This window comes from Pleurodeles waltl, chromosome 7, assembly GCF_031143425.1.
Source record: "Pleurodeles waltl isolate 20211129_DDA chromosome 7, aPleWal1.hap1.20221129, whole genome shotgun sequence".
NCBI classification, from domain to species: Eukaryota; Metazoa; Chordata; class Amphibia; order Caudata; family Salamandridae; genus Pleurodeles; species Pleurodeles waltl.
The window spans coordinates 915,999,682-916,071,770 of record NC_090446.1 but is presented as its reverse complement, the minus strand read 5'-3'; the positions used below and the strand labels follow the sequence as shown (position 1 = coordinate 916,071,770).

The following is a 72,089-nucleotide window of genomic DNA, read 5'->3' as shown; positions in this document are numbered from 1 at the left end:
ATTGCAAAAATCAATTTCTAATGACAATTTTGGAATTTGTCGTGTGATCAGTGTAGGAAGTTGGCTCTGTATGTGCTATTTCAAAGTAAGGAATAGCATGCACAGAGTCCAAGGGTTCCCCTTAGAGGTAAGATAGTGGCAAAAAGAGATAATACTAATGCTCTATTTTGTGGTAGTGTGGTCGAGCAGTAGGCTTATCCAAGGAGTAGTGTTAAGCATTTGTTGTACATACACATAGACAATAAATGAGGTACACACACTCAGAGACAAATCCAGCCAATAGGTTTTGTTATAGAAAAATATCTTTTCTTAGTTTATTTTAAGAACCACCGGTTCAAATTCTACATGTAATATCTCATTTGAAAGGTATTGCAGGTAAGTACTTTAGGAACTTCAAATCATAAAAATTGCATGTATACTTTTCAAGTTATTGACAAATAGCTGTTTTAAAAGTGGACACAGTGCAATTTTCACAGTTCCTAGGGGAGGTAAGTTTTGATTAGTTTTACCAGGTAAGTAAGACACTTACAGGGTTCAGTTCTTGGTCCAAGGTAGCCCACCGTTGGGGGTTCAGAGCAACCCCAAAGTCACCACACCAGCAGCTCAGGGCCGGTCAGGTGCAGAGTTCAAAGTGGTGCCCAAAACACATAGGCTAGAATGGAGAGAAGGGGGTGCCCTGGTTCCGGTCTGCTTGCAGGTAAGTACCCGCGTCTTCGGAGGGCAGACCAGGGGGGTTTTGTAGGGCACCGGGGGGGACACAGGTCCACACAGAAATTTCACCCTCAGCGGCGCGGGGGAGGCCGGGTGCAGGGTAGAAACAAGCGTCGGGTTCGCAATGTTAGTCTATGAGAGATCTCGGGATCTCTTCAGCGCTGCAGGCAGGCCAGGGGGGGATTCCTCGGGGAAACCTCCACTTGGGCAAGGGAGAGGGACTCCTGGGGGTCACTTCTCCAGTGAAAGTCCGGTCCTTCAGGTCCTGGGGGCTGCGGGTGCAGGGTCTCTCCCAGGCGTCGGGACTTTAGGTTCAAAGAGTCGCGGTCAGGGGAAGCCTCGGGATTCCCTCTGCAGGCGGCGCTGTGGTGGCTCAGGGGGGACAGGTTTTGGTACTCACAGTATCAGAGTAGTCCTGGGGTCCCGCCTGAGGTGTCGGATCTCCACCAGCCGAGTCGGGGTCGCCGGGTGCAGTGTTGCAAGTCTCACGCTTCTTGCGGGGAGCTTGCAGGGTTCTTTAAAGCTGCTGGAAACAGAGTCGCAGCCTTTCTTGGAGCAGGTCCGCTGTCCTCGGGAGTTTCTTGTCTTTTCGAAGCAGGGGCAGTCCTCAGAGGATGTCGAGGTCGCTGGTCCCTTTGGAAGGCGTCGCTGGAGCAGGATCTTTGGAAGGCAGGAGACAGGCCGGTGAGTTTCTGGAGCCAAGGCAGTTGTCGTCTTCTGGTCTTCCGCTGCAGGGGTTTTCAGCTGGGCAGTCCTTCTTCTTGTAGTTGCAGGAATCCAATTTTCTAGGGTTCAGGGTAGCCCTTAAATACTAAATTTAAGGGCGTGTTTAGGTCTGGGGGGTTAGTAGCCAATGGCTACTAGCCCTGAGGGTGGGTACACCCTCTTTGTGCCTCCTCCCAAGGGGAGGGGGTCACAATCCTAACCCTATTGGGGGAATCCTCCATCTGCAAGATGGAGGATTTCTAAAAGTTAGAGTCACTTCAGCTCAGGACACCTTAGGGGCTGTCCTGACTGGCCAGTGACTCCTCCTTGTTTTTCTCATTATTTTCTCCGGCCTTGCCGCCAAAAGTGGGGCCTGGCCAGAGGGGGCGGGCAACTCCACTAGCTGGAGTGTCCTGCTGGGTTGGCACAAAGGAGGTGAGCCTTTGAGGCTCACCACCAGGTGTGACAATTCCTGCCTGGGGGAGGTGTTAGCATCTCCACCCAGTGCAGGCTTTGTTACTGGCCTCAGAGTGACAAAGGCACTCTCCCCATGGGGCCAGCAACATGTCTCGGTTTGTGGCAGGCTGCTAAAACTAGTCAGCCTACACAGATAGTCGGTTAAGTTTCAGGGGGCACCTCTAAGGTGCCCTCTGTGGTGTATTTTACAATAAAATGTACACTGGCATCAGTGTGCATTTATTGTGCTGAGAAGTTTGATACCAAACTTCACAGTTTTCAGTGTAGCCATTATGGTGCTGTGGAGTTCGTGTTTGACAGACTCCCAGACCATATACTCTTATGGCTACCCTGCACTTACAATGTCTAAGGTTTTGTTTAGACACTGTAGGGGTACCATGCTCATGCACTGGTACCCTCACCTATGGTATAGTGCACCCTGCCTTAGGGCTGTAAGGCCTGCTAGAGGGGTGTCTTACCTATACTGCATAGGCAGTGAGAGGCTGGCATGGCACCCTGAGGGGAGTGCCATGTCGACTTACTCGTTTTGTCCTCACTAGCACACACAAGTTGGCAAGCAGTGTGTCTGTGCTGAGTGAGAGGTCTCCAGGGTGGCATAAGACATGCTGCAGCCCTTAGAGACCTTCCTTGGCATCAGGGCCCTTGGTACTAGAAGTACCAGTTACAAGGGACTTATCTGAATGCCAGGGTGTGCCAATTGTGGATACAATGGTACATTTTAGGTGAAGGAACACTGGTGCTGGGGCCTGGTTAGCAGGGTCCCAGCACACTTCTCAGTCAAGTCAGCATCAGTATCAGGCAAAAAGTGGGGGGTAACTGCAACAGGGAGCCATTTCTTTACACAAGCCCCCCCCAGCCCACAGGCCAGGAGACTCAGCCCAAGCTGGGAGAGTCTTCCTAGTCTGTCAGGCGAGGAAGAGTAGGAGAAATAGGCTGGTTAGTTGCAGGGCCTACTCTGCCTTACATCCTTCTGTTCAGGTCATTCCCTTTGGGGAACTGACCTACTTCCACAGTGATAGGACCTAGTCTGAATTGCCTCTTGTCTGCCTCTTCAATGTCTCCACCCATTCTTTCTATTTTGGTCTTAGAGGTATCCACCTCTGCTGACCTTATCTTGGCCAGGGTTACCCCTAGCTTACCCAGAGAGGTTACCCAGAGCTGGAGTAACCCCACCATGACCAATAGGGTCAGGGGGCCTAACTTGCTATTTGGCATGGGGTCAGACCACCATGCTAAGGATAGTGCAGCCATAAAGGCTAACACCCAGCAGAGGCCACTGACAGCTGTCAGTGCCCAGAACCACACCTTTAGCTCTTCACCTAAAAGGGAAGGGGCTAAGTTACAGGCCTCTTTGGGTTCAGGTTGCCTGTCTGCTGTATTAGAGTGGGGGGTTACCACATCTTGTAGTAAACACCCTTCTTCCACTCTTTCTTCTGTTAGCTGAGGAGCCACCCACTCAGGTTTAACAGTTGCCTGTCTAGCCAGGACTTCTTGTGGGTCAGGTTGGACTTTATCAGGGCCATTTTTGGAGTTCTCCCCTACTGGAGCAGAATCTCCTTGGCTTGCTGTAACCTTGGCTAAAGGTTGTCCACCCTTCCTACTCTGTTTTCTTTTCTTCTTCTTCTGGGGCCTGCTTGCATTTACTGCAGAGGCAGGACTTCCAGAATCCTTGGGAGAGGACTGGCACTGGACCAGTTCCTCTCTTGGGCTCTGACTAACCTCTGGGTAGTCATTTCCAAGGAGACAATCAAGGGGGAGGTCTGTACTGACTACTACCCTTCTCCAGCTAAGAGTGCCACCCACTTCTATGGGCACTAAAGCCACAGGCCTCTTAGTGACCCTGTCTAGGCTAACTCTTACCCTGGCAGTCTCACCTGGGATGTACTGGTTTGAGAGCACCAGCCTGTCATGCACAATAGTGTGACTGGCACAAGTGTCTCTCAGGGCAGTGGTTGGGATTCCATTCACCAGTAGGTGGTGGAAGTGTCTACTTCCCTCTGGAATCTCCAACTCACCTGTTGGGCCCTGTTTCCAGTTGAAGGCTATGAAGACCTCCTCATCTGAGGAGTCATCTCCCATGGCTACACTGGTTACCCCTGGAATTTTGTTCTGGGGTTTGTTTTTGGGACAAGAAGTGTCCTTGGTGTGGTGCCCAGACTGTTTACAGTTGTGGCACCATGCCTTAGTGGCATCCCAGTTCTTACCCTGGTACCCACCTTTGTTTTGGGTTGTGTCTTGGGGCCCACCCACCTGTTCTGGTTTTTGGGGGCCTACAGAGGACTCTTTTTCTTTGTTTCTAGTGTCACCCACTTTCTCCTGGGGAGTTTTTGTAACCCCTTTCTTTTGGTCACCCCCAGTGGAAGTTTTGGTTACCCTAGTCTTGACCCAGTGGTCTGCCTTCTTTCCCAATTCTTGGGGAGAAATTGGACCTAGGTCTACCAGATACTGATGCAACTTTTCATTGAAGCAGTTACTTAAAATGTGTTCTTTCATAAACAAATTATAAAGCCCAACATAGTCACACACTTCATTTCCAGTTAACCAACCATCTAGTGTTTTTACTGAGTAGTCTACAAAATCAACCCAGGTCTGGCTCGAGGATTTTTGAGCCCCCCTGAATCTAATTCTATACTCCTCAGTGGAGAATCCAAAGCCCTCAATCAGGGTACCCTTCATGAGGTCATAAGATTCTGCATCTTTTCCAGAGAGTGTGAGGAGTCTATCCCTACACTTTCCAGTGAACATTTCCCAAAGGAGAGCACCCCAGTGAGATCTGTTTACTTTTCTGGTTACACAAGCCCTCTCAAAAGCTGTGAACCATTTGGTGATGTCATCACCATCTTCATATTTTGTTACAATCCCTTTGGGGATTTTTAGGATGTCAGGAGAATCTCTGACCCTATTTAAGTTGCTGCCACCATCGATGGGACCTAGGCCCATCTCTTTTCTTTCCCTTTCTATGGCTAGGAGCTGCTTTTCCAAAGCCAATCTTTTGACCATCCTGGCTAACAGGGGGTCATCTTCACTGAGAGCATCCTCAGTGATTTCAGAAATGCTGGACCCTCCTGTGAGGGAAGCAACATTTCTGACTATCATTTTTGGAGACAGGGCTTGAGAGGCCCTGGTCTCCCTATTTAGGACTGGAAGGGGGGAATTGCCCTCCAAGTCACTAATTTCTTCCTCTGTGAAGTCATCCTCAGAGGGGTTGGCTTTTTCAAACTCTGCCAACAGCTCCTGGAGCTGAATTTTGGTAGTTCTGGAGCCAATGGTTATTTTCTTTATATTACAGAGAGACCTTAGCTCCCTCATCTTAAGATGGAGGTAAGGTGTGGTGTCGAGTTCCACCACATTCATCTCTGTATCAGACATTATTTTGCTAAGAGTTGGAAGACTTTTTAAAGAATCTAAAACTGTTTCTAGAATCTAATTTCAAACTTTTAACAAACTTTTAAACTCTAAAAGACAATGCTAAACAGGGACTTAACACACAAGGCCCTAGCAGGACTTTTAAGAATTTAGAAAAATTTCAAATTGCAAAAATGAATTTCTAATGACAATTTTGGAATTTGTCGTGTGATCAGGTATTGGCTGAGTAGTCCAGCAAATGCAAAGTCTTGTACCCCACCGCTGATCCACCAATGTAGCAAGTTACCTTACTTTGAAATAGCACATATGCTCTGTATGTGCTATTTCAAAGTAAGGAATAGCATGCACAGAGTCCAAGGGTTCCCCTTAGAGGTAAGATAGTGGCAAAAAGAGATAATACTAATGCTCTATTTTGTGGTAGTGTGGTCGAGCAGTAGGCTTATCCAAGGAGTAGTGTTAAGCATTTGTTGTACATACACATAGACAATAAATGAGGTACACACACTCAGAGACAAATCCAGCCAATAGGTTTTGTTATAGAAAAATATCTTTTCTTAGTTTATTTTAAGAACCACCGGTTCAAATTCTACATGTAATATCTCATTTGAAAGGTATTGCAGGTAAGTACTTTAGGAACTTCAAATCATAAAAATTGCATGTATACTTTTCAAGTTATTGACAAATAGCTGTTTTAAAAGTGGACACAGTGCAATTTTCACAGTTCCTAGGGGAGGTAAGTTTTGATTAGTTTTACCAGGTAAGTAAGACACTTACAGGGTTCAGTTCTTGGTCCAAGGTAGCCCACCGTTGGGGGTTCAGAGCAACCCCAAAGTCACCACACCAGCAGCTCAGGGCCGGTCAGGTGCAGAGTTCAAAGTGGTGCCCAAAACACATAGGCTAGAATGGAGAGAAGGGGGTGCCCTGGTTCCGGTCTGCTTGCAGGTAAGTACCCGCGTCTTCGGAGGGCAGACCAGGGGGGTTTTGTAGGGCACCGGGGGGGACACAGGTCCACACAGAAATTTCACCCTCAGCGGCGCGGGGGCGGCCGGGTGCAGGGTAGAAACAAGCGTCGGGTTCGCAATGTTAGTCTATGAGAGATCTCGGGATCTCTTCAGCGCTGCAGGCAGGCCAGGGGGGGATTCCTCGGGGAAACCTCCACTTGGGCAAGGGAGAGGGACTCCTGGGGGTCACTTCTCCAGTGAAAGTCCGGTCCTTCAGGTCCTGGGGGCTGCGGGTGCAGGGTCTCTCCCAGGCGTCGGGACTTTAGGTTCAAAGAGTCGCGGTCAGGGGAAGCCTCGGGATTCCCTCTGCAGGCGGCGCTGTGGTGGCTCAGGGGGGACAGGTTTTGGTACTCACAGTATCAGAGTAGTCCTGGGGTCCCGCCTGAGGTGTCGGATCTCCACCAGCCGAGTCGGGGTCGCCGGGTGCAGTGTTGCAAGTCTCACGCTTCTTGCGGGGAGCTTGCAGGGTTCTTTAAAGCTGCTGGAAACAGAGTCGCAGCCTTTCTTGGAGCAGGTCCGCTGTCCTCAGGAGTTTCTTGTCTTTTCGAAGCAGGGGCAGTCCTCAGAGGATGTCGAGGTCGCTGGTCCCTTTGGAAGGCGTCGCTGGAGCAGGATCTTTGGAAGGCAGGAGACAGGCCGGTGAGTTTCTGGAGCCAAGGCAGTTGTCGTCTTCTGGTCTTCCGCTGCAGGGGTTTTCAGCTGGGCAGTCCTTCTTCTTGTAGTTGCAGGAATCCAATTTTCTAGGGTTCAGGGTAGCCCTTAAATACTAAATTTAAGGGCGTGTTTAGGTCTGGGGGGTTAGTAGCCAATGGCTACTAGCCCTGAGGGTGGGTACACCCTCTTTGTGCCTCCTCCCAAGGGGAGGGGGTCACAATCCTAACCCTATTGGGGGAATCCTCCATCTGCAAGATGGAGGATTTCTAAAAGTTAGAGTCACTTCAGCTCAGGACACCTTAGGGGCTGTCCTGACTGGCCAGTGACTCCTCCTTGTTTTTCTCATTATTTTCTCCGGCCTTGCCGCCAAAAGTGGGGCCTGGCCGGAGGGGGCGGGCAACTCCACTAGCTGGAGTGTCCTGCTGGGTTGGCACAAAGGAGGTGAGCCTTTGAGGCTCACCGCCAGGTGTGACAATTCCTGCCTGGGGGAGGTGTTAGCATCTCCACCCAGTGCAGGCTTTGTTACTGGCCTCAGAGTGACAAAGGCACTCTCCCCATGGGGCCAGCAACATGTCTCGGTTTGTGGCAGGCTGCTAAAACTAGTCAGCCTACACAGATAGTCGGTTAAGTTTCAGGGGGCACCTCTAAGGTGCCATCTGTGGTGTATTTTACAATAAAATGTACACTGGCATCAGTGTGCATTTATTGTGCTGAGAAGTTTGATACCAAACTTCACAGTTTTCAGTGTAGCCATTATGGTGCTGTGGAGTTCGTGTTTGACAGACTCCCAGACCATATACTCTTATGGCTACCCTGCACTTACAATGTCTAAGGTTTTGTTTAGACACTGTAGGGGTACCATGCTCATGCACTGGTACCCTCACCTATGGTATAGTGCACCCTGCCTTAGGGCTGTAAGGCCTGCTAGAGGGGTGTCTTACCTATACTGCATAGGCAGTGAGAGGCTGGCATGGCACCCTGAGGGGAGTGCCATGTCGACTTACTCGTTTTGTCCTCACTAGCACACACAAGCTGGCAAGCAGTGTGTCTGTGCTGAGTGAGAGGTCTCCAGGGTGGCATAAGACATGCTGCAGCCCTTAGAGACCTTCCTTGGCATCAGGGCCCTTGGTACTAGAAGTACCAGTTACAAGGGACTTATCTGAATGCCAGGGTGTGCCAATTGTGGATACAATGGTACATTTTAGGTGAAGGAACACTGGTGCTGGGGCCTGGTTAGCAGGGTCCCAGCACACTTCTCAGTCAAGTCAGCATCAGTATCAGGCAAAAAGTGGGGGGTAACTGCAACAGGGAGCCATTTCTTTACAATCAGGTATTGGCTGAGTAGTCCAGCAAATGCAAAGTCTTGTACCCCACCGCTGATCCACCAATGTAGGAAGTTGGCTCTGTATGTGCTATTTCAAAGTAAGGAATAGCATGCACAGAGTCCAAGGGTTCCCCTTAGAGGTAAAATAGTGGTAAAAAGAGATAATACTAATGCTCTATTTTGTGGTAGTGTGGTCGAGCAGTAGGCTTATCCAAGGAGTAGTGTTAAGCATTTGTTGTACATACACATAGACAATAAATGAGGTACACACACTCAGAGACAAATCCAGCCAATAGGTTTTGTTATAGAAAAATATCTTTTCTTAGTTTATTTTAAGAACCACAGGTTCAAATTTAACATGTAATATCTTGTTTGAAAGGTATTGCAGGTAAGTACATTAGGAACTTTGAATCATTTCAATTGCATGTATACTTTTCAAGTTATTCACAAATAGCTGTTTTAAAAGTGGACACAGTGCAATTTTCACAGTTCCTGGGGGAGGTAAGTTTTTGTTAGTTTTACCAGGTAAGTAAGACACTTACAGGGTTCAGTTCTTGGTCCAAGGTAGCCCACCGTTGGGGGTTCAGAGCAACCCCAAAGTCACCACACCAGCAGCTCAGGGCCGGTCAGGTGCAGAGTTCAAAGTGGTGCCCAAAACGCATAGGCTAGAATGGAGAGAAGGGGGTGCCCCGGTTCCGGTCTGCTTGCAGGTAAGTACCCGCGTCTTCGGAGGGCAGACCAGGGGGGTTTTGTAGGGCACCGGGGGGGACACAAGCCCACACAGAAATTTCACCCTCAGCAGCGCGGGGGCGGCCGGGTGCAGTGTAGAAACAAGCGTCGGGTTTTCAATGTTAGTCTATGAGAGATCAAGGGATCTCTTTAGCGCTGCAGGCAGGCAAGGGGGGGCTTCCTCGGGAAAACCTCCACTTGGGCAAGGGAGAGGGACTCCTGGGGGTCACTTCTCCAGTGAAAGTCCGGTCCTTCAGGTCCTGGGGGCTGCGGGTGCAGGGTCTTTTCCAGGCGTCGGGACTTAGGTTTCAGAGAGTCGCGGTCAGGGGAAGCCTCGGGATTCCCTCTGCAGGCGGCGCTGTGGGGGCTCAGGGGGGACAGGTTTTGGTACTCACAGTCGTAGAGTAGTCCGGGGGTCCTCCCTGAGGTGTTGGTTCTCCACCAGCCGAGTCGGGGTCGCCGGGTGCAGTGTTGCAAGTCTCACGCTTCTTGCGGGGAGTTGCAGGGTTCTTTAAAGCTGCTTCTTGAAACAAAGTTGCAGTCTTTTTGGAGCAGGTCTGCTGTCCTCGGGAGTTTCTTGTCGTCGTCGAAGCAGGGCAGTCCTCAGAGGATGCAGAGGTCGCTGGTCCCTTTGGAAAGCGTCGCTGGAGCAGAGTTCTTTGGAAGGCAGGAGACAGGCCGGTGAGTTTCTGGAGCCAAGGCAGTTGTCGTCTTCTGGTCTTCCTCTGCAGGGGTTTTCAGCTAGGCAGTCCTTCTTCTTGTTGTTGCAGGAATCAAATTTTCTAGGGTTCAGGGTAGCCCTTAAATACTAAATTTAAGGGCGTGTTTTAGGTCTGGGGGGTTAGTAGCCAATGGCTACTAGCCCTGAGGGTGGGTACACCCTCTTTGTGCCTCCTCCCAAGGGGAGGGGGTCACAATCCTAACCCTATTGGGGGAATCCTCCATCTGCAAGATGGAGGATTTCTAAAAGTTAGAGTCACCTCAGCTCAGGACACCTTAGGGGCTGTCCTGACTGGCCAGTGACTCCTCCTTGTTGCTTTCTTTGTTCCCTCCAGCCTTGCCGCCAAAAGTGGGGGCCGTGGCCGGAGGGGGCGGGCAACTCCACTAAGCTGGAGTGCCCTGCTGGGCTGTGACAAAGGGGTGAGCCTTTGAGGCTCACCGCCAGGTGTTACAGCTCCTGCCTGGGGGAGGTGTTAGCATCTCCACCCAGTGCAGGCTTTGTTACTGGCCTCAGAGTGACAAAGGCACTCTCCCCATGGGGCCAGCAACATGTCTCTAGTGTGGCAGGCTGCTGGAACTGGTCAGCCTACACAGACAGTCGGTTAAGTTTCAGGGGGCACCTCTAAGGTGCCCTCTGGGGTGTATTTTGCAATAAAATGTACACTGTCATCAGTGTGCATTTATTGTGCTGAGAAGTTTGATACCAAACTTCCCAGTTTTCAGTGTAGCCATTATGGTGCTGTGGAGTTCGTGTTTGACAAACTCCCAGACCATATACTCTTATGGCTACCCTGCACTTACAATGTCTAAGGTTTTGTTTAGACACTGTAGGGGTACCATGCTCATGCACTGGTACCCTCACCTATGGTATAGTGCACCCTGCCTTAGGGCTGTAAGGCCTGCTAGAGGGGTGACTGACCTATACTTGCATAGGCAGTGAGAGGCTGGCATGGCACCCTGAGGGGAGTGCCATGTCGACATACTCGTTTTGTTCTCACTAGCACACACAAGCTGGCAAGCAGTGTGTCTGTGCTGAGTGAGGGGTCTCCAGGGTGGCATAATACATGCTGCAGCCCTTAGAGACCTTCCTTGGCATCAGGGCCCTTGGTACTAGAAGTACCAGTTACAAGGGACTTATCTGGATGCCAGGGTCTGCCAATTGTGGATACAAAAGTACAGGTTAGGGAAAGAACACTGGTGCTGGGGCCTGGTTAGCAGGCCTCAGCACACTTTCAATTGTAAACATAGCATCAGCAAAGGCAAAAAGTCAGGGGGCAACCATGCCAAGGAGGCATTTCCTTACAACTACCTTGTAGATTTACCTTTTAAAGTATTGGTAGCACAAGGTTTTCCAGCTAGAGCCTTGTTCTGTTACAGCAGCTCTGATAAACACACAGGTTTTTATGAGTGAGATAAAGTCATATCTCTTCTAATGCACCTCCATCCTGACCTGCCCTCTGCTGTCTAGCTATTGAGAAGCCAAAGAAACCTCTGCCGATACAGAATGATACTGACCTTCATCCATCACTGCTGCTCTAGATCACACATTGCTATGAGTGAGGCTCTTAGTTCTGCCATACAGCATATCCTGCAAGCCCAGTACTAGGACCACACAGCTCTGTGTGGCCTTCATTCATTCCTTATCCCATCCCCGCTATTCCAGGCTCTATGGAGAACTCAGACAAAGGATTTCAGACCTGTACAATATCAGCTCTTACTTCTGAGACCCTACATTTCCAAAGCACCTCAGTCCTAACCTTTGTGCAGTAGTGAAGCTATTGTTCTTTACTGAGGCTTTGATCCTATCCCACTACACAATTCCACTCCTATGCCATAATTTAGTTTTGATTCTGCTCAGTAGACATGCCCAGACACTGCTTAGACTCTCTGGCTTCGAGCACATGGACTATCAGCCTTGGCACATAGCACTACACCCAGGGTAGGACCAATAACTCTACATCCAATACAGACCTTCTCTACAGCTGGCAGGTGGGATTGCAGGGCACCTGAGACTCGCAGGGGCTCTACCCCACCTAGCCAAGCTTAGCTCTACCGAGGTCTTCCTGGCCTAGTCCTGCCCATACTTTCATGACATTCTACCCTGCAGGTTCCCTTTCAGTACAACTGACAGGGGTCAGGGCCATTCCACGTTTTACCAGCAAATCTACTGATACCCAACCTTATTCCGCCTAATCCAGCTATGACCACAGCGCTTCCGCCATCCCACTGCTGTGGAAGCCTTCTGCAGAGCTGGCAGGAAGCTAGAGATGCCTACGACCAGTGAGGCCTCCCACTTCGAGTACTACCTGTTCTGCCCAGCCTGCTCCACCACCATCCAGTCCAACCCAACGTGGCCCAGCTCTGCCTTGCACGATCTACTCCAGCATAACCCAATGTTGCCCTGTGCGTCATAACCATCATACCAATGTCATGGGTGGCCTTTCCTACAGATGCCACTAAGATAGGAGGATTTTCGATAGGATCCTGTTTTGCCCGACGTCATTCAGTTCTTACAGGATTGGCCAAACAGCCCAGTTATCTGCATACCAGGTCGGCATATCAAACCTAAGATTACCCACTGTGGCCTGCTTGTGCCCGGGTGTGAGGGTCAGAGCCCATCGGAGGAAAGATCAGTGTCTCAACCTATCTAGCCTCTTTTGCACCAGTGTCGTCTGCTCTCACAAGGACAGTGGATGTCACACTTTCAATGGCCATTGTGTCACTGCAGTGGTGTTGCGAGGGTACCACATGCCCTAGTGTAAGCGAGGAAAACTGGAGCCCTGACTTCTGTTTGAGTAGTAAAATAAAACAACAATCAGTATTCAGAGTGCCCCTCGGATCAGTGGGCCTCGGCGTCACTGCATCTGATACATCCTTGACGACTACCCTTTATGTCATTACTACTCTCGTTACTCCATATTCTGGCTAGCTCCTAGCCGCCAGTGCTGCACCTGTTTGGCTGACTCCTGGCATCCAGGTCGCCACCCCAGCCCTTCAGACTTGGATAGATACCAACCCACAACGTTTGCCATCAAGCCACAGAGCCAAGCCTTCTGGGGTGGGGAGGTCTTGTATTTCTGCACTTTCGCATGACAACCTCGCTCTTTTTAGGGGCGGTAGCTTTCCTTCTGGGGTTGTCACTAGACTGGTAGACCCCAGCGCAGAGATGGCAGTCTCCGCAGATGCTCTGCACTCACTGTCATGCGCTTCTGGCTCACCAGACTGAGTGAGGAATCTCACTTTGCTTTCAGAAGGCCCCTCGCTGTTGCACGGCGTCGGAAACCTATGCAAGGGTTGGAGCTGAAGCACTACAGCGTGTATAATCTGACCCATGTTCTAGTGCACGTGGCAAGCCTGTTTTGATTTTATATGGTGAAAACATTTTGAATACCTAATACAGGATATTTAACAAAAATGAAAGAAGGACTACAATTTTACAACAAACCAGCATCAACCTTCAATCACAGGAGAGCCACTAAGAAAATAAATAAAATCCAGTTTTTTATAAATCAAGTAAGATATATTTTAATTAAATAGTTTTATTGTAACAGCTGCCAACTAACCCTGCTTTGTAAACACATAAAAAGCATGGCTCCCTCTCTTTTTCAGCCAGCTCTCTCCAAAATCTGGGACATGAGCCAAATTTGCCTACAAGTGCCGGGACAGCTGATGAAAAACCTGGTCTGTCCCGGCAATTCCGGGACGTCTGGTCACCCTAGATTGTCATAAAAAATGGCCACCTGGGCTTTGCAGTTAGGGACTGGTGACTGCTCAGATCCAAATTAATGGGACTAGTAGCACGAGTGCGGGTCCCTCGGTCCCCGTGCACTGCGATAAACACGTGCCTATATAGGGAAGTTTCTAGCTTCTCTCAATTTGCAATTTTTCATTTCAGTTGAATGGCGATAACTGGGGTTGCTTAAGGTAGAGATTCGATGTGTCGCCGGCGCTCTCGTTCTTGACTCTAAGCCCAGTGCTTGAACTAACTAGCAATACCGTTCCTGAGAAGGGCCTTCAGCTAAATGCACATAAAAAAAAGTGGCAGTGCCTTCCCACTACCCAATTAAGAAGAAATAGCTGGAGTTTCCAAGAGTGATGTCAAGGCAAGAGCAGTTTCTTCGTGGCCGCCACGTATGCAAGCCGCCGCCGTGGCTTCTATTATCCAACGCCGCCACGTTGCCTGCAGAGCGCATCTAAATGTGAAGCCTTTTTTTCATATTCTTGTTTTTCTTCCAACTGTTCCAGATGTTTTTTTTGTGTCGTGACTGGACAAGTCCCAGCAGTTGTTGCAGAAAAACTGGAGTTTGTGGCTTAAGGCGAACAGGCAAAAAAGTGCGCCTTCAACGGCTCCTCAGTATCCAGACCAGTGCTTTAAATGGGCCAGTACTGTCCGGTACGGAGTACCGGCCCTTTTTTATTTTTAGAGGGCGAGTACCTGCACTTCTCAATACAAACGTACTACTTTTAATTAGAGAGTACCGGCACTTCTCAGAAGTAAGCAGGTACTCTGATACAGACTTATAAGTCTCTAGAAGTAGGCACTTCTATTTTTCCATTTCAGGCACTGATCCAGACAGTGCTGGGTTCCGGCTGGACTCAGGGCTTGTCAGTACCCGTGCATAAGGTACTCCAGGCCCACGTTCTCGGTATGCCACCGCTCCTCGAAAATCAGCATGGCGCTCTCTGTGACAAAATGGATTTACGACGCTTCGTTGTGCTCGTCGCCCTCCCCAAAAGTAGTGCAGAGACAGACTAGCTCACAAAGGCTGGTGGGCCTGGTCAAAGTCAGTCATATGACAATCATGCCAGTTGATGAATACTCACTTCTACAAGCCAATGCTGTGGTCTCTAAGCGAAAAGAGAGATCCTTTCACAATCCTTTCATTTTAAAACTTTACTTTTTAATTAGCTTCTCCATCCGACGGCCCACACGTGAATAACTGCCTGATTATTGTATTGTTTTACGTCGCTGGCCTCCTAATCACCTACCAACCATGAGAAACTGGGTGTGCCTCACTCACTTGACCGACACCTCCGCTCCTTGGGCAATCGTTTCTGAATTTCGATAGATGTCATCAGACATCCGTGAGCGGTCAGTCTTCTCATACGAAGGGTCCAACGCAACCCTTTTGCAACAAGCTCATACTGCTGTTCCTTTGGCAATGTTTCACGATCTCATTAAGAAATGCTCCCCCGCGGGGATATATGCTGTTTGTTGTTTTAGGTAGATTGATACTTAGAATCCACTGTCAATCTGCACCCTAAAACATATCAAACTCTCTGGTTTTTATAAGAACACTTCCAACTTTTCTTCTCTATTAAATTGTCTTCCTATTTAGCGTCCTCGCACCTTGTTGCACGGTTCCGGTTTGGTATCAAGACAACATGTCCGCCCTATTCTGGCTATGGATTCTTTTCCAGCTGTGCCATATCAGCTTCTGACTCTGTGGGTATGCATGTGGTGAATTAAACTGCGTTTCCGGAAAAACTGAGATCCTTCAAGGTTTAATTGTAAAATGTCATGTTTTCAGCTGTCCCTCAATGTGCATTGTTATGTGTACAAGAATGTGTCTGTTTAAACTTCCCAGACCCTCTGCAAGAGCACACGAGGTGTGTTTGTTCAATGTCATACACTTCTGCCACCAATGATGCTTTGTAAAGAAATGCCTCTTTTTGCATGCTGATGGCCTTTCTACTCTGAGAGTGCAATGAGGCCTGCTAACCAGAGCTCAGTGCCAGTGTTCTAACTCATCACAAAATGTATGTTGAACACTGGCTACCCCCAAGTGGCATAGGCTAATTTACTTATAAGTCTCTAGTAAATGGTACCAAGGGTACCCAGGGCATGTAAGAGTGTCCACCTCAGGGCTACAGCACTGATTGTACCACCCTGTGTGTGACAAAATACAAAATGTCTCCTAGCCTTCCACTGTGGCCTGGAAGAGTTTTAACATTGCTAGTTCGACTCTGCCATTCCAACCAAAGGCAAAGCCCCCATTTCCCTTAACAATGTATGTAAGTCTCCCCTAACGAAGCAGGAAGGCCTATCAAGCCCTAAGGTAAGGAGCTATATATTATTAAGTAGGACATATACTTTAATATGTCCTAACAGCAAAAAACCCAAATTGCTGTTTTTGCTGTGAAATGTTAGTAGCCCCATTGGCTAGTATAAAGTTACAAGCTGACTTCTCCGCTCGGTTAAGTTCTCTGCTAAAATGGGTACTTCAAGGTGTCAGATTAATCTTGGCATTAAACCTGACTTGATGCACAAGTCGTACTGAATATCACTTTTTAGGAAAGGGAACTTTTAGAAAGGTGCTACTCTGTTGCCCAATTTATCCAATGGCCTATTGCAGTTGCTGGCCACCAGATCGACTTCCGCCCTCTTGGGGACTAGTGAGAATTTAGGGTTTGTATTGGCAATCCTTGTGCAACATTGATGATCTCATGTGTTTTAGGCATTGCTTCACCCATGCTTAGGAGAGCCATATGGTGCCATTTCTCCTGGAGATTTTTTTCTTAACTCCTACATTCTATGTCAATCCTGATAATTCCTTTTGTTCTAGGTTGCTACATCTGTCCGAAGGAAGACCCTGTTAGATTATCTCTTGGAGTCAAAACATTGACTATTATGTTTTAACCACTTTTTCATTAATGAAGGGACTTGCAGTGGAATATGCTTTGATTTGTTTTAGTTGATGGCTCCTCTATTCTAAATTATTGTCCTGTTGGTTAAGACTATCTTGTGTTATGTGTACTGTGTATCTTTTGAACTTCTTTGTCACTTACCTTCACTTTCACTGTCCTGTCACATATAGCACTTTATCACTGATTGGAATTCTCACCTGATGGATGTGATTTATCATTAAAATATAAATATTTTCATACTCTCTACTGTAATAGTAGGATTAATTGAACTATATTTCCTAATCAATCTCCCTAATCTCACCTGCATAATTGTCTTTGGTACATATGTTGTATTTATGATGTTTGTGCAGGTAGACGGGCTGGCCACAGGTCCAGATAGGGGAAACCTGTGGCCAAACCTGTTTTCCAGGTGGCTTGTAACCCACTGGTATCCTCGCTCGTAGGGTGGACTACCAAGCTCCTAACATCGAAGGAAGGATTCAGACAGCTTGAGAATGAGCAGAATAGAGCACACTGGAATTGCTAGATGCTGCACATACGTAGAAGTTGTCACAAGGTGGGAGGGAGCCTGGTAGTCCATTGGCTAGTAATGGCATTATTTCCCCCAGGACATCTTCTGGGCATAAATATGGCATCTCTGGCACCCTGACTCTCAGATCACGTCTGGACTGGAGAAAAGACCAAAAAAGGACTGCCCTGCAACCCCTGGACCTGGCAATAGAGGCTGCACCACCTGTTGGACTGCACCTGCTGCTCCTTTGGCTAGACAAAGAAGACCATGCTTGTAGTGCCTGGCTCAAGGAAAAGTCGCTCCTCAGCCACAGACTGAAGTTATGAAACCAAGGGCCAGCCTGTTGACCCCTATTCCAGCATCAAGGCCATAAAAGCGGAAGTAGTCCTTTAAAGCTAGTCAGTAGCCATTCAAAAGGAATGGCCACTGACATTCAGCCTAGAAGACCTCCAACCCAGATTCAAATGTTACAACAAAATCTGCCATACTCAGGAGACTCATCAGAGTGTGAATTGGTCACCAAAGATAGACACTACCCTTCAACAAATGATATCGCTGCACCTATTGTGTCTAGAGAAAGGTAGCCTAGCTGCAGCTGGACTTCTAATGGCTCAAAGAGGACTCCCAGGACCTCAACCCCTTCAACCCTGTATTCAGCATTCTGCATACCCAGCTTCAGGAGCACCTCACTGAGGTCTATGGCAGGCTTGATGCAAAGTGTGGAACTGGACATGAAACTACTTTGGTGACCCGTTAACTGTCCAAATACTTCTTATTGACACCACTACAGATACTTGTTTGTGCTTTGGACTAAAATGCTGAGATTGATGTTTTACATAAAAATCTATATCTTAGGAACCCTCTTGTGGATTTTGCTCATTTTTGGTATCCAAAATTCATAAAAATATAATATATTTAAATAAATTGGTGTTGGATTTCTTTTGTGTTGCGTGACTTTCTTATTTAGTTGTTTGGTGCTTCTAAATGCTTCTTAAGCCTTGCTGGTCAAAGCCACAGCAACCCAGGGTTGAGCTAAAGGTTTTACAAGCAAGCCTGGCTGGACCGAAGACGGTTTTGTGAGTGTAAAACAAGGTAAGGTTGCACCACCATACCATAATATACACCACAATCCTCACATGCCTTTAGAAGACACCAGACCTAAAAGCAATCAAACACATGCTAATAGTTAGATAGCTTGTGTGGGTCATTTCTATTTGACTACTCTTCCTCTTCTAGGCCAGAACGCTAAATTCTCATTCTGATTTTCCTTCATGCGTTTTTCTTGCAGACAGCTGTAAAGCAGCAGTGTCCCTATTCTCTTTTTCAAAGAAGGTGAATGCAGGAGTGTTTAGTCATACCGATGTCAGTATCCTCCTTTAAAGCCCATCAACCCATTGGTAGTTACCACTTGGACATCTATGTGCAAAGAGAACTCAACTGACTACACAATCAAAGAATGCTCGTTGAGCTGGACTGTCCCTTAGGCACATCTAATCTTACTTTATCCAAGTCCACAGCACTGTTCTTTGCTCACGTGCGTTTTAGAGAGAACATTAATAAACCCATTGAGGAGAATTTGTAGAATGTTCTGGCTCCTAAGACACTGAGCAATCAGAACTTGCTAGTAAGGTAAGATGTTTTTGATTTAGTGCCTGAGTATGTATCATATATGCCCAACTCAACCGCTGTTTCATAGACCCCAGATATAGATCTACTCGGGCAGTACATCAAGTACCTACCACTTCTGTCAGCTTCCACAGTGTACAAGAGGCTACCCTGTATCAGACCCTATTCAGGGGCACAAGACAGACAGGTGCATCTGGTCCCCAACTGTGGGGTTCGGGGTTTGTTTGATACTGATGTTTTGGAGCCCATCCTACAATGGTTCTACAAACAGGGCCAGGTAGTACCTCTAATGAGCTTGACTCTCAGGATAGTGATGGCAAGTAGTCACAGGTTTCTCGTGAAGGTAGGTAGTGAGAGGTGCTTTAGCTCAGAACAAAACAATCAACTAAGAGACAAAATACGTGCAATGTCCAGCCCATTGCTTATCTTTTAATCACACAGTTTTACTAAATACTACGCAATGCACGGAGTTAGACACCTTATTCTCTCTGGGTGTGACTCATGTTTGTGGTGCTACACTCTACCTGATTCCTCACAGCAACTTCATTCCGATCCATTGGTCTCCCTTTTCTAGGAAATCAGTGTATAGCGTGAAAGAAGTGCAGATGCAGCCTTTTCTTGTTGATAGTCAAATGGGAACTCAGTGTCTAATCTGACACCCTTACTGTACTGGAATGGCACCTTCACTTCCTCGAATGTCACTTGCAGGCTTGGACCGTTGTCCTACATGTCTACTGTGGGGGCAGTGGTGAGCAATAAATTCACTGGTCTGCAGGGAAAACTGGGTGCAGGCTATGTCTGTCTACGTGCCACCCAGCATGAGTCTTTTGAGTCCACAGCACTTGTGCGGGTGCATTCCCGGCTGTCGTGGTCTCTGATGGATGCGGTGATGTGGTCTTGTTTAGGCAAAGAACATTTCCATCTCAGATAGGGCTAACAGTTGTCACAGTAGTTGTGGTCGCAATTGGGCTAGAGGTAGGTGAGGCCCTGACTGGGTTTATGATGATCATGGTAGCTGCAACCCCTGTCAGCCTACAATGATCAGTGCAGTTGCAGCTTCTGTATGGGACCAGAATGATCACACAGCTGCTGCCCTTAATGATCTCTGATGATCACAGCAGTTATGGTTCCCACCAGGAACTGGGATGAGAGAACAGCAGCACCAACTTGACACGTGGGTCCTTCTAGCTCATTCTCATGCAGTCAGAACTCTTTAGTTGTCTGATAACCAACAGGGACATTCTGGGACTTTTTTTGTCCTGCTGAACCAGGCAGACTCCTTCACTCTCTCGGCAGGTAGGCAGTCTTCTATATGTTTCAGGGCAGATCCACACCTTGTCTAGGAGAAAGTGCAGACCTCAAAGATGTCCCTCACATCTGGGAGACAATGTTAGATAGACACCAGGCCTGGTTGCACAGTAGTCCTTTGAGTACTCTTTGGATCACTGACTTCCCTGGTCATGAATTACCTGGAAATGGAAAAAAAGTAGGGTGGTTTCAGGTCACACATTTATACACAGCTTCTAAATAGGTGATGTGAATCCACTGCCTCAGACTGTAGGAATGGCTTTGGCTTTTAGGTGTCTTCCTCAGGTTACTCTCCATGTACAGTCTTTGTGTAAAGTGATGTTTCTCATTGCAAGCATCACTGGGGCTGTCTCCAACCTGGATCATCCACAACAGAGGCACAAAGAAGTGTGTGGTGTCTGCACCCAGCGAACATCTGCCCAAATGAAGGGATAATCAGGGCAAAGAAAAGGATAGACTTCACCCGGAAACATCCTTGCCTCTCACAACAGTGATTGTTGTCCAACCCTTACCTCTATCACCAGTAAATGGCAGTTACCAGGACTACTGATCAACGGCTCCTTGTTAACAAAAGGCCTCATTGAAATTGTAAAGGTAGCCATATTTCCATCCTCCTCTCTTCAATGTTGGGATCTCCTCCCACCATCTATAGGAATACATGGTTAATACACTTACACGTGCTGACCAGAGGCATCTAAAATGGATCCAACTGGACTCCATCAATTAGCTCATTCGCATGAAAAATTCATGATCACACATGTTACATGCACTACACACGTGTATGCCCTTGGCATTCACACAGGATACCAGTTGAAGATTCTGGGCATACAAATATTAGCAGAACTTTACAGTTTAATTGGTCAGTAGGTCTCAGTCCCAGAGATAATACTGAACTTTTTAAAAAATATGGTATGCTGCCCCTACCACTCCATGTGTTATACTCCAGACAGAGATAGTAATCCACTACCCATAATTAGGACATGCTTGGTGTGCCCCTCCATGTCACAGGACAGGTCCTCACATAATCAGTGACATGTCTAGGCCTCTAAGCACAAACTAGATTAATGTGACGCCAATGCCAAAATAAACCTCAGGATAGCGGCTATATATTCAGTTGGGCACTCCAGGCAGGTGGACATGACCATACACAATGCCTAGGGAATGCCCTGTCCAACACCATGAATTGGGAGGTTAATAGATATTGTGTATAGAACATGCATTTAATCATTGACTGCTTTTTCCTTCACAGACCCTTACAAGGTTTTCAAACTTTGCCCTGAATTAAAAGAGTTGGAAGTCTTAGATTTCTGATATTGTAGCCATACAGGCAGATTTACCTTTTCCGGAGACCTTTTTATCACCTGAAGGTCACAAAATTGATCCCACTCAGTAAGCCTTTGCAAGGTTAATAGTATTTGTCTAATCCGCCCAGAATTATGTTGATCTAGGAACTTGCAGTGATCATCAGTAGGACTAGGTGAAGCTCAAAATGTCGTATGCTTACTACGTCACTCTTCCTGAAGGTTATTGTGAACGTTTTTTCAAGGTAATAGTTTACATTAGTAATGTGAGATTTTGAAACATTCCAATCACCTTTCAGCTATCGCTGCCATGCGGCTGCTCTCTTGTTTTTGCAGCTTAGCAATTTTCTATAGGGAACCCATACTCGTGTTCAAAGATGCGACCCACGTCCAAAGAATATCAGTGACATCGGATGCAAGAGATCTCAAGGGTGCTTCCTGTAGCTCAATATCTATTAACAGTTTTACAAAATGTGCAGCTTGTATTGGCGTGTGAGGTTATTTCATGTACTACCTTATTAAGAGAAAAGGCCTCTCTATTCAGGCCTTATCTGGAGTAGTTTAGCCATTCTTTAGTTAAACCTCTCCTAGAGTACTGCTTGAACTCCTTAGACAGACCTCATTTTCAGTATTTTCTCCACTTACTAGTGGGTCTGCTTCTGAAATACAGTTTTTAACTCATTTGACTTCCTTAAGATGATCACGACCGTTCAACAATGTGACCTTCCCTGAACAAATGTATCTAGAGTATAGTGATTTGTATGACCTTACCTGGGTGGCTTTATGCTTTTAAAAGCGAGACCTTGTTTGGATTTGTGTCCACACATTGCCAAACATCACCGCTAGCATTTTGCCACGCATTCATGTAAGGTGGTTGTCATGCGGCTTCTGAGGCATAAGTTTCAAAAGACAACGGTGATTTTCTGTCTTGAAATAAGTAGTTGTTTGCAGCGTGTAGCATATTGATAGAGGAATGGTATTGATGTCAAAGGAGACGATTGGTAATCTCCACGCGAGGGTACCCAAGGAGAAAGTATAATTTAGTACTTTCAGTATTTTCATTCTGGCTGAGGCTTCCTGGGTCTCATCCCATGTTGCATGAATTGGTGGTGTGAAGTTTTTTAGGTTTGTATATCTGTTGTTTATTCACATTACTATGTGTTTGGTCAGGGAAGGGACTGCTATTCCCCAGAGCCTGTATATTACATTCAGACATGTTGACGTGCTTACAAATGGAAACACTATACCTATTAAAACCTCTTTTAGGATATCAGATAAAAAAGGCAGAAGATGTCAGAGCTTTCACTTACCCTTGCATTACCGTTCGTCTGGAACCTGTGGAAGGCTAGGGTTCACATTGCTGATGTTTTGATTCCTGAAAATGCTTCCTTCATTAAATATGTTTCCCAAAATGCTGTCAAAATACTTTCTTCACATCGAAAGCATCCTTCTGTGTAAGGAACTCTTTAGGTGCACCAATTACCCTGGGCTGCCAGTATGTAGAGCCGTGACTACAAAGAACAACTCACTGTTACAAGTTTCTCCTTGCAACCACACAGATATTTTACCTGGTTGCAGCTTTGATTTGTCCCAAACGAATACTCACTAGTTGACGGAAGTTAGTAATCTTTGTGTTAGATAATTGCATCAAGATTTCCTTTGTAGATATGGATCCCAGTAATCCTAGGAGCAGACATTCCACCTAGTGTACACAAATCCTGAGGGTTCCTCCATGCAGTTTCTTGGCAATCCATTCGACCGTATGCCATGAGTTCTTTAAGATCTGCAAAATAACACATGCAGAGTGCAGCACAAATGATTTTTGTGAGAATGACAAAATTATCAATGTAGTGGCTTGAATGATTTAGAACAGAACCTTTCTGGATCCCAGTGGACTCTGTATCAGTGTAATGTAATCACTAGAATAGAACGTAATGAAAGCTTGGTTTAGAATGTTGGAGTTCACAGGTACACACAGAGTAATAAAGATGTGTGATTTACAGCTCTGAGTGTGGCCTAGTCATTGGTGGGTACCCAGGCTGTGGAAGATGCTACAACTGGTGACAAGATAGGGGATAAGTAGCCAGAAGAAGAAAGTGCTCTCCTGGAGAGTTTGCTGTGGTCTAAGCAAACTACTCATACATGCCATGTGTGCCTTCATTGAAGTGCTGAGTGGACGGCTGGCATATGTAGAGTCAAAGCGCAACGCCAGCCAGTGTGAAGCGTTTGAATGGAAAGAAAGCTTCACTAAGAAGTCTTCGTATCGTTGGTCAAGAATCTATGACCAAGATCATACAAAAAGTTACCACGCTAACAGGCAAAATAAAGTTATACAGTGCATGGAGCGTTAACGCTGAAGACGGATACAACCAGGCTCACAAAGTCAAGTTAGAGACAATCATAATTTACTAATATTATTACAAATAACAATGCTGGCTGACAGAACAAGTAAAAAGGAAGCATACTGCTATTACTCTTTCCTAAACCTTGATAATTGGAGCATCACAACCTCAGCATCAGATAGGGAGAACCAGGAAGAAGCACTGGGGTTATGCTTATTGAGCTGTCCTATAACTGAACGGCACATCATCAAAGCTGCGGGGTGGCGACTCAGAACAACTCCACAGGTCTCCATGAGTGACAGAGCTCCGATGGAGGCCAAGAAGAAGGTTAAAACTCCAAAGACTGCTCTGGATGACCCGGAGGCTGAAACATCGTTGGGCCTCAGTGATGATGTAGATTTACAAGGGCTGTCGAAAGCATTTGACAGAGATCCACCCACAAAGTCCGCCACTTCCATGAAAAGTTACAATGCTGTCACTTTCCTAAAACCACAATCACCTTTCTATATGCCAAAAAAGCAAATTATTGGTGATAGATCGGCTGTCTGGAAAGAGACATTTGAAGACTTCATAGATGCAATTGAGGAGACTGATAACAGGAATATTATCAAGTATCTCAGAAATCTTGCTATCAGATTAAAAATGCATTGTATCTCAAGTTCAAACCAGTACCAAATGTTGACTGGAGCGATGCATTTGTAGTCGTCAAGAACGTCAAAGACTTGGTGAAACAATCGATTAACTTGTGGAAAAACTCAACACACTCATCAAACACTGTAACTTGAATTAATTTAATGATGAGGAAGCCATGGGGCTTAGAGTTATCAATGGTTGCTTGTTTGGTTAATTCAGAAGATGAATGCTGAGAAAAACTCTTAGTCTAGAGCAAGTGTTGATGGCTGCCAGAGTTGAGAAATGTGTTAATGGACAAGCTGCTGACATGGAGTTGCTTTCTATTTACAAGAAGCTATTGAGAAAGAACTTGAATCATTACTTAAGGATGACATTGTTGGGTGTTCCAATGGCCCAATACCATGGGTTTCTCCCATAGTAGTGCCCAAAAAGGAACACGAAGGAGCTGTGCGCATATGTGTTGACATGCTCCAAGTGAACAAAGCAAGTGAATAAGAGTGACATTCAGGACGCATGTTGCTGACATGATAATGCAATTGAATGGTGTCAAAGTCTTTTCTCAACTCGATTTAAGGTTATCATCAGTTGGAACTTGAAGAAAGTTGCAGGTATATTTCAATCTTTTCAACACATGTTGGTTTGTTTAGATATAAAAGGCTTTGTTTTGGTGGGTCATCTGCAACAGAACTTTTCCCAGACATCATATGACGCATCGTACAACCTGTTGTGAATGCATTTAACTAGAGTGACGACATATTAGTTATCAGAGCTACACAGAAGGACCACAATAGAGCTTTCACACAAGTGTATCAATTACTCAGTGATGCAGGTTTGACCTTGAATGCAGAAAAGTGTGAGTTCAACCAGACAAAACTAAAATTCTTTGGCCACATCTTTTCCTAAGGGGGTATGTTGCCTGATCTAGCAAAAGTGTAAACTTTGTCAAATGCTGAACCCCAACAAGATGTGTCAATGGTATGTTCTTTCCTTGGCATAGACAGTTATTGTTCAAGGTACATTAAAGACTTTGCCACTGTTAGTGCTCCATTACAAGAGTTAACAAAGAAAAATTTTTCTTTTTAATGGTCGCAAGAATGCGAGAATAGTTTAAAGAGAATCGAACACACCATTGAAAATGCTATGGAAATGGCATACTTCAATCCAAAACTTCATACAGAGGCTGTAGTTGATGCCAGCCCTGTTGGGTTAGGTGCAAAATGGATGCCCGAATGCTATATGGCATATTGTGGCCTATGCTAATAGAAGTTTGTCTCAAAAAGAGTGTGCTTATTCAGAACCTGAGAAAGAAAGTTTGACTATGGTGTGGGCTTGTGAACATTTTCATGTATTCCTGTATGGAAAGCCTTTTACGCTGGTGACTGATCATCAAGCTTTGCTGAACAACTTTGGCAATCCAAAAGCCAAGATGCCTTCTCAAATTGAATGATGGGGACTACGATTTCAGGAATATGATTATGCAAATGTACATCAACCAGGAAAGGATCAGAATCCTGCTGATTAGTTTTCAAGAGTGCCTATACAAGGTCACAGTACTCGGTCCAAGACAGCTGAGGCCTACATCAATGTAATTGTCAAGTCAAGTACACTAGCTGCTGTTTCAATATCCCAGATTGTCACTACCACAAGTCATGATAGTGACCTGCTGAGGTTAAAAGACAAAATTACACATTAGTTGTGGAACAAACACATTCAACCTCTCAGTTATGATGGTGAATATCAAAAATACAAAAATGTCAAAGGTGAATTGTCCATAAGTCAGGAAGGAGTTATATTGTGAGGATCGAGGATCCTGATTCCAGATAGTCTGTGACAAAAAGTGATGAAAGTGGCTCACAAAGGACATTGTGGTATTGTTGCCACAAAGAGAGCTCTCTGAGACTGAGTTTGGTTTCCATACTTAAATGAAAGAGTTGAAAAGGTTGCCTGTCAACCAAAGTTACTCAATAGATTCTAAACATGTCAGAACTCCCTAAACATGCCTAGTGTCCTTGGGGCTCCAACTCTGCCACAGGAAATACAAAGACAACATAAACAACAGGTCAGTGCACTGAGCTTGTGGCTCCAATAAATGATGCTGCACAACAAACTACAACAGCAGTACTAAGCATAAAAACAACACCATAAGACTCATACATAGTGTTAAGGACAAAGACCAAACACTAGGTAGAACTTGGTGATTACGCAACATGGACTAATAACCTCGCCATACCAGGACTGTGACTATTCTTTTGATGAATCAGGACTATCATATTCAAGTGATAACAACTTGAATCTTGGAGACTTTGTCGTTATAAACTCTAATGTAGTGGATGAGTGTTTGACTGAGGGAGGGGATTAGGTGATTATTACATGTGGTTTATGGGTGTTGTTTCTTGTTATGCAGAAGCCTAATTGTGTCTCTGTGCTTTTTTCAGAGACAACCAGTCCAAAGGATATTGGGACTCCAGGATGAGGTGCGCGTTTGCTGTGATAATGAGCCTGAAGGTGTTGTCTACTCTTCTTCCCATCCTTACCTTCCCTTAACCCTCTGTTACCCTTGGGCAAAGTCGCCGGCACCCATACACATTCGCAAATCTTAGGCTTCAGGTGAATGTAATCTTGACAATGCACAAGTGGAGCAAACACAAGTCCAAGATTTGGAATGTTTATGATTAGCTAAAGCGACTATGTGATATACGCCAAGAAAGTGAGACTAGCACCAGAGTTCAACATGAGAACCAGGTGTAACTCATTACAAAGAATGTTTGCGTATCAATCAGTTTGTGTCCATTTTTTATTTTCATATTTTTTAAGAATGTTTAGTCATGCTAGGAGCCTTTTAGCTCAAAAGCAGCAAAAATTAACACCCTCAGCTTCTGCTTCTGCATTTACTGGACATCATTAAAGGTGTGACCGTAAAATCTGGAATTGGTGGCAACAATGCTGTAGCTTGTTAACTTGAGAAGTGATACTGTAATTGTTGTCCTTCATGGCTGAGCTGAAAGCCTGGTCTTAGAATTTAATTTTTCCCAGTGACAGAACCTTACATGCGTGGAACATCGACTTGGCCACACTGGTGGTGGGACTCCTGGACATGTGAAGCCTCTCCTTTTGTCCCTCCATCTTTATCTTCACTATGGGTATAGATTGGGGAGGAACATCGAGTACTGCATCTCTTCTGTCAAGCTGGAACCCCAAAACGAATGTGTCTTTCTGGTTCCAACCCATCATAGCTTTGCCATTTAAAATGAAAGGAATCTTAGTCTGCTTTGTGTTTTGCAGATAACTCGTTGGCTGTTTTTTTTAATTACAGCACATCCTCTGTGAAGTGGGAGTTGTGCGCTCTTCAGCCAGACGGGACCACTTTGAGAAACAGATCTTAGTAAGTATTGTCCTTTGTACTTTCCTGTTTTGTGAAAGGCTAGTTTGGCAAATGAGTTATGGTTCACCTTCTGAAACATCGTTCCCCTATTAAATGTTTCAAACATACATGAGAAGAATAAGAATGGGCTGAACCAGGGGGTACTTTCTTGTAAAAAGCTCATTGTCTCTGCTACCAATTTCTTGATTGAAAGGGGAAACGTACCTCTGACTAGGTCACTGCCAGTTATGTCTCTCTATACACTTCTTTATTTTCTAGAAGAGGTGAATTCAGTGACAGTTTCTTTATGTAATTAGTAGAGTGCCAGAAAGGAGCCTGTGAGAAAGACTTTATATCAGTAGGTTGTCCTTTCTGCGTGTATGAGAGCTTAGTAGTCACAGAGTTACAACCACCTCCCATTAATGACACCAGGCTGTCAAAAACAATAACCTAAATACACATTCAACACTGGCATTCAAAGGAATTGACAGGTCTTCAACAATATATCTCAGCTAAACTCATTCCCGCTGTGTCATCATGAAAACATTTGATCTGGCAACCTCAACCTAATCATCGCCCCAAATTCCCCTTTGCCACATCCAGATTCCAAACTTGCAATGTCCTAGAACTCCTCTACTGGACATCCTGACCCATGGCCTTCATCTTAATATTACAACATATCTTAAAAACCCACCTCAAGTAATTGCAACACCACAGTGACAGATTAAATGGAATCTATTTCCAAAAACCTTGGCATCGTGTAGAAATAGGCAGGGCTGGCAACAGCTACCTTGGGCTTGTCCTTTGGTAACCTCGGGTATGCTGTTTCTGCAAGTGGTTTCAGGGGCCATTTACTGGCAGAAACAGAAAGTAGACAGAGCTCCAAGATGCCTGTGCACTTTCAGTTGCATCCATTCTTTGCCAGTTCCATACCTTATCAGCATCGAATATGGGGCTACTGAGGAGCTAATGGAGACATAAAAAGCCGCTCCTGTGATGTCTCTGATGGTCAAATCACCTATGCTGTAATTTCTGCTACCACTGGGGACCATCATGATGGGCTTTGCTGGCGCACTATAGAACTTGCAATGTGTAAGATGAATTCATTTAACCGGACATTTCTGAGTTAGTGCTTTATTTACAGAAAGCACTGCTCGGAAACAGTGAGCAAGATTTACCTCTTTCAACTTCTGAGCTGTACTGTCTGAAAATAAAGTTCTCACTCAGAAATATCAGTGTAAATTGATTCACTTTGCACACCGTAGGTGCATAAAACAGGCGCTCGGCTCTGCACGGGGCCATCTAAGCCCATCATGACACTGCCCCTGAACTTTTAGAGAAACAGCATCTACAGACCTCCCCACCCATCTCTGACACGCCCTTGACCTTACATTTAAGTGAACATGTTTATGCTCTATGTTTGCTATGGAATTATCTTTGTCTCCACTCATCACTCACTAATCTTCATTTGCCAAACCCCTGAACGTAAATTGATGCAAAACAGATCATATCCTCCTGTACACTTTTTGTAACTATGGACAGTGTTTCTGTAGCATGGTGTACCAATAAATAAAACATACAAAGAAATACAAATATAAACCAGGTATGATGTAGATCTTATCTCATATTTACTGAACTTGGTATGTAGAAACACTTGGAGCCATGGCCCAGTGGATGGCGGTGGCTAAACCCTTCTTGGCATTATAAATTTGCTGAGATAAATATATGGGACATTTGAATAAGTAAACCCAAGTCGAATAAGGGGAATGCGGTATGGAGGGTGGAGCTCCTAGGTGAGAAGGGTTCCTTGAATTCCAAGGTCATGGAGTCTCTGGGGAAGACAGGGGTGGGGTACTGTACGTCGACAATGATCCACGGCCTGTAGTATTATGTCTTCTCTGTAGTACACTGGAATATGCTCCAGAATACCATCTGGTTCTAGACACTGACTTCAAGGAATATTTTGACTTGCACTTCTTTTGTTTGCATGTATTTCCCCTTCCAGTGGTACGATTTTGCACTGTTAGTAGACTAGAGGCATTTCAATTGGTTGAACTTCATGTAACACATAAACACTTATTCCAGCTCTCTCTAAGAAGAAACCGTGGAGACACAATAGCACTGTATAAAACTGCAAAATAACACTTCTATACAATGGCATGGTAAATCAGCTAAGCATTGCCAATAAATATATTGTCTACGTCTAGTGATACATAAAGATAATGTTTTATATTGCATTTCCAAGTTATTTCCTGGTCAGTGCCGTGTGTTAGGTTCTGTGTCTATTCTTACCACGTCTGTGGCAATCTTGGCAAGTTTTTAATTTCTTACCAAACACACGTGTACAAAGCCTAAATCACATGTTTCGGATTACTATCAAGCCATAGATACGAGTATATTTTCTTAGCTTGATGTAGGGCCCATAACACCGTTGCTACGCCAAAGCCGGGGCCCCGTGTTGGTTGTGACTGGGCCTGACGTCAGAATAGGTGCAAGCAGGGAGTGTGAGGTGAAGCAGGCTTTGATGGATGGGGCGAGGGAGTGCTGAGGACAGCCCACCAAGGAGAGAGCGCGGGGGCTGTGATTTGCACAGACGCTCGTAGCCCATCCCAGCCGTGCTTGCCATCCTCAAGCCGGCCCCCGCAGCTCTCAGATTCCTTCAGACCTTCACTGAGCCTGGAGCTGTCTCTACTGCCTGGATCCGCAGCCGAGGTATGTGCAGAGCCGCTGTGGAGCCCCGGTGGGCCGGGCACTGTTCCCGGCGCCCCTCACTGGCGCTGGTGTTGAGCTTCAACACCTGCCCCTTGCCTACTGCTTATCTGCGGGAACCCTACCTGGGTCTAGTCTTAGGAGTGAGCCCTAACTTCTGGTCCCTGGAGTAAGGCCTCTGTTCGCAGGACCACTGTCCGCCCCTTTACTCAGGGGCACCTGTCTGTTCCTGGTCTCAAGGACGCTGCGACCAGTCTCGCAGTGCCTGCGACCCCTGCCTGTCCCTGGTCTCGCGGTCCCTTCGATCCCTGCCAGGTCTTGATTCCCTATCTGACTCTGGTCTCGGGAGTCCTTCCAAACTAGTTTTCGCTCTCAAATATCTGTGCCTGGTCGTGGTAACCTCTGCCTGCCCCTGTTCGTGCAATTTTTGTCGACTCTTGATCCCAGAAGCTACTGCCTGTTCTGGTCTCAGGGCCCCTGTCTGTCCTACTCTAAGGGAGTCCTGCCGCCACTGGTCTGGGGGCCCCTGGTGGCGCTGGTCTGGGGGCCCCTGGTGGCGCTGGTCTAAGGGCTCCTGCTGTCGCTACTTTCAGGAAACCCTCCTGTCGCTGCTCGCAGGGTCCCCTGCTGCCGCTGCTCTCAAGGGTCCTTTTCTGGTTTGTGTATATCTCTCAAGCCCCTGGTGTTGTTTAGCTCAGCCTAAGTTACTTCATTGACTGCGTGTGCTCAGATATTCAGTTCTTGCCTTTTGGGTGAGGATCGGGGTATTTTAAAAGGAGCTGTGCGTTATTTGACTCTGTGAGCCGTGGGGGGCTAGGAGTGTGTGGGGTGAGGGTGGGAACGTCACCGTTTAACGAGGCAGCGCACCTGCCCCACCAAAGGCACATGAAAGGCTGCAGCGGGTATATACCATTCAGTCGTCTTCCGCCTGCAGCAGGGCTCTCTCATAGAAAGTTTTGTAGTGAACTTTTGTGTTTTCGTTGAAGCTCATACAATGAAACACAAAGGCTTTACAGCGCACGGTATCTTTCGACGTGTCCTGGATTCTTTTAAAGAATCCCAGGGTATAGCGCGGAGCCCTCTGAGGTTGGGGATACAGTGAGGGGCAGGAGGCTCTTGGAGAGATATGTAACTTTTAGGGACTCCGAAGTCTTGACAGGATTCGAACAACCGCATTCGACTTTATCGACGTTTGAATAAATCTGTGCATCTTAAGATGTGGTAGAGTTATCTTGTTCTGAGAGGATGGGCGCAAATTTGATGTGCTTCAAAAAGATGAGCGAGGTTCTGAGATTTTTGAGCGATGATGTTGATGTGTAATGCGTTTTATATTCCGAGTTGCCTCTGGTTTCGGGGTTTTTCGTCATGTGTGCACATTTGTTTAGGATTTTTTGAGGTGCCCGAGGCATTTGCCTGTGTTTTGCTCTTCATAGGTTCTCTTTGATGCTAAGGGTGTGAGAAGAGTGATCTGCGCGGCTCTCGGTCTGTGCATCTTTTGGCCACCGCCTCGATAGAAGGGGTGGGATTTGCCTTCGTGACTTAATTCAGTTTTGGACCACTTTTGTGAGGCTTTGCAGGGAAGCGTCTGTGGCCGTTTGAGTATGGGAAGAGTTGAAGTGGGGGAGGGGGGGGCATGAATGCCACTTTCCTGACCCTGAGGGCTCTGCATCTGTTTTGCTGAAGTGATAGAGAAGCTCCCAGACGCCCATGGAGATGTCTGGAATCAAGCCCAGTCCATTTCGTAGCAGAGCCCGGCACAGCGCGATGCTTTACTGTGGGATTAATGCCTGGCTTTCTGCTGGTGCTGATGTGGACACTTTGACTGTGATGACACTTGATAATGCTCTGCAGGAAGGGGCAGTACTGCGAGTGCGCGCCTGTGAAAGGGTTAATGATGCACGTATTGTTTGCCACATAGGCAGAAAGAGGGGGAGGGAAGGAGGCCGGGGGATCAGATTTTCCATCATCTCTGCTAGCCCCTCCCTGTGGCTCTGTGCAGAGGGATCTCCTCTTACACCCCACCCTCAGGAATGCTTTCTGCTGCCAGCCCTTTCAGCTCAGCCTGCCTCGATCTGCCAGTAGCTTTTGTCCTTGGTGTTTTCTCCCAGTATCCTTCCAATAGAGAGGTCAGCAGAGCCCCAGGCCTCTGCCCACTGGACTCGGCTCCTGTCAGTATTCAAAGACTGCGGGCCCATTTCGCACTGGGCTGCGTTCAGCACTACAGCCCCCCCCCCCCCCCTTGCCCGTTTGCTGAACTCTTTTCTTTCAGTCTGCACCGGTTTTTGCTTTTTCTTCTTTAATAATCCCAGTTGGTCACCATCACATTTTCATTGTCTCTCACCCCACTCTGAAACCTCAGCTCTTGTATCTGGATTATTAGCTAAGGTCGTTTCTTCTTTTAGATTTTACATCGTTTCGTCTTATTTGTTTTACATTCATTGTCATCTCTTCTTTCTTTCTTTCTTTCTTTCTTTCTTTCTTTCTTTCTTTCTTTCTTTCTTTCTTTCTTTCTTTCTTTCTTTCTTTCTTTCTTTCTTTTCCCCAAGTATTCTTTGTCTTTTAAACATTAAAAGATATCTTGAGCGCATTCTTTCACTAATAAAAGGGTCTGCTGCCCCCTTCACGGACACAGAACCATGTTGGGACCAGAAGCACGCCCCACTTGGGCTGATTCACTGAAGAAACCCAGACTTCGCGTTTCAGCTGCCAGACATGTTACACCGAGAATTCCCACCAGACTCGACATTGTGTTCCAGATGCTCGCAGTGCACAAAATCGGGCAATCTTCACAGCTGAGCACATACGGCCCGACATTCTATGTTCAGTGCTGAGTACACGAGGGCATACATTCCATGTTCAGTGCTGCTGAGCACATATGATCAGACAGTCCACGTTCTGTGCTGAGAGTACGCGACCAGACATTCCATGTTGTGTGCTGAGCACATATGATCAAACATTCCATGTTCAGTGCTAAGCACGTAACTCCATCCATTCCACGTGCAGTACTGAGCACAGGAGGTCAGACATTCCACGTTCAGTGCTTCTTAGCACATATGATTAGACAGTCCATGTTCAGTGCTGAGCGCACACGGTCAAACTTTCCATGTTGTGTGCTGAGCACGTATGGTCAGACATTCCATGTTGTGTGCTGAGCACAAACATTCCGTGTCCATTGCCTAGCACATAAAGTCAGACTTTCCACGTTCAGCGCTGAGAACACATAGTCAGACATTCCATGCTCACTGCTGAACCATAACTTCAGACATTCCACGTGCAGTACTGAACATAGGTGGTCGGACATTCCATTTTCAGTGCTGAGCACACATGGTCAGACATACCCTGTTCAGTGCTGAGCACAGATGGTCAAAGTCAGACATTCCTGGTCCAAGACTGAGCTCACATGGTCAGATATTCTATGTTGAGTGCTGAGCTCACATCGGCCACACACGGTCAGGCATTCGTACCCACTGTTCTAGTATCCCAGATGAGCCACCATGCTCAACGCCCCTGTACACAGATGGTGACGGACGTCCTGTGCTAGTGTCCCAACACCTCAGAGCATCGTTCTCATCATACAGGTCAGACATTCCGTGACCAACCTTCCAGACATCGATGAGGCAATGGACATGGAGGGAGAGCAGGGACCACCGGAGAGAGGGAGGGGAGGTAGGGAGAGAGAGAACGAAGGAGACAGGACAGTGAGAGAAGAAACCTCGATTGGAAGGCCAGTGAGAGACTAAAAGAGAGGAAGAGGCACTGAGGACCGCAGGGTGAAAATAGTTCATCACAGGAAAGAGGGAGCACGGAGGGCCGGATTAAGGAGGACGAGGTGCTTGTTAAAGGGAAACTTATAGAGTGGCAGCAGCTGAAACAACAAGCCAGAGCCAGGCAGCTGTTCGTGGAGAAGAGGGGCGGTGGTACAGGCAGGTATACGCCGCGTCCTCTCAGTCGCTGGAGGCCATGCTTGTGCTCTCGGGGGAGGGAGGCGGGAGGCGGGCTGCTCCCCGTGTCCAGACCTGCCGCTGAAGTTTGCGTGGCAGGGGATGCTCGCGGGCCATCCACGTCTCCCTCCCATCCACGGACTTTAGCCTGCACTGGGGCAGATATGCTCCGAAAAGAATGAGCCAGGAGATACTATTCCCTGGTGTACCAGGAAACGTTCCTGGCTTCTGATTGGATACGGGCGGAGGGTATGGGGTCAACAATGTATACAATGTTAGGAATGCGGGACTAAGGCAGCGCGAGTGAGTGGAGGGGGAATGGGGGATGGGGATGGGCCTACAACTCATTTTGAAATTTTAATTGAGGAGCAGTGGAGAACCTGGAACAAAATAAAGTGGATTATGTACCCGGGAATCAACGAACAAAGGCACACATTCGATTTGTAGCTGCTCCAACCATCAAGCCTCCACGTCTGCAAAGAGAGACGATTTCATGTCCGCCCTGACCCCGGGCAGTTAGTTACAGCTCGGGCCCTGCTGGCTGTGCTCACCGAGGGATCCGCGGCCCCAGAAAGAGCGACACGTCGCGCTACACCAGTGAAGATTCAGAGCCCCAGTTCCATCCCAAAACAATTTCGAGCACGGAACTAGAACATTGACGGCTAATAGGTGATTGATGTTTCGTTTGTACTCACGAAAAAGAGTAACACTGTAGTGTAAACGGAGAGTCAGGCGTGTGAAGCACTTGTGGTCACAGCATGAGCGCCTGCTCGCAGAACCCATTCAAGGCTCGGCAGCGCCTTGCCCCATTTGTGAAGTGGGTTTGGTATTGTGGACAGAGAGCACCATCCGTGCTGCCATACTAAGCACTTGTCTAAGACAAGAGCAAAACACCCTTCAAGAAATCGTCGTGCGTTCACTGTTGGAGCTTTCTCAGGATTCCAGCAGAGGCCAAACAAGGACAAGGCCTGAGATTAGCGCTTTTGGATTTGTGTATGGTGTTCATACTCCAGAACAACAAATTGTTTTCTATATTTACTTTAAGGAGCTTGGATTAGACTCCTTCGGCCATTGGCTTGTTTTGCCTCAGTGGCGGAAGACATTGCCATGCACTTCTTGGGCTAACCCCTACAGGAGTATTTGAGTCCTATCGTTTTTATTTAGGTGTGACAGTCTGCCCCCATTGGGATACATGAGGGATTATTTTACAACTGAAATGAGTTAGGTGGAGGTTTGATTGTACGAAGGAGCAATTGCTGACAAAGGCATTTGATTATAAATATGTCTGTCATCTAATAAAGCCAAGATAAATCTACTTCAGGACACCCTTGTGGGTGTGTTGTGCACTCTACAAATAACAAACACTTAGGGAGATCAAAGAGGTTATAAAATATCTATGACCAGCTCAGAATGATGTACATTGTTGGTATGGCTCATGTCTTCTTGTTTCAAGATGTGATGTAGCACACCCCTCAAACAGCCAATCCCCTACTCTGCCTCCCACATCATTTTGGACATTTCTGCATTCACCTCCCCAAAGATAGGTTCAATTTTGGGGATCAAGAATCCTGACTTCAGTGCGTTCTGGGTGTCATTTGAGCCCAGCATATGTATGAGTACCACCAGAATTAAGTGAGCAACCTTTGCGATCCATGAAGTGTTGACATGCCTACCCAGTCATTACCACCCAGGAGCAGAATGATTGCAATCACATTTGTATAGCTCTTCATGTTTTATAGTGAGGTGGTGATCCATATTATTGGACAGCTAACATGCCACACTAGGGCGAGGCGCTAAGTTGATTGGTGTTGTGCTTGCAAATGAGATCCATGTTTGAAGCATTTTAGTGTAGTGCATGAGGGATGACAGTGGTGGTGTTATGCTGTATTGGGTCACAATGCATAACAGTGAGATGGAGTAAGTGATGTAAGAGATAGAGTTCACATAGTTTACATTATTTGGCTGTTTTGAATATCTACAGGTCGCTCTAGTTTTCCGGTTCAGTACTGAGCTTTCAACACCACCACTATTCTGAGTAGAGCAATTTAAGACAACCGTTCTACAAATCTTGTACATTTTATGAACAAAAATGGAAGAAAAAGATTCTCCTCAATGGCCTTTATTTCAGTCATCCGTAGTGCATAATCATTGTTGCTCCAAAAAATGAATGATGCTTGTAGAGGGATGGGAGCAGGACCTGCAGACATGGACTGTGTTAGAGGCATCTAAGGTGCTGCAGTTATGTGGCAAATCCCTGCACAATCTCTGAATGTCCTTACCGAACTTGAAATACTCGGCTTAGGTGGCTTGGTGAGGACTGTCTGGATGAATACGTGTTCTATGGGTTCTCATTTACAGGCTGCATGGTATGATCGTTCTGCTGGTCCAAAACCTGGGTTGGAAGCATGCTCTGATCTATTTTGGTCACAGACAGCCGGGATACAATGTTGTAATGGAAGTGAAGAAACACTTACAGCCGGACAAGTCTGGCTGTTTTACACATTTTAAGCCTTTTTTAGAAGCACTCTCTGATCCGTTTCGGGTACAGGCAGTCAGATAGAAAGCTGCATTAGGAGCCAAGAGGATGTAATAGTTATCCATGGGCTGGACTGATCACAGCCAGCCATGGTCGTGTGGTAGTTGTGTGACTTTTCATTAGCACTCAAGTGTGGGTGTTCCCACCTGACTTTGAATGCTGCTCAGTTTAGTAATGCCACTGTGCTAGCATACTTCTGAGTTAATATCTTGGGAAGATCTAGACCTAAGGAACTTCCTTTTTGGACTTCTGATGGTTTTGTATTCCGTCTCTTAGTTGGCAAAAAATCCCAAAGTTTTGTTGACTGTACCTAGAATGGTGCTCCTCCAATCATGCTGCAATGCCTTTAAGCCCTGGTGTAAGTTCCAGTTGAGTTAAACAAAGGTCCTTAGTTCCACCCAGCTTGCTTTTGCTGACCCAAGAGCTCTGGTTTGTACAGACACCATACCCCAGACGTGTTTCAAGTTACCCATAGTGGCCTGAAGTGTGAAAAAGTAGGTATGATATCTGATATTGAGCTAATGGCATTGCCTGTCCTAACCAAGCCGTGCCCTACCAGGGAGCTGAGCTTCCTATGAGCTGTGCAAACACAGACCATGTGTGGGATGGGCTCTGAAGTAGCCTTATGGGTGTGTGACCCTAAACAAGCAACAAGTCATTGCACAACAAAGCAGCAGGCTTGTCAAAAGTTAGTGCGAGGTCTGAGGCCCAAAACTTAAGTCAGCCCTTAGTATACTTCTTCTGTTTTGGCCTGTTGTGATAAGCAGCACCTATTTCCAAGTACTTAAAAGAAGCATTGGCAGAGCCAGTAGGTCCTGCCTTTGAGACCTTTTGGCTTTGCCAAAGTTTTTTGCAATGCTCTACAGCTTCCCCAATGCTGTTCAGCATGGCTAACAAGCAAGCAGGTGCTATGATGCAGCTACTGTAGTCACACTATTTTGTAGGCAAGTGCTGTTTATGTATGTAAGCACGCATCTGCAGAATCACACAGGCACTCTTTTTTCTTTTCATGAATCGGTATTTAAAAAAATGGAACAAAAGTATTTTTTTCAAAAGCGGTTGGAAGAAGCAACAAAGAGGGCATTGTTGGGTGAAGCCACACGGAGGGCACGGAGACGGAAGCAACACGGAGGGTGGGGATAGAACATGGAGAGTGTGGATTGCAGGAAGCAACACAAAGGGCGGTGGGGGGCACAAGACACAGAGGGTATGGGAAGAAACATGGGGGTGGAGGGAGATGCACACATGTCACGGCGCACTGTGAAGTGTACAGGGAAGAAAACGCAGATGAGAGAGAGCAAGGTGGAGATGAAGGGAAGAAGCTTGGGGCAAGAGAGAGCAACATGGGGGAAAGAAGCACATGGACAAGAGAGAGCAACAGGAGTGCACACACAAGGGAGACAGCTAAAAACACATGCACTTTTGTGGAGTACTTAAGAAAAAAAAGTAGTTCCTCAAAAGTGAGTAGAAGGATATAAGTAAAGGGGACATGCTCCAGGGGAGGGGCAGACAGAAGATGGATAAGGCAAGCCATCGAATAAGAAGCAAGCAATAAGAAGCAAGCAAATAGAGTGACTATCATACCAACCATTAGCGCACATAGCAGTCTTGCTAGCAAAAAAATCTGCATATATAAGTAAATGCTGAAGGAGAGCGGGGCTCTGGAAAGCGAGGGGCCTGCTGCGTAATGCCCCTTTTGCCCTCCAGTACTTCTGTGCTCCACAGTCCTCTCCCCTCTGATACCTGACGTGTTTGCTCTTTAGGATATCAAAGTTCTGTGGGGGGCTTTTCTTTATTGAAGGCATAGGATGCAAATGATTATGAATCTATCAAGAGCTCTCTTCTCAGCAGTAACTTTCCACCCTCCTGGTGGCTTTCCTTTCCCTCTCCCTGGGGCCCGAGGTGGGTTCGCTCCAGGGTCCACTTGCCAAATCAAATTTCCGGCAGCTGTTTTTCTCCGTGACGGGAATAAAATGTTGACAAGTCCACTGCAGAACATCTGGTCTAAATGGAATGGGAAACTGTCAAGCTGGGACTGTTCCCTCTCCCTGGACCCTCTGTACTAAATTGGGTCATGCCAGGGAACAAATCAACATTGATGTTTCCTGCTTTTAATTTTTTATTGCCTATTTGCTCTTTTTGAGAGGCTGAAAAGCTGGGAAACTTGGGGGCAAAGTATTGGCTACGCTGCTGTGTTTCTAAACTCCTCCCGCGGTCTCTGCTTCTGCTTAGTATGCTCTTTGGCAGGCCCTTTTTAAGTCTGGCCTAGAGACTTCCTTAGCTGTCTTTCCACCCTCATGTTTTCCAAAAATCATCCTAAAATAAAATACTCGCACACACCCGTTCTTAAAGTGTCATTCACATTTTGTTTCCCCCGCCAGTTGCCTACAGCACTTGGGAAGTGGGTCAGTCCACTCCAGCCATTGACATGGTCACTGTGAGTGATAGCGTTTTACTCTTGCGCATGTGCACATCTAAAAGTAGTCCACTTCATTGTTAGGACCAGCAGGCCTAATTGTGTTTTCATTTATCTTTTAAAATGTGTTTTTGTGATTGGTAATTTTTGTGATTTAGCTACCTTTTAGCACACATACACGCCACCTATTGGCTTTGCCAGTGCCTGTTAGCAAATGTGCAAGTGTGAAATCAGACCTCGTTCATTTTTATTTCATAGTCTGCCTCTTCTCTCGAGGAGAACTACCTCGTCTCGATCAAATCAGGACGTTTTTAGTGTCTTCTACCGATGTTTTGGGATACTGGGGATAGAACAGCATAACAAGATGTGCTGAGGGAAAGGCAGCCTGTGCCTTACGGAATCATACCAGGGGCATCATCCAAGGCTCAATGTATAGATGTGCCATCCTTATTACCAGCTTGATGCTCTACATGCTGCTCCTGGGTGATGATAGACCACATGTCTCGAACAAATGTCAGATACAGAAAACATAAGTGATTCTTTTATCAGTGGCATATGTAATAAGGCACTAAAGCAGGTGCCACCGGAAAAAAAACTGACATGTGACTGTCTCTTACTTTCATAGACATCACCTTTTTTTCTGGAAGGAGGGTTCCCAGCCGCTCCTGGGTGTGAAATAAATTAGCCTTTTACCGGTATGGAGATTGTTGGGCACATTAAGTGAGTCAATCACCCAGGTTTGTGGATAGGGACACATGTAATGCCCGAAGTTGCCCCCCACAGCTCTGGCTATTCTGATCTGGTTGCCTGGGGTTGCAGGGCTGTGATATCCCTTCTGCTGGATGCCTCAACGAGAACCTCCTTTTAGCTAAGATGTCTGAAGGTCCCATTGCAAGTGTAGTATTTTGGGGAAATGCAGCAGTGTTAAGAACAGGAAGTACCGCAGGAGGATGAAGCTACTAAAATTCGTCCTAGGTTAATGGAAGTCGGGAGACATGGCCTGGGCACTGCTGTGATTGCAATCCTTCTAAAACATTTTGTTTATGAAGTTCGTTCTAGACCAGAACTGGTGTTTTTTCTCTTGAAAGAGATTGACCTTTCACAACAGACACTGTACCAAAGTCACCTCTACTTACTTAAGGGGCAGAAAAGTTCCCATCACTAACAGGCTGCCTCTGTGTCCTGTTCAGGAGTACCCGCCCCGGCCTCCAGATGTGCAAACTTTGAACGGCAGGGGAGAGTAGGCTTCCCACAACGGTATGTGTGTTCAGCAGGGCAATGCTAGGAGCCGGCTCTTCTGTTTGCCCACTCTCTGGTAGAGGAAACTTCAGAGACATTTACATAAGTGATGGCATTGGCACTCACAAGGCAAATAATCCATGTTCTCGGAAGGCTTGCAGCATGATCTGCAGTGTTTGAGGACTCAAAACCAATAATCTGGTGGAAAAGTGTATCAGACCCTAAGAGCCCCCAGTGCCTGCTGCATGATCCCACAAGGGAAGCATCCTAGACAAGAACTGCTAACAGGAGCTAGATGGTATTATAATACCAATCCAGTGTTGGAAAGCACCCAATGGCCTCTCCTTCAAGCCTGGAGATCAAATCTAACATCAATTTATTCTTATTAACTCTTCACAATTTCTCTATTTTCAACATCTCAGGTTTCACTCATTGGGTCTGAGGACCACTATTTGGAACACATTTAGCACATTGGGGGTGAGTGACACTTCTCGGAGCACAATGTCACTCTGGGTGCCATTCTTGTATTTCTGGGCTCTGTTGACTTAATTGATTCTCAGAACTGACAGTCTTCGTTGTTTCTGATGAGAAAGAGATTTTTGTCTCATACCCTGTAATCCAACATTTGTAGAAAAATAAAACTTTAATATCTTTGTTGTCTGATACACTGGACACTGGTATGAGTGTTCCATGAAAATGGAATAGTAGCTGACTATACCATTCTATCTTTGTCGTGAGCTACAGATACATCCTAGGCCAAATTTCTTACAGGCCTGGGTTTCAACCAATAAAACTCTGGCTCCAAGCGAACCTCATATATCGACAAAACAATCTTGGACTGGTAAGAACCTGGATTCACTGATAACTAGATTATCTTGTGCATTACAACATGTCAAATGCTTTTAGAGCAGAGAGAGGGTTGGTTAGGGAAGAAAATCCCAAACCTAATATTTTTGAAGCAGATCTTGAAAAAGGTCGTAGCTAGAAAGATAGTTTAGCTGGTTGAGTGTGCACGCTAGAAATAATTGTTTAGTTTAATAAATGCCTTCATAATTGTTACTAGCCGAACTCTACCTTGCATCTCTGTGAGACTGAGGACAGTTCCTTAAAGCCGGGTGACAATAAGCACCTGTTAATCAATCACCAAGGTAGAAGTTATTTTGTGTATTGTGCCATATAGGTTGTCAATCAAAACGTTTACCATAAAAGAAATGGGTTACTGAATAGTGATTTAAAAAGTAATGTATCACAAGTAATCAATTACACACTTGGAATTTCACATCTAAAACATACTTATTTCTGACTTTGATGGGTGGAGTGATGAAGCTCATGCTTGTTTTCAACTTTCGCTCTACTGTGGAATGGTTTTGTTCGACTGGCATGTTGTGTTACTGGTTCATTAAGTAATCAAGTGTTCTCTGCAAGCTGTGCACAATGTGATTTTGTATTGTGTATGTGGTGCATTTTGTTGTTGGCCAAATGTTATTCTCTGTGTGTTACAGGGCTGGAAGAGTGATGTACCAAGGGACAATTAAGGATGAGGATGCATGTTTAAAAAGTTAGGGACAGCTTTTGGAAACATACTCTGTTTGTGGAGACAGACTGAATCACGGTGCTTAGAGCACTATATTTCATAATTGCACCCTGGCCAAAGGGAGACAATGTTTGAAGAGGTTAGGCGATACCAAGGTAAATTGAAGGCCATACCGATTTAGGAAGAACGGCATTCGCATAACTTGGAGGCCATGTTTGTTGAGGCATAATGGTTTTGGGGTGAATTGGAGGCCATGTTTAACAGCGTTAGTACTAGGTAGAACTTGGAGGCCACGCTTGTTCACAAATTTCAGGCAGTGTCTAGATTGAAAGGATGGGCTTCTTAGTTACGAGAACAACACACCGTATCATGACTACAAGGGTGGTAGTATCTTGCATGTGCAACAGAAGCACAAATTACCATATTTATGGTGAGAAAATGTATTGTCAGAAATGTGTCATACTGGTCAGTTTTGTCTAGATGAATAAAATGTGGCTCTTGTGTTTTGAATCAATTTATTTAATGCAGAAAAGTTTGTAAATGAATGTTTTGCGAAGGCGATGGGCTGCATTTAGCAATTGTTGTCCTGAATCGTGTCTGAGACCACATTGAGCCACTCTTCCAGACATAAACAGTCAGATTGCAGCAGATTAAGGGGGCTGCTCGTAGGCCCTCTTTGTGGCCGGTACTCTGTAAATGTTTATTGTGTGGTGTTGGAATGTTGAGACAATTTAATGATTGAACTGCAATGTACAAATAATTCAGAAACTGTGTGGCACTGCTCTGCTCCTTCCAAGGCCTTGCTACACAAAACTGCATGTTATACACTCCCTTCTTCCCCCCCTCCAACACACACTGCCCGCCAACATATTAAAACCTTTTTACCTGTCACATTACTTTGAACTTTGTATATCTGCTTGAACTCCATGCACATGCAGGTGTATCGTGGGTTCATACCGACATATTTTAGAAGAGAATCAGAGGGGGGATGCCTCGACCACTTGCGTCATTGGATATTTGCCACACCATTTCAAGGTATCCCCCTTTGATCCCAGCTGGATTCTTGAGGGTGCATTGGGAGGCATCACATTTCAAAGGCTGGTCAACAAGCACCGGCTCCTTCCTATTCCAGCAGAGGGGTGGTCCCACTTGGATTTCTGCGACCTGAATCAAAACTGAAGGAATGCCTCACAATGGAACATCCTGAAGTCCAGCCTAAGAGTTGAAGCCTCCACCAGAGTGTTGATGGGAATAATGGAAACAGCCATGTTCATGAGGTCATTAACAGACATGTATGCCACGTCACCAAAATGGAAACGGCAGTGGAAGTAACAGTACACACACCCTGCCACTCATGGCAACATCAAACAGGTTATAGAAGAGTTTGCACCAAAATTAGGTCCTCTACAGATTTCCTTATCGCTGGCAGGAGGAGCTTGTACAGGGCAAAGTTTGGAAACCACAGAAAGTAAGGAAGGCTTAGTTTCTACTTGTGTAAGTGCCTTATGGCCTTGATGTGACATAGCAAAGGCATTACCAGGGGAGTCAAGGGACATCTAGGGGTAGCAGTTGGTACTCCTGATGAGCAGAATGCAGGATGGGTGCCTACACTTATCTATGGTTTTGTTTCTAGCACCTCCTGTATGCCATACTGGGTTCTTTTAAATGTTTTCCTATTCTGTAATGTCCCATATGGCTCTGAAGCAGCTTGAAGGCAGCAGAGCTGTGCTAGAAAGTGCACAGTAATTAAAAGAAGAACATTAATGTTAATGGCTTCTGTGATCTTCCCATCTTACAGGTTCCACTGCACCATGAGGGCTTGGATCTTCTTCCTCCTCTGCCTGGCTGGCAAGTCACTCGCTGCTCCAGTAAGTATTGCAAGGAAAGGGCCTGTGTGTACATGAACTGTCCACAACGCAGCTACCTCTCCTATCACTTGTTGATTTTATGTAGAGCCTGCACAGTGCGCTGATGCCTTTTGGCTATGTGTGTGCTATAGAAGTACCACATACACACACACACAGACACATACATAGGTACATACATACAGATGTGAATAGATGGCAGGTGTGTCTGTGAGTGTGTGTGTGTTAGTTGAACAGAGCTAGATCGGGGGTATGACTTTGGGAACCAACCTCTTCTGTTCAGTAATACAAAGAGATCATTGTGTGACGGGGACTCAGCCCATCCAGCACCTCCTACCCCTCCCTGCCTCGCTCATGGAAGCGTTTGAACAGGTAGACGAGACAGCAGGTACAGTAGCCCTTGGCGGGCAGGTGGTGAAGGGGATTCATGACTCAGTACAGGGAGCCTCTGTTCTCTGGTGAGGCCCTGGGAGGTGGGGCTAATCCAGAAACATCTGAGCCGGGAAGTGCATGCGGGTCTCTCATGTATGTGGGGGGTGCAAGGATACTAATGTTTCTGGTAGGACATTGAGCAGGGGTAAAGTAGGGCTGCAGGGCCTCTCTGGTCGTGGGAGAGGAAGGGGGGAAGGGGGGCAGCAGAGCCCCTCTCTGAGGAGGCGATCTCAGGTGGGGTGGGATGAAAAAGAGGCCTGTAGAAATGGAATGCAATGCCCCATGGTTGTTAGTGCAACTAACGGGGGTTAAGGCTAAAAAACAGAAATTTAACACCTTTTTGAATCCTGCCCTAGTTCTGTTCCTCTGTTGTTTTTTAATTTAAAAAAGGCTGCCATCAGCTTTCAGCATATGCGAATCTATGTAAAAAATGAACAGGAGACTCCTTCCTTTTGTTAATCCTGTCAGTGTCCCCTGGACAAGTCCTTGTCTTTGTTAGAATGCAGAGAACCGCAGGGATGCTGTGTGTACGTGTTGCGTGTGTCCCTAGGAATGATACTTGACCATCTTATGTGTATGATTGCCTTGTGTGTAAGGCAGGGTGGGGGTGGGAGGGAAGCCAACAAGTATTCTACTAGTGAATGGTCATTAAGTGCACCTCGTTTTCTAGAATGGTTAGGATATCTCTCTGACCCACATCTGCTATTTCCTTCCCGCAGCAGCAGGATGCTCTGCTAGAAGAGGCTGAGGTAGTCGAGGATGCCGTAGCAGAAGTAAGGAAAGCTACATATTTTTAGAACATCCCAATAATCCAATTCAATACCCTCCTTTCCCAACTTTTCCATTTACCTCCTCCCTTTTCCTCTCCTTCTGTTCCCTCCCCTTTCCTCCTCTCCCCTCCTCTTCTCATTGCACCCCACCACTAGATACCCGCCCTCACCATGTAGCCACTTATTAGTAACCTTTTCCTAGCCCTCGATCAGAAGTCAAGACTAACGCAACTGTTTTAACCCTTTGCAGGAGGCAGTGGGAGTAAACCCCGTGCAGGTTGAGGTTGGAGAGTTTGATGAAGCCATCGACGAGGAGGAGGAAACAGTGGTTCCAGAGAGTAAGCAGCCTGTCCTTTATCATTGTATGCAGCTGTCATTCACACATCCTAGTGCATGATGGGTAACTCAAAGGGCTTGCACCCAGCTAGTTTTAAATGCACGGGCTCTGCATGTTAAATGGGGACCTTCTTACAGGAACCAGGGGACCTTCATGCCAATCCTGATGTCAAAGTCACAAACCAACAGAAGACTTAATAAGCAATACCAGATGATTTTAGCTTATTTTGACTCGGGCCAGGATCTGCACTTCTGTACCCTGTCTTTCTTGGGCAGGACCTGGCTGTTCTTTCCGGTTCTCTCACTGGCTGTACTCATTCCCCTGTCACATTGGATGCAAATCACTCTGCAGCCTATTCTCATCACAGTGTCTGCAGACCGTGGCTTCTCTGAGTCTGTTCCCACCACAATGGCTGAAGTGTCTGGTCTTCCTGGGTTTTTCTTATCACACTGGTTGTAGACCCCTATGCCGCTCTAATTCTATTACTTCATATATTGACTGCAGAGCCTGGCCTCTCACTGACTATGTTTTGTACACGTCACTGCATAGATAAGCCTCATTATCTCTTTCCTCTTCCACAGTGGCTAGAGAACCTGGCTTTTCTTGACTTCTCCCTAGTCACTCTGGTCTCAAAGCGTGGCCTCTCCTCTGGCACACTGATAGGTGAATCTGGCCTCCTAAACTCTTACCCCTTTCACACTTGCTGCTACGTGTGGCTCCTTGTGAACATCGCATCTGCAAAACTGACTGGAAAGACACCATTTTGGACTTGACACAGTGTCACACTTGGTTTTTCCCTAGCACACTGCTTGCACACTTGGCCTCTGCGGGTCTCTCCCTGGATTACTGGTTGCTGAGCTGGGCCACCTTGAGACGCTTACACTTACTACAGCCCAGACTCTTCCAGGAAGTGTTTAGTAGTTTCATGATCTGAACTAGAAGTGCTTTGTCGTGAAAGTATAGTCCACCTCCTTGGATTAACCTGAAGTTCCTTGCTGGATTTCAGGCTGTAACAAAATTAATGTACCTCAATCCTAGATGCACACTAAGTATCTTCCTGATATTACCTCTGTGATTTCCCTTAGATCCATGCCTGAACCATCAATGCAAGCATGGCAAGGTGTGCGAGGTGGATGAGAGCAACAACCCCATGTGCGTGTGCCAGGACCCTTCCAGCTGTCCAGCCAGCGTCAGTGAGTTCGAGCGGGTAAGTTAGAAGTGAACAATGCTCTTTTTACTACTGTATAGGTATTGAGGTGGGGGGGGCTATTACTTCTATTACTTCTAAAACAAAGCCTCTGGGTAGAATGGAGGCAAGGCACACCTACAATAATGATTCTGGGTAGAATGGTGACAGGTCACACCTACAACAAAGCCTCTGGGTAGAATGGAGGCAGGTCACACTGTCACTAATATGGCTACAACAAAGTCTCAGGATAGAATAGAGAAAGGTCAAACTGTCAATAATAATTCTAAAACAAAGACTCTGGGCAGAATGGAGACAGGTCATACCTACAACAAAGACTCTAGGTACAATGGAGGCATGTCACACCTACAATAATGATTCTGGGTAGAATGGAGACAGGTCACACTGCCACTAATGCGTCTATAACAAAGTCTCTGGGTAGAATGGAGACAGGTCAAACTGTCACTAAGAATTCTACAACAAAGACTCTGGGTAGAATGGAGACAGGTCATACCTACAACAAAGGCTCTGGGTACAATGGAGGCATGTCACACCTTCAATACTGACTCTGGGTAGAATGGAGACAGGTCACACCTCCAAGAAATACTTTTGGAAGAATGGAGACAGGCCACACGGTCACTAATATGGCTACAACAAAGCCTGGGCAGAATAGAGACAGGTCAAACTGTCACTAATACTTCTATAATAAATACTCTGGGTAGAATAGAGACAGGTCACACTGTCATAATACTTCTACTACAAGGACTCTGGGTAGAATGGAGGCATGTCACACCTACAATAATGACTGTGGGTAGAATAGAGGAAGGTCACACTGTCATTAATATGTCTACAACAAAGTCTCTGGGTAGAATGGAGACAGATCACATTGCAACTAATACTTCTACAACAAAGACTATGGGTAGAACGGACACAGGCCACTTCTACAACAAAGACTCTTGTTAGAATGGGGACAGGTCACACTGTCAATACTTCTACAACAAAGACTCTGGGAGGAATGGAGATTGGTCACATTGTCAGAACTACTTCTACAAACAAAAACTCTGGATAGAATGGAGACAAGGTACCTTGTTACTCCAAAACGACTCAGGATGGGCAGACACCTGCTGCTAAGTCACCAAAATGTGGAAGGTTATGGATGGCTGACTCTGGTATACCAACCATATTAAGGAGCTTAAGGGCGAACTAATGTGGTTAAATTAGCAAGTATCAGAGGTTAGTGGTAGGTAGATGCAGCAACAAATGCAAGATTCCAAGATTGCATGTTCGAAGAGAGATGGCATGGCTACACATAAAACATTCGTGAGTTTAAGCACAAGCCAGTACTTCATACCTACAATGTTCAGGGAATCTGGAAAGGGCAGGATTCATGCAGGTAGGGAACAACCAATGAAGCAAAGACTGCAAAATTGAGGGGGTTGCAGAGGGGTCAATACTGCTACACTAGCAAGATTCATAACCTGAAACAACGAACCCCTGATTCTTTGAGCAAAGATTGAGAGAATCAGGGGTTAGGGAACGGCCACAGCTGCACCAGTAGGAAAAGTCCTTAGGTTAGGTAAGAGCCTATAAGTGACGCCTGAAAAATGTAGGGGTTCCCGATGGGCGAATACCACTAAGTCTACAATATTTAAGAGGATCGGTGAGGAGCAATAAAGAGTCACCTAAACGATTCATGGAAGCAGAAGGCCAATCCCTTGCCCCTTGGCAACATTCAAGGGGTCAGGTTGGGCTAATACTGTGACAGCAGCAAGAATTTGTTGTACTGGAGGATAAAGCATCATAAACGAAAATCAGGGATTTAGGTGGGTCTGATACCACTTCATTAGCAATATTTATAGAGTTAGGAGTAGACTGAGAAAATAACTTGAGTAACATTGAGAGGGACAACGGAGCACCGAAAATGTAATACTCGTGAGACTGAAATGGTTAGAAGAAGTCTGATAATTTAGCATCAATAAGACTGTAGAGGTCAGGAAAGGATGATATACTGGAATACAAACAAGAATTTAGGTAGCAGGATGGGCTGCACACGTTAGTTCAGAAAGATACCACCAGATTCCAGGGTGCCTGGAGTACAGATACAGCTATCCTATGAGATTTATTGAACTAGGGACGCCTTCATACTGATACACAAACAATAATGGGGGAGTGACTGCTCATACTGTTACACTAGCCAGAATCAGTGTGGGTGGCAAGGGAGAGAGAAACCATACCATTATCTTAACCCTCCCCTTTTCCACCCTAAGCGAGCAGACGTAAAAAAGTGACTATATTTTACATGCTGAAATATGTCAGGAAACATATCTGTAAATGAAAAGAAAACATTGCTCAGTTCTTTAGGTGATGCTGTGTCATCTGATACATTTCGTTCTCGACTTTCACTGGTAACCGTGTTCTTCCTGCCTTAGGTGTGCAGCAATGACAACAAGACCTATGATTCTGCCTGCCAATTCTTTGCCACCAAATGCACTCTCGAGGGTACCAAGAAGGGCCATAAGCTGCACCTGGACTACATCGGACCTTGCAAATGTAAGCTACAATGAGATCTATCCTCTCATCATTAAGGTATCACAGCTGTCCAGGAAGCACATGCATCATGCTTCCACTGTGGCTTGACACTGTCTTCATAATCCCTTTCCATCTCTAACTGCCCTGCCGCTTTTGCGCTATTTTGCTTCTCTTTCTGCATAACCATCATGGAAGCAAGTAGGTGTCCTTTGGACTGTTGGAACAAAGGAAACAATGGCGAACGCAGCATAAATTATCACTTAACTATCAGTTAAGTCAGTTTTAAATATGAAAATTCAGAACATTCGCAGGTTATTGTCTGAAAAAAGCCCCACATTTTACTTCCAAATACTACATTTTCATTTAATTTTTTCAACCAATATAACTTTTGCCTGAACCAAAAATTGTCACTGAAAGTACATTATTTTGTCTCACAGACACAAGCTTTCCATTTTCAGTAAAAACACATCCTGTTCTGAAAAATAATCTTTCTGAAAATTCAATAATTTTAGCCTCAAATTGTGTATTTTTGTTTTTGGAAAATACACAAATTGCATGTCCACCACAGACACGATAGGCGTCAAATGCTAGGAATAACCACAGCATTCCAGAGATTGTGTCTAGATGCCTGCGATGGACAGGAAATACACATCAGATGCCAGTGATGATTTCGAAATACCAGAATGTGCACTTAATGCCAGGGATAGACATATGTTTGCTGAGAAGTGCTGCGATCGTCCACTACACGTAATACCTGTTATTACTGTCCCTTTCACTGAAAGAATAGCAGCTCTGCTGAGAAGTACAGGTAGTGTCCTTTACTATTTACACAATTCCAATGAGAAGTACTGTTAATGTGAAATTAAAAGTATTGTATGCATACGGACGTGTTCCGAAAATAAAATAATGTTGACATGATGCTTGGCTGCAACCACGACATATTATCCTTTCCCCTGTGCATCTTCTAATTCTCACCCTTGGGGCATGGTGAGTGCCTGTATCTCATTTCAAGCGCCATTCAGGGCATAGATTTCCCACTTGCCTTCCAAACCCCTTTCTAGCCAGATTGCTCACAGCTACGTTGCTTTCTGTGATCTGTAAATGAACACACACAGCACAGTGATAATGAAGTAGACTACCAGTGCAATCAGCCCCTTCCAACATTTGGACCCTGGTGTCACTGTACTCAAGGTAGCTATGAGAGCCAGGTTCTTGTTCAAAATGCCCCCTTCTTCTGAGACCCATTAAATGGAAAGTGTTAGGGAGTCTCTTTCATCAGGACTTTGATTTCCTTCTACAGAGAACAATTGAATTACTTGATTGCTGTGGACACAGTGATAACAGTCGCCTTTGAGTGTTTTTCCTTTCTAATTTTGGCCAGATTATTAGCAGTTATCTCCTCCAAGCGATGTGTTGAGCTTCTTAAAACTAAGGTTAGATAAATTACCCTTGAGCACTTTGTTGATGTGAGCATTACATTGGCTGTCTCTTTTGTTAATCTTTTGCACTTGTTTGTGGAGAAGTTTAAAGTGGTTGTCTCTTATGTGTAATGTGTTGTTGTCACTGACTTGCAGACTATTCTGGTTTTCTGTGATGTGTAATATGCTGCTCTTTTGAACGGTCCTATAATTTAACTCTTTGGGTGACATATTGTCCTTTTTGAGGTAAAGGGCTAAGTGTATGTGACCATGGAATTGTTCTGGTGACATCATAAACTAAGAAGCTGAAGGGCGATTGGCTTGTAAATGTCACAAGAACCTAAAGTAGACCACCACTTACTCATGGTACCCATGTTCTTGCAATGATGCAATGGGATCTCCAGTAGTTGGAAAAGTTCTCCTAAGAAGTAGCATGGGGAATGATTCTCTGAATCCAGCAGCGGTCACAGTTCACATGTAACTGCAGAGGATATAACGCTGTGCTGAGGGTTTCAATATTTTTTGTTGCAGACATTGCACCATGCCTGGACGTTGAGCTGTCTGAATTCCCCCTGCGCATGCGCGACTGGCTGAAGAACGTCCTTGTCACTCTGTACGAACGGGATGAAGACAACAACCTGCTGAACGAGAAGCAGAAACTCAGGGTAAGGTTTAGGCATAGATTCTCAATTTATATATAACAAACATAAAACAATACACTTTGCACAGCTGTATGCACACCACACTCAAAGCAATTCTACGTGGAACAGTTCCACACTGAGAACAGTATCCTTAAAAAAAACAGCACATAGAAAACAGTACCACATTGAGAGCAATGCCACTAAAACCCTAATCCCACGTGGAGAAAAATACAACCAATAAAGAGATATTACACATAGAACAAAATTATTTAAAAAAAAAACTTACCTCTTCGCTCTGCCACCACCTGCCGCCTCAATCCTCTTCTGGTGTCCCAACATTCACTGCTGGGACACCATCAAAGGCGCCCCAGCAATCCTGGCACTGCTTCCATGCAAAACATTGCATGAAAGCAGCGCCAGGATTGGTCTGAGCGGCAGCTGCCGCTCAGACACAGCCCTGGGATCTGTACAGTTTTTCCAGCCCAGCTGTTAAACACAGCTGGGCTTGAGAAACCTAAGTGTGCATGTGTATTTGGCCGACCTCAGATGGCCGGCCAAACACACATGTGCACTTAGGTGCAGTCTCCCCTCCTCCCACCCCCGTGGCCCAGCCCTGCCCCTCCCTGCACTGCTAGCTGTGCCAGAAGAATATAAATAAAACAATAGTTACCTATTGTTTTATTTTTCTGCTTCTGGCACAGCCATAGCGAAGGAGCCGCCCCTGGATCCCAGTCTGCCAGCCTGGATACCAATGACGCTCCATTGGAGATATTAGAAGCGTGATTGTAAAGCTGATTACCCTATAATCCCACCATCTGTGTTCCAGGTGAAGAAGATCCATGAGAACGAGAAGCGCTTGGAAGCCGGAGAACACTCTGTGGAGCTTCTGACTCGTGACTTTGAGAAGAATTACAACATGTACGTCTTCCCAGTCCACTGGCAGTTTGGACAGCTGGACCAGCACCCCGTTGACGGGTAGGTAACCTTGGCTGCACATAACCCACCAATACGACAACTTAGTTGGGTGAAATGGTAGTTATTTTAGGAAAGTGGATGTGGGAACTGCTCTAAAAATATATTTTCAGCCCACATTTGTTATAGATTCACAGGCTTTACAGACATCTGCCATTTAGTGGTTTGTTTGGAAAGTACATTTTAGTTTCTAAAAGTTTTCAGGAAATGAATTAATTTTAAAAGTGCAGGTTTCCCGGTAGACCATTGCGCCTGCATGCGACTTCTTAAAGACTGCCTATTTCCCTACATGGAGTGGTATATAGCATAGAAGTCTGCACAGTGGGAAGGGCAGACAAGTGTGCAAAAGCACCTTTTCTTTTCTGTGGAGAAAGCCTTTCCACTAGACCCCACTAGATCTGGAGGAGATAATCCATTTTCCTTCCCATCCCAGAAAGTGAGCAATTTTCCGTCCATTTCCAGGGTGGGAAAGGGTTGGATTTCACTTTGTGAATTTCGATAAATGTATATTTTGTGGTCGTTCACAAACTTACAAGGCCAACCATGCTTTGTTTCATCCACTATCCATACCTTGCATGGGATTTATGAGTGTGTATTTTAGCACATCTGCCATGATTCCTGACAGGCAGTCAATTAGCCATTTTCAGCTGTGAACGTTAATTTTTAAACTCTCGAGATTCAGAAGTTTCAGCACCAGGTGCAATATACCCAGCCTTTTGATAAGTGTTCAGAGTTCAGCACCATAGACAAGCGAGGGCTGCAGCATATATTGAGGAGACTGTTGTAAACCCAAGTTACTCACTGCTAAAAAAAAAGGGGAAGAACTCTTCAGTGCCATAACATCGAACATTCTTAGAACAGTGTTCAAAGTTATATTTGTTAACTCCATACCGGTTAGGACTTTAAAACCTCACAAGAAGGGAAAATCAAAACAGCAGACAGGAATTAGCAAATCTGAAGAAATGATAAGCAGTTCTGTGGAACTGGAAGAATCTGATTCCAAATCTACTGAAAGTTCTTGGGGCTTGTAAGAGGTGACAAAATGATAGGTCTCAAAATCAGCACTGGAAGCCACAAAGATCCATGTCAACAAGATGACGAAATCTATGGTAATCAGTGCAAATTCCCTAGCTCCGCTCACCTCGACATTGATGATAATGGTAGTGCAGGAAGAAAGAAGAAAGGAAAGATACATAAAATGCTGTGTAAGATTTTGAAGAAGTCATTGGAACAACTTTCAGTATATTACAATCAGAAGATTTGATTAGATACCACCTAAGTCACCAAGTCCAATGAGATCTTTGTTTGAGTATTGTGTACTGAAAATATCAAGGAGACAGTAGCCAACTGAAAAAGAGCAGGCAACAGCCACTCATGATACAATATGATGTACACATGCCTAGACCAAAGGGAGACAGTGGCAGAGGGTCCTGAGATTCTACACCTGGTCACAGATCGAGGTACCTACAGAATTCCACAGGTCCAGAACAAGCCCTTTAATGGCACCAGACTCCTGTACATGGCCAAAGGCCAGCATAAAGTCAACTAATGGTAGGAAATGTAGCTTAGTTGTGGGCGGCTAATGCATTGTGATGTAGTGTTGTTTCAAGTGGTGAGTCTTCAACCCTTTCCTCAGATGGAGGGTGTTGGGATGGTCCTGATGGATACAGGTATGCTGTTTAAAAAAACAAAACACTTCTTCATGCAGTCTGATGGGCTCCTAGCTGTGGGTGTGCTGAGAACCACCAGAGATGCCATTTTACATGATGCCACATAGTGGGGCCTGCCAATACTTGCTTTATTGTGAATATCTCATATATCAAAATACATTCTGCAGTGACAGCCTAGGAAACTGATAGATGTGGTCCTGGGACAAACAGCCCCAGCTGTCCCCTACCTTTGATGGTCCTATTTATAACGTCCTCTTTCCTACGCCTTTAAATATGTCTCTTCAATATCATCTCCTTATCTTTAACTCTTATTGTAGGCTGGCATCCCTTATAGGACATCTTCCTCTCAAACCTTCCCCTTGCTTTGTTTGGCAGTTGTCTTGCTTCTGATATTCACATTCTGTAATCTCCGCAGGTACCTGTCTCACACTGAGCTGTCTCCCCTCCGTGCCCCACTGATACCCATGGAGCACTGCACCACACGATTCTTTGAAGAGTGTGACTCTGACAACGACAAGTACATTGCACTGGACGAATGGGCCAAGTGCTTTGGTATCAAGGAGCGTAAGTATTAAAAAAAGGGATATAATACTCCTACACTGTTTTTCCTGCATTGCATTTTCAATATGTATCTGGGTAGGTGCCTTGCTGTGAGCAGAACCTGAGCAGAGAAAATTCCACATCGAGGCCCTAGAATCTATCATCATTAATACAATTATATTACTGCACATGCACCCCAGCTTTAGAAAAGGCCCGCGCACTACAACTGGAATATTGCACATTACTTAATCAAATCATTAACATAGTGAACTACTCTAGGGTGGTGTACTACAACATACAACGTCTACCATTATCATACTACTAGTTAGTGTGAAGTGGTTTGTAGGTTTTATCCTGAAGGCTAAATTCTGCTTAATTAAAAACTGTTTTTCCTAAACTTTGCACAATTTTAAAATGTTTTTGCTGCTTGTTCGTTGACAAAAAATGGTTATTTGTAACTGGCTAATTGGCATAATCTCCTGCAGTTGCAGTAACTCAAATTTTAGCTAAAACGATAACATTTTAAACTAACAAGCATTTAAAACATGTAAATAAGTAGCAGTTTTTATAAACGAGCACAATCGTTTAAAAAAATGAAATATCGTTGAAAGAATGACATGTTAAAAAGATAGCATTGCTATTAATGTGTTTCATATTTTAAGTGTAGTTGTAGTAACAATAATATTAATCGCTGTTCTTGATTTCTCAAAAGCTGATGCTTAGCTGAGAAATTAATTGTTTGTTAAATAAAATAGGAACATCCTAACCGTACATTTCTTCCTGGAAATTTGTGATTAAAACACTGAAATGTGCCAACGTAATCAAAACATTTTGCACTCACTGAGAATGTTGGCGGCTGCTGGGTATGATCATTTTGCACATCTCTAGTAGTATTCACTGATATAATTGCTTATGTTGGGAATGCTGGCACCACATGGAAATATAGTTAGGGAACATTCAGCGCCTCGATTACCTGCATGTCTTGTACTGTCAAGGACACCTGCATTATATAGCCCTGTTCTTATTTTTCTCATTCAAGACATTCAGAGAATTTCTTCAATAAATCTCAATTAACACTTCTGCCTTTCTTTCCCTTTTTGTGTCTCACTACAGAGGACATCGACAAGGACTTGGTGATCTAAGCTGGCTATTGCTGATGTTTCTACACTACCCGGTGGTTTCTTTTAAAAAAAAATGAAAAATAATACAGACCTCTTTTTTTTTAATGTAATTTCTTGGGACAAGGTGCTAATATAGATCTGAAGAAGTATATTAACGGTGCTAAAAAGGAAAAAGACAAGAAAACTCATTCCTAGTGGCCTTAACCTATACCACTAAGACATTAATTCTTTCACTCATCCCTGTCACTCTTGGACTTTTTCTTTTCAAAATGGCTGTCCGCTTTCACCCGATTTAACACTTAAGGTTTCCTAAAATTCGAAGATGGTCCAGTGTTTCACTTCTTAAATAAAACTTTGCATTGTTAACTAAGGAAAATATTTTAAATTAAATGCCCACTCCCCCTTAATCACCCTGTTTTTTGGAGGGTACCCCTTTTTTTATGATGAATTGATTTTCCAGGCAAGAAAACATGTTTTGAGACTTTGGGCCTGATTTAGAGTTTGCCTGAGGGGTTACCCCATCCCAAACATAAAGGACATCCTGTCCGCCGTAATACAAATCCCATAAGACATCATGGGATCATAATATGGCGGACGGGCTATCTGTTACATTTGTGATAGATTAACCCCTCCGCCAAACTCTAAATCAGGCGCTTTGTCACGGAAGCGGCAGAAAGTATAGTGCAGCAGGTTTACAGGAGGCTGAGAGAGAAAAGGTTAAGAAAGAAGACTGGAATCCAGATGCTCAACTACAGTGGGTGTTGTGTGCATGGTGGAAAAGAAAAGACTTTGAGGGCATGAGAATTGGATTTGGCGATGAAATGCAGTGTGCTGACAAATTAAAATTATGTGCAAAGAATAAACATCAAAATCTCCTTCTGGATCCTATTATTTCTGATTGGTACCATTTCTACAAGATGTGGAGGACTGGTGCAGTTTCAGATATCAACGGTTGTCTAAGGACCTCTTACTCAGCATTATACCTGCGCCGTGGTCCTATTGGAGGCATTCCACCATGCAATGTGTTGTTGCACATTGCATAGTGAAATCACCAACAAGAAGGTGAGACTGAAAAAAAGGTATTCCTATGATAGTGGAGACAATAGGGATTGTTATGGGCATTTGGGGATTGGGAAATCCATTGGGTAGAGAAAACCGCACCGTTGTGATAATATATTTTTGCAAAAAATGTGGCTGATTGTGTTGGTGGGGTTATTTTCAAGTTCGGGTCATGTGGAGAAGGAGCTAGCATTTTTGCAAAGGTCCTGTATTCCTGGACTTGGCCAGCTGCAACTAGACTGAATTGTCTTTCCTTGATAAGAGATGTTTCACCTGGAAGTGTGGATAGGATCTCGCAGGCTGAGAGCTCTGCCACTCTCAAGGTTCGCGGTGACTTCATTTCTCTGAAGTATTATTGTGTTTTGTCTGAAAATTGAACCAGCAATAAAGAATTTATGTCACATGGCGAAAGCCTGCCTTGCATGCATTTCTATATCAACCGCTGTTGACGTTAATCACAATTACTATTGGTCTCGCTCCCTTCGTACTCACACATCTCCCTCTCCTTGTGCATTTGCAGTATTGGTGTGTGTATGCTCCTGCTCGCTGAGTGATGACTGCATGCTCTGATCCTGTCTAGCTTGTGATGACTCAAGCAATCCTGGAGTGCATGCACCACTGCAGTCACCCTCCCTGGCTGCAAATAACTCATTCATAAGCTGTGTATGACTACATGCTCTATGGCATGCAATCAGTCTGTTTATTCTCCACACTTTGCATGCATGCTCACCATGACCAAGCTGGATGGATCGCAGTCGCATTATGCATGCGGACAACTACTTGTATTCCCTCAGAAGAATTGGAAAGATACTGCACAGTTCTCACCGAGCCCACTCCCCTCTATTTCAGTTCGTGTTTATTAACAGTTTCCAATGCTCTTGAAAGGCATCTGTGTAAACGGCTTCTGTCCAGTTTCGGCTTCGTAAATCGAGAAGTTAACTTCAGAATAACTTGACATATTTTGTCCTTTTCTGCCGGGAGTGTCCACATATCTTTCCAACAAAAACCCAGTGTTTTTAATTATTTCTTGCATGTGTTGTATTCCACCGGGCCATTGCTCAACATTTACAGAACACAGGACAGTTTTAAAAATCGCAGCTAATAAAAGTGTAAAATTGTAGATAAATTCAAGAATTAGGTTACAGATTAAAGACCTCATTATTAAAAAAAAATCAAAGCCCAGATAGCCAAAATCATAATAACAAAAATAATTAATTAGAAAAATAGGTTAAATAAATAAGCTCTCAGCTCCTGTAGGATTCACATTAGCACAGACACTAGACAAAAAGGGAGGGGCAAGCTTTCCAGTCCAGCCCCTGGGAGTAGATCTGGAAACTACCTTCTTCAGAAGTATCCAAATGTGTGGCAGGCTCCAAATTGTGAGAGTGCCTTCAGTCAGGTGTAACTTCTCAGATAAATAACTAGAATTCTCTACATAGCTTTAAAAAATGACAGTTCCTAATTTTAAAAGCAGACTGCCAACCTAAATAGTGAAATGTATGTGCTTGAATGCCTTCTCTTGCTCTTTTAAACACGCTGTAGCATGAAGCATATTATTCCATCTATTTTAAATAATACCAAAGTATGAACTGCAATATGGTCAGGTGGCATAAAGGCCTCATGCCTTCGCAAAAAAGTGTAGTTGAAATATTTCCCTTGGTGCTTGCGTCGCAAACACCGATTTCAGTTTGAGTTTCAAGTCGAGAATGTTTCAAAGTTTTGCCAGGTGAAATACAAATTTTGCCAAGAACCTGTACCTCCAAAAGAGAGGAGAGGGGTTATATCTCTAATTAACAATTTCCAGAAGTACAGAGAAGAGATTGACTTGGGCTAAATTAATTTAAGACAGCTTGAAATAGCAGTATGTCAGTACAATAAACCGAATCCTTCAGGTGCTGGAAGCCACCTCCTAAAGGGTGGAAGTTCGTGTCCTCCTTCTAGCAGAACCCAACTGCCTGCCCTTCAAAAACCCTTTGAAATCAGAACTTTTCAGGCCTTGATTAAACAGGCTTCAAATTCACAAACGGTAGAGGCTGAAGAATAGTGGAAAGGGATTCCTCGCATTGAGATAGACTCTTACCTACCCTTGGCCAGCTTCAAGTAACATTTGTTTTATTATATGTTATCGCCCCCACAAAGCCGAGTGTACCACTGTCTTACCAGCTCAAATAACAAACTAGTTATGCTGCAGGTGAGACTGTAGAAATGTATATTATGCTGTAATTACTTTAATAAATTGACTAGTAAAACTAGGTACTGATGGATGAAGATGCCCTGGTAAGACATCAGCTCTGCCAGTAGCACCAAAAAAAGACTTAAAATCATGGGTGATAGGATGGCATCACAGATGCCAATAGGAAGAAAGGAGTACCTGTTTGTGTGGTGAAGCCTCACAGAGACCCTACTGCAAGCAAGATAAATGGACGCAACTGCTCCCCACCCCCAGCTGGATTAAAAATGCTGATCATAGAACAGTGACCCCTTTACACATCTATGCCACGGTGCCATTGCACCTACTGCACTACTGATAGCTACCTCAATGTTTGTGTGTTTGGGGTGAGGTGCAGTATTCAGTTTGGTCAAAGTGAAATTGCCAGCAAAGAAAGCAATACGCTCCAGCAAAATATTCCAAATCTTTCCGAGCTATGTGGACAGGATGCCTTATGATCCACTGTAAAACAGACAGTGCGCATTTCGAGGGTGCTGGTGCCCCTTGCATGCGGCAGCATTGCCGCCGGCTCTATCGTAAGCCGGTGACAATGCTGCCACACCTTTTCCTCTGGGCTGACCATCAGTGGGAAAGTCATAATGGGGACGGTGGAGAGGTCTCCAGCACCGCAGCGACCTTCCCATCAGGAGTGTGCGGACGGATGTTTCTCATATCCTTCTATATCGCCCTTCTCTTCATTCTACATTTTTTTATTGTGTCCACAAAACTACAAATGGCCCATCAGAGCAGTAGTAGTGCCCACTTGGCACTTTACCATCAATTCTGGAGCTGACTCTGTGCGGGAAGAATTCCAGGAGCAGAGTGCAGCTCATTGTACGGTATCAGACATCACAATGAGCCCTGTTACTCGACTGTCATGAAACAAAAGATCCATACTCATAGAATGTATGGAGCATTAGCTGCATCGGCACACCACCAGACCCTGGCCCAGTGCAAACACCATAGTGAGAGGTTTGAACAGGGTTTGGTAGAAATCATGCTGACACTGCGTCCAATGAGCTGTGGCTATTGTGCTGTGGAGGAAAAAAGACAAATGCTTAAAAGACCGACCTGATTGAAATAAATTGTTTTCTATTACTTGCTTTATTCCCCCAGGACAGTCCAATACCTAATACCACAAGTGAGACACATTTCACATATGTCCAGCATAGTTCAGATATGCAGAGAAGTTACCAATCACATAGTTTTAAGGAGCACGTACCACATCAACCACAAAAGACACAATACACAAATATCCAACACAAAATATTACGTACATGGCACAAAATTCAACCATACTTTATAAAACACTATCCTTTGGATCCCAACATCACTTAAGACAGAACATGCCACATTCAAGCATCCAATGTTACACATTAGACAGAACATATCACATTCATTTACAAAGGTTTACATGCCATACAGTTCGCTATCGTTGGTCTTCCAAAGGCACTTTTCTCGAAGCCGTGCAGAACACATAGACCAAACAGAACATTGGGCAGAACGCCCCAAAGACACCCACTGACCACACACTATGACACGAACAGAGCTGTCCACATAAGAAAGGTGCATCACAACCACAAGATTATACTAGGCAGAACACCACAATCACACATCAAACACTAAGAATACACTCCACAGAACACCGCATCCATATCTAAGAGTTTAGCAACAGTACTTTTCCACAACTTTCAACTGACAAGCATTAGTTATGTTGCCGGCATAAACACTAGCAATCTGCAAACACTTTCATCTACAGTTCTGTAACATCAAAATCACATTTCCACAGTTCTCTTAATAAATGACTGCCACCCAACCTAGAGATTGGCACAACACCCTCATCGGAGGGCTGAAAGCAGTACAAGGTCATACAAATGGTAGGCTATGCACTATTAAAACGCAACTAACATAACACAATGTGATATGGCGAGACAAGACATGAAAATATACACGCCACTAAGCAAAAGTGTGACGCCATAAAAGGCTGACAATAAACTAAAGTTTGCATAAAGGAAAATGTCACCCCCTCCAACTCAGCAAAGCAGGAGAATGGAAATAAAGCAACAAAATAGCTTGCATGAGACAAATATAATTTTGAAGAGCGCTTTCTATGTGTGGCAAGCCACCAGAAGAACTCATGAACTAACATTGTGTGTCTTGGGTTATGTAACCCATGTCATTATTAAAGAACATGCTCAACTAAGTGATAGTCCTTGGGGAGAGAGCCCTTGCCCGGTTCTTTTTGTAACCCTCCAGATGGTGAAATGATACTATCCCTTGTGAGAGTACAGCAATGATCTTCACAACAGCCACATTTTCGGATTGCTTATGTGAGACATTTTCTTTTTTCAGTGAACATATGAGTGACAATCTAGTGCCAAATATGTGACAATTTGAGCGACACTTTCGTACAAGTAAAACCAAGCAATGAAGTCCATGTAAAGGGATACATATCAGAACACTTTTGAGCAATGAGAAGCTAAAATAGGCCTCAGAACTGCAGAAAAAGATCTGGAACGTTCTTCTCCCCTTTTCTAAGATGATCATATTATACATAATTGTGAGTGGTGTACTAGACAAACCCTCTGGCAGCTGAGGGAGAAGGTAAGGGATGAATGCACCACCCAGGCATTATTGATTGTCAGACATAAACTGCTCAACCATGCATAGACTACCAGAGTGAGTCAGGTTACATCTCCCACTGCACAGGTCACAGGTTCATAGGGTATGTTCTGTAAGTGTCTTCAATCTATTCTTTTTCATAAAATGGCACACCAGCAAAAGAACCCCCCCCTCTATAGAGAACATTTAAGTCTTTGGTAGAAACAACACAATCTTCCATCCTTCAGTGGACATGTACAGTTAGGGCAGGTGCAGCACAAGATTTACCCATCCCTAGACCCATACAAATTGGACAGCAGCAGTGAAAGATTGACTTCCTCTCAGATCAGGTACAACAAGGCATAAGCAGAGTAAGATTCACTCTCTCTCTCACAAAAGGCTGCAAGTAGTTTTTCCCCCAGAAGTAGATTTTGTGAAGGAAGACCCTTGGGTTTGCAGCTGGTGCAGGAGGAACTAAGCCCCAAGTCACCTTTCAAACAAAGAGAAATTCCATTCAGTTGCCTCCATGATAAGACAGACCTGCAGGCTATATTATACCACTAACCTCCCAGAAAACCATTCATAACAAGGATGAGCTCCCACCAAAGGCACCCTGAAGACAATCAGTGAAGCGAAAACCCTGAGAACAGCAAATATCTAATCTGCAATGCAGATGGTGTTCTGCACTGCATTGGAACAGAACATCTGGATGGCCTAATGTTCCAAGGTGAGTCTTGAACTACGGGCCAGTATCCAACTGCTATGGGTGTTAAGGAAACTACTTTTCCAACCCTCCTCAGATTGAAGAAAACACAAACACCAGGGAAGGCCCCGAAACAGATTAAATGTTTTTTGAGGTACCAAGATTTATTGGCAGGTCAAGGCAGAAGGCAGGCACACATCCCAGTGTTACGTCTTACAAGCAAGCATCTTCTGCCCTGAGACATTTAAGTAATGCAGTTATATATGTTTGAAAGTGCTGTCACAGCAAAACCCCAAAAGGGTACATTGTGCAAACACCTGTGGTATCGTCAAATTCTAATATGTTAGGACACTTGCTACTTGCTAAATATCCTAAGTATCAGGAAGCTGGGTTACATCCTGAAACTTGATGCTTTATACATACAGGAAAAGCACTGTTCTCCCCATTGTTTTCCACAGTAGGTGACACTGGGTATTCAGCTTGAATACTTGTCAGTATGGTACAACGTGGGTACCATCCAATCCTTCCTTCTCCACAGTCCCAAGTTACATTTGGGTATAAGGCATCCCTTTCCCTGTGCGTAATTCTGTATAGGCACAGGTGTCCAGTGTAAGCCAATGGGGTCATTGGGGTGTCTGGATAACTCCCTACACATCCAGCAACTTTGAAGACCTAAGATTTGGGCTACTTTCTCATTTACTGCAATGAGGGGATGGTCAGCTAGTTGTCTAAATACAGGTAGCAGGTGCAAAATCAAGGTACTAAAAATATTATTCGTGCTATGCGCTGCATTTTTTTTCTTTTCAAAAGTTATAGCTATAAATATGAAGTCTTTCTGCTAGTTCTAAGCCACTTTCTCTAATTGTTAGTAAGGCAATGGCACACAGCGTGCTGTCCTCTTCTTCTCCTGGTCTGCAGTTGTCTTGTTCAGGGGTGGTTTCACGGACCTGCCCTGTGGTATCCTCTTCAGTCTATTTGTCTGCAGGTGCGACTATCACCTTTCTTTGAGACTACGTTGAGTGCTTGACTCAACTACATCAGTTGGTGTCACCTTACACTTGATGAGGGGCCCTCAGTGTGGCTCTTAGGAATGGTCTGGTCTGTCTCCTCCTTTTCTGGTATGTTGCGCTGCTCCACAGATTGCAGGTGCTCATCCATTGCATGCACCGCTTTCTCAGTTGTTGTTGGTGTGGAACTGCAACAAGTGCCATGAATCCACTCAGGATCTCCCTGCACCTTCACCACCCTCCATGTCACCAGGAGCATGAGGTGTGGTCAAGTCCACTAGAACTAAGAGAAGCATCTTTTATTTTTCCCACGATGACCATGTCTCCTGCTTTAAAAGAGTGTGTAGGCTCTGAGGACGGATGGGGCAAAGCTTCCTTCACGGGGAGATGGTGATGCCTCAAGACTGCTGACAACTTTATAGCATAGTCAAAAATGTTTTCATCTGTCTACAGCAGTGCTGCTTGAGATGCTGGAAGAGGCAGCCTCAACTCCACAGACATAGGCCGTTCCATCAGTACCTCATGGGGGAACAAAAGGGTTGTTCTAGATGGCGTTGCCCTTATGGCATGCTGCACTACAGGCAGTGCATCAGGCCATTTCAGGCCTGTTGCATCGGTTGTCTTCGCTAATCTATTTTTTATTGTGGAGTTCATCCTTTCCACCTGTCCTGAGCTTTTGGGGGGTGATAAGGGCCATGCAGTTTCCAAACATTTACACATCTTTTGCACAGCTGCAGCCATAAATACCCCCCCAAACTGTTGGTATTTATGCCCTGGGGAATCCCAAATCGGGGTATGATATCTTTCATCAAGCATTGCACAACAGTTGCAGCATCATTCTTCCTTGCGGGAAATGCCTCCACCCATTTTGAAAATTGATCCACACACACCAGCAAATATTTGAATCAATTCACTGGGGGAATATCGGCAAAATGTATTTGGAGTTTGTGGAAGGGACCCTGTGGTACTGGTAAGTGATCATGTGTAGCCGGGGATCGACCTTTAGTATGTTTGGCACAGACAACACATTGGAAGCAGAAATGCGCAGTGAAGGCTGTTATCCCTTGTACAAACCATTCCTGTCTAATTAGCTCATTCACCTCCCCCCGCTAGTGCCATGTGAGTGGGTCCATGAGCAGGCCTTGTAAAGGGAAGGAACATACTGTGTGGAGGCACAGGTCTCCCATTCCAGTGGACCCACAATCCCTCATAATTTTGCTCACATCCAGCATCAATTCACACTCTCTCCTTACCTGGTGATGCAGACCATTGTGCTTCCGTCACATCAGCTAGCAACAATTGTCTCTGAATGAGCTGAATTTTTGGAATGCTTTTTGCCATTGGGGCACCATCTGTACTGGCTGTAACAAGGTCTCTCTTACTGCTGTGTCAGCCATGGCGTTTCCTCTGGCTATCTTGGTATTAGCTCCTGTATGGGCCTCACATTTTACGACTGCTATGCTGTAGAGTAGTAGTATTGCTTTTAACAAGTTCTTTACTAAAAGGCCATTTTGAATAATGGGTGTCCTGCTGCTGTTATGAAACCAGGATACTACAACTGCTGGGCAAAATCGTGGACAACTCCAAAGGCATAACGTGGGTCAGTATAAATGGTGTCTACTGTTTTTATAACATACCCTGCTCTTTAATAAGTGTCTGTTAGTCTGCTGGAGGAACCACCATCAGTGTACCACTTATAGTCTGCCTTTTCTTATGGTGTCTGTTGTAAATCTGGTCTGGGTGTGCTGCATGTTTCTACAACCTCAACACATTCATGATCAGGGGTCACATCAGAATCACCTATTGCAGGTAATAATGTTGCCAAATTAACAGGTGGGCAATTTTTAATGGTGATAGTAGTGTTAAACAACAACGTGACCTCATAACCTGTGTGCCTGGGTGCCGAAAAATGCTATGTTGCTGCTGATGACAGCAACAACGGTGGCACATAAACAATACAAGGGTAGTCTATCACAATGGGAGCCACCCTCTCTCCCATCATAGCGGCTGCAGCCACTGCTCTCAATCAAGCTGGATGCCCGGTTACTGCTGAAGGCAAAGTCACATAGTAATACTCCACAGGTCTTTCCAGAGCCATGCTGCTGTGCCAGAACACCATTTGCAATGCTGTTTTGTTCTGACACATAGAAATGAAAGGGCAATTTGTAAACATGCAGCCCCAGTGCTGGTGCCATACACAATGTCCCTTTCAGTTTCTTGAACATTCTGCATGTTCATTAGTCCATACAATGTTGTTGGGTGCATCTTGTAGTGTGCATTTCCTCAAGATTGCATCATAGGATCTGTACTCAGGGATCCTCTGGTGGCAGTAGTTCATCATCCCCAGGAAGGACATCATTCCTTTCTTTGTGGATGGGGGCTGCATGCTTTGAATCATTTTTATTCTGTCAGGTGATTTGCGACATGTACCTTTGGATACCACATAGCCCAGGTATGTCACCTCTTTTTGGCAGCACTGAAATTTTGACAATGAGGCTTTGTGTCCTGTCTCCTGGAGGTGGTTCAGCAGAGCTACAGTGTCTTTTTCACAAGCCTCAAGGGACGGATATGCGACGAGGAGATCATCAAGATGGCCCTACTGCCTTCCAGATGTAAGCTGTCCAGGTCTCTCTTTACTGCCTGTGCATAGACCATGGGACTCTCTGTGAAGCCTTGGGCGAGTCTTGTGAAAGTGTACTGGGTATCTTTTATTGTGAAGGCAAAGATGTACTCACTCTCTGGATGAACTCTAATACTGAAAAATGCACTTGTGGCATCTATAACTGAAAAGTACTCTGCTTCTGCAGGACTAGAAAATAATATAGTATTGGAGTGAGGCACAACAAGTACTAATGGAACCACGATGTTGTTTATCTAGCATAAATCCTGTATGAATCTATATTGTCCTGTGTTGCCCTTGGACAATTAAATTATTGGACTATTACAGGAGCTATTGGTCTTTTAAATGATACCCTGTTGTAAGAGAGACTCAATCCCAGGTTTTATTCCCTCCTCTGCCTGAGGTGACAATCTATACTGCCGCACATAAGGTAGTTCTGCACTTTCCTTAAGCATCACTTCATGGGGAGGGCATATTTTTTAACAATCCTGCCTCATTTTTGTGTTTTGACCAAACCTCTGAGTTTATTTGTTCTTGGACCTTGTTTTTAGTCAGCTACAAAGCCATATTCACTTCATGCTTGTCAAAAACTGCAGCCTTGTCATTTCTGAGCATACACAACTCCCAACACCATCCTTCTCGATTTCCCAACACAGACACAGCTCTCAAAGGAAATGTAAAATCCTTAGTTCTTGGTAAGTCCCAGAGACGTTTGACCATGGAGTCCAAATCTTTAGGGTAAAATCCTGGTGCTACAGCTATTGACATGTGTGGTTCTGAAGCTGGCACTTGAAATGACCTCTCTTTCTGTGGTCCTAGCTCAATGCTCTCGCACACTACATACAATGTGTCTTTGCGCAACTCCATTGTCCAGTACAAATATTTGTCTGCCATGTAGGTATACCATTCCGGCAATGGGCCTGTAAAAAAATGCTGCAGTACAGTGCATGGGCCTAGGCACTAATGCCAACTGCACTAATTTAGTCACCAAGTCACTCTCAATGTTAGGGCTGCATTTAAACAGTTCTTGAAACATGTAACTGTAGAAATTTCCCTGTAACGGAGTCCATTGGTAGTGTTGTGTAGCTATTTTAGTTATAGCTCCATGCACGTTATTTTAGCATACTAGGCCTGTCATTGTGCACTTTAACCTAGATATATTTTATTCAGCTTCGTTTATTATTTTAACAATAGCCACTTTTGCGGTCTTGTTTTATTCATTTTTATCTAGCTGTTCTTGCTTAGGCCGGCACTACGTTCTCAAACAAGATATTCTTGTTCACTCTGTGCTTCTTTCAAGGCTGCAGAAAGATAGGTTGCCGGTGAACGTGGTAAAAGTTTTGTCTCTGGTATTCATACGAAAACACACATCCTTACGTAGGGACATTTTCCCAGAACATCAGCTGTTTTATTATATAAACACTTCCCTGTCCCTTACAAGTTAGAGGGAGATTCCAGCTAGAGGACCACGACTGTGTGCTGATTGCTGAACGCTTCGCTACAGCTGCTTAGCAGACTTCAGGCCTTACCTCAGGTATGGGGGATGATGTGTTCCCAGGGGAACATGAAGGACAGAATTAGAGTTTAACATGCTGTGCTCTATTATAGCCTAGGTAGGAACTAGTCTATTGACTCTAGTGACAATATGGTAGCGTTATTTCTATGCTTCACTCTCCTTGTCACAATTCTAATTCTGTCATGCTGTATCGTCCTGGTTATTGCAGTACATTCTTTGTTATCTAAGATGCAGTCGCTTCATTAAAACCTTATTAAAACATGTACTGCCTATGTTTGTCATTTTGTATGTGAGACTAATGTAACTGAGAGAAACGGATGAGACCTGAGTAACCACGATTTCCTTGAGAAGTCAATTGTGTCATGCGATCAGCTGTCCAGTCATCCCTGCTCTTGGGTGGAGATGAAGCACTGCTAGTTAGCCAGAGCAAAACCTGGACTGGGACGACCGGTCTCACCTGTAGTGGGTTAAGACTCAGTCTCCCACACTGCAGGCGATTCTGCCGCTCAAATCCAGTAGTCTCATTAGAATAATGAGAGGCTACGTGACATGGCACCGCCAACATTTGTAAGAGCAAAAAATAATGGACAGGGAGATTAATGGTCCAGTGTATGTCCTCCCAGAGTTACTAATTACAAATACAAAATACATTGTTCTAGAAAGAAAAATAAGATCACAGGGCAGCCTTTATGCTAGAAGCAAGTGCCCTCACACATCCAATTGGATGTCATGCTTCATCATCGGGCAAGCTCCTCGTCAGACCTGTGCTGCAATGTCTGAGGGGCATCCCTGTAAAGGGGCTCTTTGCCGGAGATCTTTTCTCAGTAGTACTGTGCCGTGATGGAGCCAATGTAGAAAGGTCAATGCACACCTACAGGCATTTCAAAGAGTAGGAGAGAAAGAATTAAAATTGGCTCAAAACCCGAACAGGACATCAAACTTTAATGGTCAGGAAAGGGTAATGGCCAAAGCAATAAAAACACAGAGATGAGAGTGGGGAATGAGATAATGCTCAAACACTCTCCTAATACCAATAACGGCAGGAGCTAAGGAACTACCTTGTGCCCCTGAAGACAGGGTCAACATGTTTCATGTCTAAACGGTCCATATGGATCCATCAACACTTCATCAGGACCAAAAGACTCAACTAAACACTTCTCCTATTGGTTAAACCACAAAAACTCAATGTGTCGCAAACTGATAGTCACATTAAACTACAGTCACTTACTACAAAGAGGCTGCACGTCAGGCTACTCTACTGTAAGGGTCAACCTGTTCAGAAAAGAAACAACAAGGCATACATTGCATATTATTTGTATGTCAAATAAATCAGTGCACACACAAACAAAAGGCACGCAGTGAACAGTGTTGTCATGCTCAGTGGTAGTGTCAGAAACAGAGATATATTGGCTTACCGTCCTTCATTTAGGATTCAGCTACATAGGTAACCACGAGCCATGAGGAAAGCAAAGTCACTATAACGGTGTAACACATAGTTAAAGGCGTAAAGCAAATTAGATATACATATACATGAAATAATTCGGGTCACCTCACTGTAGGCCCCCATACGTTCAAAGCAAACAAGGAACACAACAGTAAACTATGCTGGTACGGCAAATAAAAGAGAGGGAAACACCAAAGAAGAATCTCTCACTCTAAACAATGTGTGAGGGGAGACATCCCATAATCGGTAAGATCATCCAGATATCCACGAATCAAACTATATGGGACCTGCAACTGAGAAGTGGAATCGAACTTCTGCTAGCAAAAATTACAAGCGTAAGAACAAAAAGCCCACATGAGCGTAATCTGTGAAGGAAAGGCACTGGAGGCACACTACAGTCTCAAATCAGGCATAGTTTCTGTAAACTTACTTGACGAAAGGCAATCCCCCGCACGGGACCTACCCGTGGCTGTGTTGCTGAAAAGACAATCCGAGATGCGGTCGGACGCGAAAATAAATCCGACGCATCCCGGATGTCGGAAAAGGAGCACACGTTCCAATAGGGCACGTCTGGTCACATGTACACAGTTGTAAAAAAAAGAAAATGGACTCGCTCCCGGGTTCCGTAATAAACACAAAAGACGGACTCTACAGGTTGGTGTCAGCACGCCTATGTGTATCGATAGCAACTGCGTCGGTAAGAAAACTTCCTTCTATTCAGGACAAAGTGATGGTTCCAACAGTCACAATATATAAAAAGCAGTACAATAAAGATACTCAGAGAATAAATCAGGGGTAATGCCAAACTATACAGGAAAACCTGAAACACAGTGTGCAGGATGACAACTAATAATGGTCATCCTAAAGCATTAAATAGTAGCAACATGGAAAAGGGAATGCCGAGGTCAAAGAAACCATGTCCTCACTACACTTGAAAATAAACATATTGTTAACCAATGCCCCTAAAGGGTCATTCAAATCGTCAGTGCACATGTCCTGCTACAAAAGACAAGTGTAAGAGAGTCCCAAAGATTAGGGTACGGACCGGAAGGTAAGAATAAAGGTTAAAGAACAGGGAGACAAGGGAGAACTCCTCAAATTAAACCTGACCAGTTAAGGAGACAGTCGCCTGTTCATATATCTTAGTTAAAAAGAAAGTAGAAGGTAATTACCGGGCAAAATGCAACCAGGGGATGTCATCATTGAGCCCATGAATATGGGTCCCCAATTTAAATATCCAACATTGCTCAGTCTCAAAAAGGGAACTCGAATCGGTACTGACGTGCCTAGGGGAGTATAAAACCACCACCACATATAGGCCCTCATTCTGACCCTGGCGGTTCTCTACCGCCAGGGCCAACGGGGGCGGGAGCACCACCGACAGGCCGGCGGTGCTCCCTTGGTCATTCTGACCGCGGCGCTTTGGCCGCGGTCAGAACGGGAAAACCGGCGGTCTCCTGCCGGTTTTCCACTGCCCCTTAGAATCCTCCAAGGCGGCGCAGCTCGCTGCGCCGCTGAGGGGATTCTGACCCCCCCTACCGCCATCCTGTTCATGGCGGGAAAGCCGCCATGAACAGGATGGCGGTAGGGGGGGTCGCGGGGCCCCTGGGGGCCCCTGCCGTGCCCATGCCCATGGCATGGGCACGGCAGGGGCCCCCTAACAGGGCCCAACTAGGCTTTTCAGTGTCTGCGATGCAGACACTGAAAAGCGCGACGGGTGCTGCTGCACCCGTCGCACGCCTTCCACTCCGCCGGCTCGATTCCGAGCCGGCTTCCTTGTGGAAGGCGCTTTCCCGCTGGGCCGGCGGGCGATCTGAATCAGATCGCCCGCCGGCCCAGCGGGAAAGTCAGAATACCCCTCGCGGTCTATTGACCGCGGGGCGGTATTCAGGCGGCTTCCGACGGGCGGGCGGCAACCGCCGCCCGCCTAGGTCGGAATGACCACCATAGTCTGGACTATGGTGCAGTTCAAGAAAGTGTGCACTTAATCTCGTTGTAATGCGACCGCAGCTGATGTTACTGCGGTGTTCATTAATCCTGACTTTGACCGACCTAGTTGTCATGCCAATGTACCGTAGGCCACAAGGGCACGTAATTATATAGATACAATTACATGTATTACAATTGGTGTGTTTAACGAGCTGCCATGTACCTAACGGTTCCAGATCTAAAGTATCCAAATGCAGGGTCAAAGGACACACATTTCATTGACCACAGGGGAAATGCCCTGAAACAGGAGGAAGATTCCACAGAGTCGTCTGTTTCGGGTCTGCTGACTGTGAGAGAGGGCGAGTATGTACCACTATGTCTCTGATATTGCTGTCCTTTTGAAAGCAAACAGAGGTTTTGGGATGGATGTGCCTCCACTCTCTAGGATCGACCATCTCTTATTGAAGTGTGGAGAAGTGTGGCTCAATGGTTAGAGCAGCAGACCCTGATGCAGAGGTGTGGCCTGGGACCAGGGTTTAATTCCTGCCTCGGCGGGTCTTGGGCTCAATTTCCTCAGACCTGATAACTCTCGCGTCGGTGCCAATCTAATCATGGGGTCCCACTCTGTAACTCTGGGCAATAGCTTGCTTAATCTCCACAATGGCCCCAATAGTGCTAGGGATGCCTGGCTTCACCTTGGGGGTGCCCAGGAGTGGGCACTTCACATGGAAAGCCAGGAAGGGTTCCACAGCGGTATGTCTAAAAGTGCCAAGATGCCCTCAGGGTAAAAGAGTGCTGTACGAAGTTTACAGTTTATTAATCAATTTCTTAATGGTATTGGACAAAGAAGTAAATGAAGATACACACGTCAATCGGATGTCAGGTTCCCTAGGGACGGTGGTCAAAAGAGCTTCTCTATTGTTGTTCCTAGCTCTCTTACGGGCAGTATTGACAACATGGTGGGGATAGTGTCTTTCCCGTAGTTTAGTGACAAGGTCGTTTGCCTGATTCTCAAAAAATTGTTTGCTAGTACAATTACGGCGTAGCCGTAGGCATTGAACAAAGGGTAAGTTCTCACGTAATGCTCTAGGGTGATGACTGTCAAAACGAAGCAAGCTATTGCGATCTGAAGTTTTGTGATATGTGCATGTTGTCAACTTCCCTTTGTCAATGGTGATCATCAAATCAAGAAATGGAATCTGTGTTGAAGAGACAGTGGAGGAGAACTTTAAAAAAGAGTCAAGACTGGTGAAGGAATTAACCTCTGCAAAAGAACCCTGCCATATAATCAAAATGTCATCAATGTAGCGCCCCCCATAATTTTAAGTTGGTATGAAAAGGGTTGGTGGAAGTAAGTATATATTGTTTCTCAAAATCAAACATGTAGAGGCAAGCCAGACTCGGAGCAAAGGTACTTCCCATAGAAGTACCCCTTATCTGATGGAAAAGGAGATCTTCAAATTGGAAAAAGTTCTCAGTCATTGCAATAGTGGCAAGTTGCATAATGAAGTGTACGGGGGTGGGAGAGACCCACGTACCTTCAAGGAGGGCATGTTCAACTACTTGAAGAGTAGCCTCCTGAGGTATGTTGGTATACAGGGCTTCTACATCTAGTGTGATCAAAACATGGACTTCTGTAGTCGAGTTAATGCCCTCAATCAGATTTAAGATATCCTTAGTGTCCTTCAAGTAGGTGGTTGAATTCCTAACCAACGGTTGAAATAAGTG

The 72,089-nt window shown here is 45.2% G+C and overlaps 1 protein-coding gene across 1 annotated transcript; it reads left to right on the top strand.

Annotated features, from left to right (window-relative positions):
- Positions 1–29,939: 29,939 nt before the first annotated feature.
- Positions 29,940–56,743, top strand: SPARC (secreted protein acidic and cysteine rich). The gene is made up of 10 exons (XM_069199590.1): positions 29,940–30,129; positions 43,591–43,660; positions 44,809–44,862; positions 45,110–45,197; positions 46,282–46,403; positions 48,812–48,932; positions 50,861–50,994; positions 51,797–51,945; positions 54,028–54,176; positions 55,266–56,743. Exons 2-10 carry the CDS (start codon positions 43,604–43,606, stop codon positions 55,292–55,294), a joined length of 903 nt encoding a protein of 300 aa, XP_069055691.1. The 5' UTR covers positions 29,940–30,129; positions 43,591–43,603; the 3' UTR covers positions 55,295–56,743.
- The last annotated feature ends 15,346 nt before the right edge of the window (positions 56,744–72,089 follow it).

Excerpts from the sequence above, each read along its gene's own strand:
- SPARC (XM_069199590.1), top strand. The coding sequence starts at position 43,604 with ATGAGGGCTTGGATCTTCTTCCTCCTCTGCCTGGCTGGCAAGTCACTC. Across the intron at positions 50,995-51,796 it reads ACGAGAAGCAGAAACTCAGG|GTGAAGAAGATCCATGAGAA; the intron begins GTAAGGTTTAGG and ends TCTGTGTTCCAG. Across the intron at positions 51,946-54,027 it reads GACCAGCACCCCGTTGACGG|GTACCTGTCTCACACTGAGC; the intron begins GTAGGTAACCTT and ends TAATCTCCGCAG.